The sequence below is a fragment of the Agelaius phoeniceus genome, chromosome 6, assembly GCF_051311805.1.
Source record: "Agelaius phoeniceus isolate bAgePho1 chromosome 6, bAgePho1.hap1, whole genome shotgun sequence".
NCBI lineage: Eukaryota > Metazoa > Chordata > Aves > Passeriformes > Icteridae > Agelaius > Agelaius phoeniceus.
Genome location: NC_135270.1, coordinates 8,539,245 through 8,600,192, shown reverse-complemented (window position 1 = coordinate 8,600,192; position 60,948 = coordinate 8,539,245). Strand labels below are relative to the sequence as shown.

Below are 60,948 nucleotides of genomic sequence, written 5' to 3'. Positions count from 1 at the left end.
AGTCGCATGTCTGAAACAAAATTTTCCTTTGGGTAGCATGGATATATATTTGAATGCATGCTTATTTCCTAGTTCTGGAATATTTATTTGCCTGAAATCCTGCAGTTGTAAGAACCATATTTGTGAACTGAAGACAAAGGTGGCTGAGAGGGAAGGAAAAACCAGTCCTCTGAAGCAAGAACGAGGTTTCCAACCATGGAAAAGCCTTTAGAGACACAAGTGAGGTTTATCCCTGGCCCCAGTGTCATCCATCCTGGAAACCCTTCTGGTTCTATCCTTTCAAACAGGTCAGTGAGAGCGGGGTGGGAAATTGCAGTTTCCAAACAGGCGCCCACCACGCAGTGTTCTCAGCAGAGCAGCCTGTGATTGCAAAGGGAAATCTAACACTGCTTCTGGATCCCTTGCAAAATTCCTTCAGGTCCCAACACCTCTGCCCGTGCCAGTGGTTTGGTGCTCAGACCTGGAGCATGCAGCTGCCCACGATAACCCTAAAGCCAGGGTGCCACTGCAAAGAGCCATGAATGAGAGATACTTTCCATTTCCAGCCCCGTGTCATATGAATGGAAATTATGCAACTTGCTCAGGCTGGTGCAGTGTGGGGCTGTGCACTTGAACAGGAACACAGGAGCTGTTTTCTGCTTCCTGTGTTTGAGAGCAGTGCAAGCACGACTGGGGGCCTTCTGCAGCGCTGCTCGCCGAGACACTCTTTCTTTAGGAAAGCAATTGGGGAGGAACAACAAAGAATTCTCCCTTGTAGAAAAGGTTGTGGTTGCCTTGCCAGCTCTCAAAATTAAAACTATGTTCCAGTCAAAAATGCCTATTCAGGCTGACATCAAAGAGAAAAATGCGAGCAGGTCAGGGAGTTTAATTTCCATGGCACTGGCGTTTGTGATTCACATGTCAGGCGCAGTAATGACTTACATGCCCATTGGCAATAATGGAGCAGAGGGCCAGCACAAAGGGACACAAAGGGAAAGGATCCCGAGGTAGCAGGGACGGGAAGGAGCCCCTTGAAGTCGGGTGGTGTCACTGGGAGCACGGGCTGCTGGTCCCTCTCACAGTTGCCATCAATGACAACCTTGTGGAGCGCCCTGGCCTGGGTTGAGGCTTTTGGGAATGATGCTCATGGGGTGCCTGATGCCAGAGGGCTCCTTTTCATTGTGGAGAGATCAGGTCCTTTTAAATGCCCTGAACCTAGTGGGTGAATCCCAAAAATCTGGGTCTCAGGGCATGTTTACTGAATCCTTTGAGGTGTGGTCTCATACCGACTTTGTAACTTCTCAAAATCTCCAGTGCAGGTGAAGGGCTGTGTCGTGAGATTTGAAAGCAGGAGGTATGTAAACTTTTTAACAGTGTCTGTATATTCTCCTACTACTCCTTATTTGCTTTTCTCATGGGACGATCCAAGTAGGCATTACACACTGTTGATAAATAGATTTTCAGCCCATTTCATTTAACCATTACTGCATTTCCATATCAAAGATTTTACATTTGGCATGCCCGAGCCTATTTTATTTGTAATCTATTCTCACATGAGGAGTTTGGAATGTTTTTTTTCATTCTGTGTTTCATCTGCAACGTACTGCCCTCATGTTATTTTTTAAGATGAGATCTTATACACTACCACAAGTCATTGTACAACTCATTGGCTCTTATTTATTCTGGCCTCCTAATCTAACGCCATTTCTGTGTTGAAACTTGTTGCTATTTTTTTTCCAAGGATACACCATAGGATGTTAAGCATGTGCTCTATATCAAAGTGCAAATATAAACTGGTTGATAGTCTCTAGTCACACCCTGGATAGGTGTGGCATTTGGGAATTTTTCACTCGCTGGCTGGAGATCAGAATGTGCTTAACATGGCTCCACACACAGGATCTTGGTTGGGGGAGAACTGGTTGGGGCTTTTTGGGGTTTGGGGTGTCATTTTTTTTTGTTTTGGTTTGGTTTGGTTTGGTTTTTTGGGGTTTTTTGGGGTTTTTTGTGTGTGTGTATGTTGTTTGAAGGGTTGGGAGCTAAATAGTTGTACTGTTTCCAGAAACAGATTTTTACATGTTTGGCTATATTTAGAGCTGCAATTGGGAGATTTGAGGATATGATAACCCAGTGCCTCACTGTCTTTCCTCTTCTCTATCACTTTGTGATGGACAAGCTTGATTCTAGAGTCAGCCTAAGGCATGGTGCAGGGCTGCACCACTCCAAGAGAAACTCCAAGGAGGAAGTATGACTCAGAGAGCTGCAATTCCTTCCACAGTTCCTCCTTGTTCCAGCCAGGGAAGTAAGTTGCTTCGGTGTTTGAGCTGCTAGACTGAAGCTTGCTTCTCCCCTGGTGCTCACAAGCCTCAGCTTGCAGGACAGAAAGAAGAGGGATAAAAACCAGAAACACTAACTGGGGCATTCCTGGTGAAAGTGTTCAAAATCAGTATTTCCTCACTGGGAGTGCAGCTCTGAGGCCTGAGGACATCCACTGATGTAGGATCTGTTTGCAAATGGTGCACGTGACTCTTTCACCTGCCTGACATTCTGCGCAGCATCAACGTGCTCTGGAGAAAAACGTAAAATAATAATAACAACAATCATAAAATTCACAGCCTATTTCTGAATGTGCTTTTTCATGGATGGCAGAAATGCTGTGCTATGGAGGGATCTTCAACTGAGCACTATTTTAGAAGAATTTTTAATGTGGCAGTAAAGTACTGTGGTAACTGAGACAGCGTCAACTGGGAGCACAGACTAAATGCTGCAAGATAAAAGGGGCCAGGAAAACAAGAGAGAAATTTATCCATATGCACAACAGCTAGATGATCCAGTTAGGAATAAGACCTTGTTATTAAACCCTGTAGGATTACCAGGGATAAGTTTTCAGGAAGTATTTTGCAGTTAAAAAAAACCAAAACCAACAACAAAAAAACAATGAAGCAAAACCAGGAGCAAGAATTGACTTCAGAAAACAGATCTGGCCCTCATGTGGTGTTCAGCAGCACAGATACACACTTCCTGCCCAAGTTGTATCAGTTTCAAAAATAGCCTGTGAAAGAAGATTCAGGCTATTGGAGCAACTTCTGCTTTCAGCAAAGTGGACTGAAGCTTGGAGCTGAATTTATACCTCCATGTATGATTTGAGGTACCCACATGGTTAAAGCTCATCCTTCTGCTGTGAGCTCTGAATGGCATCAGTGCTAATTCACCCGGGTACCTGACAGAGATCTCCAGAGAGATATAGAAAGAGAAACACCATTCACTGTAGCTGGTCTTTATTCCTACACCAAAAATAAAATTATGTAAAGGAAGCCTGCAATTCAAACGTGCAAAAGTTGCTTTTGTTTTGCATCGGTTTATTCAGGTATTTTAAACAGGCTTGGTTAAAATAATCAATTGAGCCTTTCTGACAGCTTTGTAAGAAAACCTTATGTGGCTAATTCTTAAATATCATCAGACAGCAGGCTAATTGTGTCCTGGTGCACATTGTTGCCCCAGGTTGCAGATAACTTCCTGTGTTGAAGCGATGACCTGAGAGCGATATCCTCGTGGACGAGGAAATATCACCTTCCAGTCCTGCTGGCTCTCAGACTAATCTGTGAGAACCCCCCTCAGCTGTCTGCCTGTGCTTAGCCAAGTTATTAGGCACATTCAGGATGCATTGAGCTCATACACCTTCTAAACTCCTTGGTGGGTTTGAGTTCACACAGCCAGCTGATTTAGTCATACCTCTGGTGCTAACGGAAATGGAATATACTGGACCTGCCAGGAGTGTTGCCTGTGTAGGTATGTAATAAATGTGCTTGGATGTGTTTAATCATACAGATATGCAATGGGCACCTTTACCACCTTCTGTAGTATCTATCCTGTTCTCAATGCTTAACCATATCCCTTTTGACAGGGGATAATACTTTGGAAGAGCAAACATTCACATTTCTGAACACATACTCAATCAAAAATATGGCAATAGAACAATTAGTGGACCAAGGTATGTATCCTTTTTAACAGAAGTAAATTCAAAATAATTCCATTAAGTCAAGTCAGGGGGAGAACTCGCTCTCCCTGATAAGTAACATCATAAAATTGGCTGGATGATTCACTGTGAACAGTTTGGTGAAAATATTATCTGTTTTGTATACCCTTCCTTTTTCTTTTCTCCATATTCCTCTTTCTCTTCCTCATCCCCTTTTTAGCCTTTTCTGCCTTGTGATGCCACACAGAGAAGACCTTAGAACCAGAGTAAGACAGAGTGATAAAGGACAAAAACAAGCCACTGCTGGAAGTGCAGGAGATGGTGAAATACCAATAATCCATGTTGATATCTGACATGGCTCACAAAGGAAAGTCTCATTCCTTGTATTGTCTGGGTTCCTGAGAGTGCCCCTTGCCTGCTCCCTTGTACAATATAGCCCAGATAAAATGCAGCTGCAAGAGGGAAAAGGTGACACTGATCCTGCTCTGAACAGGAGTCAGTGCTGTGCTCATCACTGCAGTGCCTGAAAGCAGGACATCCCATTGCTGCTGCAGGACAAAGTTCATGGAATATCAAGTGTTGATAGTCTGTGCTCAGAGTCTGTAAATGTATGTACAAATGGGTCACATCCACAGCTGGCATCTGTCTGGCTCCAGATCTGGTCCAGTAAGTTTCTAAAGAGTAGTTCACGACAGAGCATTGAAAACTTCCAAAGAAAGTCCCAGGGCACATGACAGAAATGGCCAAGTGGGACAGCACAGTAGAAGAAAGAAATCCTGTGGGTTCATTTCTTTAAAGCATAAAAGTCATTAATCATTTCTATTCCTTTCCATTTGAAACAGCTGCCTGCCTGCATTTGCTAAGTAACTGCTTTTTCTAACCACACAGCAACTAAGTTGTGGGCCCCAGAACGCTCATGCTTCCAGATATTAATGAACAATTTCCCTCCTTCACTGTGTCAATGAAAGCACGTTAACATTCCCAGCATCTGCTTTTGGTAGGGAAACAAAACGCTGATGGTTCCACACTTTATGGATTCCTTCCCCCCAAAAATCTTTCTTACTGGTTATCCTCTCAAGCCAGGCTCCAGCAGTTCAAAAGCTTGGCGTGAAAAATCTCAGTGGCCTTCTACCTGTCGCCTGCCATGCAGGATGTCGCTCGCTACCAAATTAAGAAAGTGATCCTCTCCTGTCGCGCTTGTCTGCCCATGTCCTTGCGAGGGCGAGCGACATTTCCCACGTCAGCCCGGTCCCCGCTGTCATCCCGGCGGCTTGGGCGGCTGCAATTAGCGGAATGCCAGCCAGCAGGTGGAGACGCATGAAAGCAATCCCAGAGCACGGACAGCCTGCCTCGACACCGCATTCCCATAGCCCCGGCCAAGCCAGCCAGAAAACATCGCCATTGGCTCCACGGAAAAGCGCAGAGCTAAAAACCTTGGCTGGCTGACAGGACATGTGACGGAGCAGCCCCGGCTGAGGAGGAGCCGTCCAGCGCCTTTCATGTCTCAGTGAGTCAGGGAGGGAGGGATGCTGGGGGCTGACCTCGGTTCATTCAGTTTGTTCAGCAGCTCAGAGCTGCTGTCAGCCTCAGCTGTGCTGGGTGATGCGGGAGCCACACGCGAGCTCCGGGCCGGCCGCGTTCCCGGCGGGCGCATCCCGGGTGCGCAGCCTCGGGGCTCCGCTGTCCCCGGAGCCCCAAAGGCATTCCCAGCCCTTTGCTGCGAAAGTGCAGCCTGGGATGGTGTGGAAACAGCTCCGCTTCCTCTGTTGCTCTCATAACTCCTCCCACCCCGCGTTTCCTCTCTCGGAGTGGAAACACCATTGTGATGGCTATTTCTGAAACGCCCCTGCCCCGCTCGGGAAGTGCGGGGGGATGCAGGAGTGTGAGGGGGGTGAAAGGTACTCGGGAGTTATTGTGGGAGTGGGGAAGCTATTTGCATGAGTCTGGGAGCAAATCCGGGGATAATTCTGTGTCATCTTCAAGCCAGCGGTGAAGTTTCTATCTCTAATCTCCCGACAGATGATAAGAAACTGCAGTGCTGGGTCTGCAGAATACCTGATGTGAACTGATTGACTTCAGTGGAAATAGGCACACAATGGGAGCCAAGCCTAAATACCATGCCACAGAATGCTGGCAAGCCCTTCCCTTACACCAAAAATGATCGCTCAGGCTGTGAAAGACAAATTTTAAGTGACAGCACATGTCAGCATCCACATGCAGGTATGGAAAGAGGGAAGGAGATGGTGTAAAATTAAGAGAGCTTTGAAAATTTCAAAGCAAGAGCTTTGAAATTCGCAAAAAAAAAAAAAATTTGCAAAAAAAAATTGCAAAAAAATTTGCAGCTTTGAAAACCTGCAAACATTTTGAGGGATTTCATTGTTTGAACACATGGTGTTCTGTCAAATTACATTCATTGTGGAGATAGCTGAAAATACAATGTCTCGTTTTACAGCTCCAGACCCCCCCCAACACTTCATCACTTGTGGCAAGTTTATTGGAGCTTGTTATTTTTCCTTTAAATGAGAAAGGCTCTTCAAATCTTGAAAATCCAGTTTCAGTGTTCCAAAAGAAATGTGTCTTGCAGCTTTTCCATCCTCTTGGATTCTTCTCCCCCTCCACACTGCCTCTTGCACTCTTGCCTTTGGAGAGCAGAGTTTAACATGCTGCTGAGGAGATAGGCTGCATGCAAAGTCCCTCAAACATAAACACACTTCAGGAACAGATTCCCCCCAGCGTGTTCCAAATGTGGAAACCACATTCCATCTGCACCCTTATCGACTGGTCAATAGCTGGGATGTTGAATGGACATTCCTGAAAGTGAAGATTATGAAAACATACATTACTCAGCAGTGATTCCCCAGCTTCCCAACTCTCTCTGCCCAAGAGCAGCTGAGCTCAAAGTGGCTCAGGCTGGGGACTTTGAGAGTGCTGTGCAGGAATTTGTCACACTGAGCTGCAAAACTCTCTTCAGGTGGCTTCTCTGGTGGTTAAGAAGCCCTGTGTTCATTCAACTCAGGTATTATTCTGCATTTGCTGTCCTTTTAAAAGTCTGTTATGTCTTACCTTATACATTATACATAATTATAAGAGGTGTTTTTTTTAAACCTGTCTCTGATTTTCCACTCAGGTTTGCAGCACTGAGGTGACATCAATGGCTTCTGGGCTGTCATCCCCACAGAAAAATCAGAGGCCATGTGAGCAGGCTTGTCACACACCCTACCTGATGATAAGGCAAGTTATCACCATTATTCTTTGACCTAATTTTTGGCTTGTAAATGACTGGGTCTAAATTCCCAGCCAGAGACTGAAGATATTGTTTACTGATCTATTGTATAGGATTGCCTTGAAGGAGTTAGCATTTGTCTTAGGTGACTCACAGATTGCTCTGATGATGGAGGTGTGCTTTGGTTTGCCCTTAGTGCATCTCTCTTGCTCTCCATGTGCATATATACCCATAAATATAGTATATATACACAAAATAATTGGTTTCCTTCCATGACATACCCTTTGATTTCTGTGGGGGATTGTTTTTTAAAGAACCACTATTAGTCAAGCAAAAGCTACTGAGGCAGACAGAAAGAAACTACCAAAAGTATTTGAAATAGAGGACAGTTTATTATTTAGGGCAGTGGGATAAGGGTGCAGGAGAGTGGAAATTCAAGTGCTGAATCATGTGGATATGCTCAGTATGTAAAACTGTTTAATCTACTTGGTGACTCAGTTCCTTGTTTATGACAGGAGGACAAATCTTAACAGCCTTGTTAATAAAATAAAATCTATGAATCCATATGAATGGATGTGGACTGTGGACATGAAGGTGATGGCAACTTACTCAGAACTTACCCAGTTTATCCCTCCCAGCCAGAGACCTTGCTGCTGGATATAATTTTGGATCCTGCCTTAAACAATATTCTCTTGAAGATCTTGTAAAATGTTGGTCTCTGTGGTACCTGTTCAAACTGAAATTAGGTCCTCGTTGGGTTGTGACATAAGAGAAAGAAATTAAACTAAAGATGTAACTCCAAATGTGCAGTTTTTGGGCAAAACACCAAAGTAGTTGTCCCAGAACAAAATAGGTCTCTAACAAAGAAGTGTTTGCACCAATCAAATACATTTATGAAGGAATACAATTTTTAAAGGATCAGTTTGAGAGGTATTTTGGAGGAACCTAAATTTGCTATACAAGTGCTGTTCAGCTGCAGGCTATGGATCCTTAAGATCTACTTCCAGAGAGTACCAGGTGCTATTTAACATGAAATAAGGGTTTTCTCTCAATCTGAAGTTCAATTGCCCGTATTTTCTCTATCCCACCCTTATTTCCTGAGTCACAAGGATGTATCTTGTACCTGTATATTAATGGCAACATTTGGTTTCTGTTACAAACCTCTCTCCCCACAAGTACGTGGTGGTGTTGTGTAGAACGCACATTCCCATAATCATTTCATATGTTTTCAGTCTTAAAAATAAAGTTTATATAATGAAAATACAATATAATTATACACATGGGAGTTCTGGTTTGGAAGAGGTTCAGCAGAATTCTTTGATAAAACAAGCCCCCAACCACAAAAGCTGCATGCAGTGATTTGACAGTCAAACATGTATAATCACTTACTCTAAATTAAAGGCAATGTCACCATGGCAAGAGCAGCACACTGAAATCCCTTCTGTCACTTTTGGCCAGCTAGTGGCAAATACTGTAAATCTAACCAAAATGCATCCTTGAATAAACTTTGAGGAACTTTTTTAAAAATGTGCTTGGGGTGGTGGGTTATATAAGGAAAAGGGAGTGCAAGATATCTTTTTATACAGGGTTATTTTATGATACTAATTGATCTCTCATCAGCCTGGTCCTTTTTTATTTTTTCTTTTTTTGCTTTGCACCAATTTCTAGTAGGACATTTTTTTTTTTTCAGAGAAAAAAATAATCTCATTAGGCAGAACAGAGATGTCAAAATCTGTGAAGTTCAGCACCCTACGGTTTAGGTGAGGTTTGCAATTTGGTGTTCCTGCCAGCATCTCTCCAAAAACACACAAACCCTTTTTCACTCCACCAAAGCTGCCCCCTTTGGGCAGAAAGTTCATGGGCAAGATGCTGCATGGGTGCAGGATTTTGCAGCTGCACTGAGAGCAGCAGGATGATGCTGATTTACCCCAGATACGGATCTGGTTCGCAGCGTGTCTCAGTCTGGATTCACAGAGCGTGGAGTAATGTGAAACAAGGAAGTGACTTTTGTGAAAAGCATTTTTGGAAAGGAAAACCAGAAATGATGGATGTACCACTGGGGCAGAGGGAGTGGAGCCTGCCTCAAAGAAGACCTTGTAGAGCTGCCAACCTTGCCACAAAATGGGCTGCTGCCCTCAGAGAGGAGGGGGAGGTTTCTCCGGGACAAATGCAGCCACACCAAGCACCCTAATAACCACTCTGGAGATATTTTTATGTACCGTCACATCAAAACCAGACAGAACTTCCAAAACATTTGAATTTGACCCATCACTGATTAATGGAAGGAGGAGAAGGAGAATGGGTGGGAAGAATAGTCATTGTGAACTGCCATAACACTGGGCAGCAAGCCATGCTATTCAACAAATGAGACAATACATTAAAAAACAAAACTCTGTTTTCAGGGGCCTTCTATATATATCAAGAGCTTGATTCACAGACCACTGAATTTAATGGGAATCTTTCCTGTGACTTTAACCAGCTACTGGCCCTGCTGTAACAAAAGAGGAATTAATGTAAGTTTGCACTTACTCAGTGTCTCAATTAGAAGATTGCAAGGTTGAATAAAACACCAGTAGTTATTGCTAATTGAATCTAATTAGTCAGAATGCACACTCATTTTGCCCACCTGTCTGTAGTGTATTTTACCATTGGAGCTATTCATAAACCAACAGCAGAGAAAAGATTTTAAAAAATAATTTTGCTCACCTGTCTGTAGTATATCTTACTATTGGAGCTATTAGCATGAGCCAATAGCAGAGAAAAGATTTAAAAAAAGACAAAAAATGCACATGATGACAAGAAAAATAGTTAATAATTTGTGTTCCACCTGACATTTAAAGCTCTGCAAACATAATTAGTTGGGGGTTTGAGGAGGGAAATCTGATTTTCAAACATTGGATACCTTTTTATAGCTTCTTTCTGTTTCTTTCCCTCTGGAAGCAATTAGCTCAATCATATTACAAACCTTATGTCTTCAGCTATGCAAGTGACCATATTGCCATTCCAGTTAAATGTGCATCAGTCCTTTGTGAGGAACAGGATTGTTCATTTCCATAGGAGTTTAGGATGGGGAGAGTAAATCATCCTCTTCCTGATCCAACTGAGCAAATGGAAAAGGTGACCCTCCTCCTTTTGCCACGGCTTTGTTGGAGGTCCTGCCTCCATCAATCTTTGAATTGAAACTTTGCAAATCACTTAGCTGTGCAAAGTTATATTCTCAGTCTAATTAGGGGAATTAATTTCTCCTGGGAGCTGTAACAAATTTTCCCCAAGTTAGCTCATCAGGAAAGACCGAGCTGTGAGGGTACCTGTGACAGCTCGCTGTGTCCACAGGCAAAGAGGGGCAGTCACCAGGGAAATGGAAAACAATTCCTCATGCCCACTTAAAGGTAGTTCCTCCAGGATGTCCTTGGACAAAATTTCTGTAAGTACACAAGGCAGTCATTAGATCCTCAGACCGGTTCAGCAAAGCTCTCTTGATCAAGCTTAAAGTGTGCAATAAAACTCAACAGTTTTCCAGATAATCTTAACCATTTCCAGATAATCTTAACCATCTTGGCACTTCCATTTTGCCAAGGGTTTCCCTGGTATGGCTGGAGTATATCCCACAGTATTTCTCTCTGACTTTGGGAATTTGAGGCTGCAGCTCCACTGATTCCACCAGATCAGCAGAAATACTTGTGTTTTCCTTCACCAATCACTTCTTTTCTCACTTATATTTGTGACCTCATTAATAGAAAATCGATATTTAGTGTCACTGAGGATCGGGACTAAAGACATTTGTGGAGCATAACTTTGTCAGTGAGCCAGTCACAGCTCAACTGAAATGATGTTTTGGTGTTTCTACAGCACAGGAAATGCTTGTATCACTTTTCCCCTTCCTCTCATATGTAAATGCAAGCATATTTAATATCCTGGACACTTCCACTTGGTAATGTTGGCAGAAAGTGACTCTGCTGACCTCAAGTGATTGCTTGACACTGGGAAATCAAATGGCAGCAGCAAGTTAAGGTGACACTGAAGTTACTGTAAATATTGTCATTCCTTCCATGGCAATATGTGCCAGCAAAGAAAAAAAAATTCTCTTCATCACACTTCATGTAAATATCACAAGGATTATGTCTGTGTTTCATCCAAGAAATGCCAGCTTCAGCAATTTCAGTACAGAAGACTAGAACAGCTCATATCCATTGAATTCTACACTTATGTACACCTGAAATACCCAAATACCCAGATATAGATGTTGCCACTTTTCACTCTTCATGGCAGAAAGGTTTTTCTGAAAGGATGAAAGGATTTTTCCTCTTTTTTTTTTTCTTTTTTTTTTTTAATTGGAGAAGAAATGTTTAATCTGTTTAATCTCCTTGTTTAGGGCCAGCAGTAGTTCCTCATCCAAAAGCCAGTGCAGAGGTCCTCACTATATCCAGCTGACATTTTTTCTCTTACTCAGGTAAAGGTCTCAGCATGTACTGAAGTTTAAATACAAACTTTAGCTCAGACTGGGGTACTTTCCAAAGCAAAACCCTAAATTTTAGCTCCTGCTAAAAATTTTAGGGAAAAAAATGTAAGGAGGAGCTCAGATAATTGCTGGGAAAAGTAGATCCCTGGAGAAAGGCAAACAACCTGGCTCCCTGTTGACTTTGCCTGGGTCAAAGGGAAAAGGTGAGTCACTGGCTTCTGCTTACATTTTTTCTTTCATCTTATTGATATCTGGAACATGAGTCCAGCTCTCCAAGGTTTTCTGCCTGAGTTCCTCTCTTTGCTGGCCTGCTTTCCCAAGACCAGTCCATTTCCTGCTTTTATCTTACACTGCAACTTTCAGCTCTGCTTGCTGAAGAGGCTTGAGCTGACTCTGTGCAGAGGTAATGGCTGCTTGAAGGAAGAGCTAAATGTTCATTAATAAAGGCATTTTGGCACACGAGTAGGTAAAAGGGTTCCAGCTACACTGCAGGAAAACAGGCATTTTCATTCTTCCTGTTTTTCGGTAAGTCCTTGAAGTAATTGATTTGATAATTGGAAAAGAAAGAGGCTCCTATATCTCTGTTTGAAGAACTGCCTGGATGGGAATGGCTGCTGCTGGTGAACTTCCTTGGAAGTGCAGAAGTTTCATGATTGTCTCATATAATTTGGAAAAGAAAGAGGCTCCTATATCTCTGTTTGAAGAACTGCCTGGATGGGAATGGCTGCTGCTGGTGAACTTCCTTGGAAGTGCAGAAGTGTCATGATTGTCTCATATGATTTGGCTTCATAAGTGCTGGTAATGATCAGGGTTTCCATGCAGGAGGAAATGTTGGAGGCATCCAACATTTTTGAAGGATTTTTGGCTGAATGCCTGGTGCCAAGGGCAGGCCCTTCAAACCCAGCACAGTTCCATGGTGACATTCCAGCAGGATCTCTGGGGCTTTTCCTGGGAAGGACGTGGGGCCTGTTGGATGTGGAACCAGTGGTGGAGGTGAGGCAAGCTGCTAATCCTGAGCAGCCCCACACACACCCCCTGCACACCCAGCCAGACTGGACCTCCAGTCCTCAGCCTCCTCCATCTGCTCTGGGGATCCCTTTTGACTTATCTCTTTTTTAAAGGCAGCGATTATGCGCAAATCAAATGAGCCTGTTTCTTTAGGCCCATTAATTATTACATTCCATTTACATTTTCTGTTTACTTTTTCCCTTCTCTATGGAAGCTATTGAAGGTCTGACGATTCAGAATGCTCTGGGAACACTAGAGCTTTCCTTCTTGTTTGCCCATTGTAACGGAGCTCATTTTTCAGTGGAGGTTTCCCATTATTTCCAGGAAAAATGTGGTCAAACCCATGTACTCCCAAACCTTTTGATCTCCTGAATCCTCTTCATATCCCAGATAAAAAAGTCAGTGATTAAGACAGAGTTCCTAAAAGGACACATAGTCAGGTTTCCCTTTGACCAAAATGGTTTCCCAGTGAATCAAACCTTTCTCAGCTCAGGGGGGGCCCGACAATAGGCCCTGAAAAGATGGATAGAGCAATTGTCCTGCTTAGTGATCCACGAAAGGAAAGGGGTCCTTAGTGAAGGCAGACCTACAGTAAGTCTGACCTGACACTGCAGGAGTAAGACAATGAAAGGTCAAGGAGACTAACGAGAGGAAAAATGCAGACAATGGGTGCCACAGCCAGCACACAGCCCCTGCCACGCAGACTATGGGGCAGCAGCCCTAACTGCCTCACACATGTGAAGGGCAACTGAAGCGGAAAGAACTTGAAGTTTCCTTCTTAAGAATTGTGGCCCAGCACCTCCAGGATTTACCCAGGCCTCACAGAGAGGTCAAAGTGATGCAGCCAGGCCTGAGGTGAATGGAAAAATAAAGATTATCTAATTGGGGAGGAGAAATATATAGATGTATTTTAGACTGAACAAAAAGGGCAACTGCTTGGCAGTTGGGATCTGCAGCAAGTTCCCAAGGCATTTCGTGGGAGGAACCCCACAAAAAAGAGAAAGCTTTTGCCTAATTATTTGAAAAAAGCCCCAGCCACTCAATATTGATATATGTGGGACTTGCAACCATCATATTTTTTTCTGCATGAACAAAAGATCTGTAGTTTACAGTATCTGGGGCTCAACTGAATTTCCTTCAAGCACCCAGCAATTGTTTCTTTCTGTGTGTGAAAGAATCCTGGTCCTCATCATCTGTCTGGAGACAAAAAGGAGAAATCTCTGTGGCTTCTGCAGGCATCCCCTATCCTCAAAGGCATCTCCATTATTACTCCTTGTAGCTGGGCCTTACCCTCCTGAACCAGCCCCTTCCTCCTTAGGCCAGACACAAGTGCTACCTTTGAATGTGTACACCAACAAGACAAATTTACTTTAGTTAACAAATAACATTTTAAAAGCTTCATCAGAGGACTCAGAAAGTCTTCCTCAGTTATATTTGTCATAATAGCTGAATGTTTTTTCCATTCTAAACCACATTTTTCATCTTTTCAGTGACCAGATCTTTTGACAGCAGACACGAGCATTGAGGTGTGTCAGTTATCATTTCTGTGGCAGGAATTGGCAGGTAGAATAGACATTTTCTTACCCATAAAAGCAAAATAAAGCAGTATTTTAATATTTGACAGGTTCAGGTAAGACAACTTGTTCTTCTGTGGAACCTTGCAGAAAAATTCCACTTTCCCAACATTGCTAAAATCAGATATAGCTGTAGAGAGAAGGAATCGGGATGGTAGTGTTGGTTAGAGGATGGCACATGGAAGTTAAACAGTGCACCTGGATTTTTTTCCCAGGTCAATTGCTGGCTTGTTGTGTGATCCCAGAAAAAGCCCTGGAGCTCCTTCTGACTCATCTTCTCTGCCTGGAAATCAAATCCAGTTTCTTAAGGAACTTTTTGGATCCTGGGTTAGAGGTACAGCAGATTATTACTTTCACCTATGTATTCTTTACTTTCACCTATGTATTCTATTCTGTTATCAAAGGAAGTGAAAATTTAAGAAGCAGGTGTTGGGTTGAGGAATGGTGTGAATTTCAACTGGCATTAGGCAACTAATGAAAATTACAATTGAAGAATAAAATACTTTTCCTTATTCTGAGATGATGGCTGAATCAAACCCAAATTCTTTTAAAAGCCATCTCAATTGGAAACTATTAGGTAATTTCTTTGGAGAGTGGGGAAGGGGGTAGATGATATTCCCTCTACAATTACTGAGCCTTCTCTAAGTGAAATGATCTCTTTGCATTCCAGTGATGACCCCAGCCATGGATGAAAGCCGAGTTTCCCATCCGACCACTTGTTTTAAGTTTCCACCTGTGTAACTCTGCATTGTGGTCATTAACTCTCTAGGGCCTGTAGGTGAGCACAGCACTGGGAGGAAATGAAAGGTGGAGCTCTCCTTTAAGGAACCTGCAGTTTAAGGAGTGTTATTCCCAGAGTTAACTCCATTTGGGCTGGAAGGAATTCCCCTGGAGACCAAATTCTAAAGTGGTGACTGCTTACAAAAACCCAGGCAGGGAGGGAGGGAGGTATTTCTGCTGTGCTGGAGGGGATAAGTTGTCTGAAGAAGGAGAAATGAGTGCCCATGAATGTATGGTTGGGCCAAGCCAGCCTGGTCTGGGGGCTCCTCAGGGCTCTGGGATGGGCAGAAACACCATCAGCTGCACCCCTGCTCTGAAGGCAGAGCCTAAACCAGGTGTGAAACCCAAGCAGGTCCCTCATGTGTGTCAGGCTCTGTCCCCAGGCTCTCCCCCCTGGGCCTGGCAGAGCATTTTCCATCAGGCAGGGCTGCTCCATCCACCCTTTTCCTGGTTGCTCAGGACCCAAATTTTAACTGCCACACATACTGCAAGTGTGATTCATGCCTCCAAACACGAGGTAGGTGCATAGCTGAGACCCAGTGAATCATGTTGTGGAAGTGCCTGGTTTTTTCCAGTGACTTTAGCTCAGATGGAGGAATGAAGAGCAGCTGAAGCGTGGTGGAGCTGCTCCCACAGCACATGCCTGTTATCTCAATTTTTCAGATCATGTTTAGACACCTCACAAGATGTGAAAGGGGGTGGGTGACTCTCCTAATCATTCTGCTGGCCAGGGCTTTACAGTGTGTTTTTGTATTAAAAAATAAGTGACGTCACACAAGTGCAACTGACCTGTAAAAAACAAATAAATCTGGGCTTCTTCTCTGTAGGTGATAAGGACTCCTGTGAAGCTCCTTTCTGATTATCACAGGTTTTTTAATTGAGTTTAATTAGCCATTAAAATAATTTCCCGATGTTTATTGCCTGTTTTCCCTCAGTAGAACACTTTAAATCACGATGATATCTTTTTCCAAAAGTTGTGCTCCAAATCAAACAGGGCTTGATTCCAGGGGGCTCAGGAGGCTGATGCACCCACACCCATCCCTTGCAGCCTTCTCACTTCCAAGCAGGTAATGGGAACCACTGTGGATTTTCCATGCAGGATGCTGGGGTGAAGGAACAGGGTGGGATGAAGTGGGAGGCTCCATTGCCCCCAGACTGGCTGGATCACGATTCCTTTAGGGCTTTGTGTCAAGGAATATTGTCAAAAGTTTGCCAGAAGCTCAGGAATCCTTAAAATTAATGTACCAGAATTCTCTTTGTTCATTCAATGTTCATTTTTCTTATTTCCAGATTCTTCCAAGGCATATCGTGTGTGAAATGAAGACCCACTAAATTACTTTTAGAGGTGAAGAGCTACAATCTTTAATATATTCCAAAAACTTGGTTTCATTTCTCACCAGGAAAGTTTTTTTTTGTTAATCAAAGGGGAACTTTGCTACAGGGAGCCCCAGTTGTAACATTTAAACCCAGCTGGATCTGAGGATAATGAACATTTTGCTGTATTAAGTCAAATATTTGGGCCAGATACTGCAATCAGTCTGCCCTAGACTGATTGTGAGCAGTGTGAGTGTCAGTGTGAGTGCCATATCTAGGTCAGCTACAAAATCAGGTGATTTTTTACAGGAGATGTATTCTCTCAGAATATGTCATGATTTGCAGGGCTCCCACAAGGCCATACCCCAAGCATTTAGTGAAATAATGTGCAAATCTACCTGTGTTTCATCCAAAAAGGTGGAAGCAATGGCAGCCAACTGAACTGACTTTGCAGCTCTGTTCTGGTGTATGAGGAAACAAAAGAGTGCAAGTTTCCCTCTAACTGAGCACAGCTACAGTAATTGCTTCAATAACACAGTGTTCTCCACCAGCTTTTGGTCAATACCTGGCATTAATAACCCTGCCAGGATTACCCTGATTAATGAAGAGTAATTCATGCCAATCAGGCAGCCTGTGAGGTGGCCAGTGCCATGTTAACCAGCTCAGTTCTTCTCAAATATCGCCTGACACTGTGGCCCTTTGTGAAAGGACAAGACCAAGCGGGACAGTAAAAATTGCTGTATAAAGGTTAATTACTCACATGCCTGCTCATTCTCACTGTTACCATTTGCTTCTCTTTCATCTCCCTGCTTGAATTTGCTGTTTTCTTTGCTCAGTTCTCAATGTGCCCCTTCACTTGCTGTTTTTTTTCACTGAGTACAGATCATCCCTCATTACTGATCTCCCTCTGCTGATACCTCATAATTTTTTAGCACCTTCCCCTGGCTTATTTTGATATTTTCCCTGCGTACTAACCCACAAAAATGCCTCAATAACCTCTCTGAGTAAGGACTGCTCTGTCTGCTTCTCCATGTAGGTCAGCTCCACTGAGCTGGGTTACAGTTCATGACTTGCCCAAGGTTACACAGGAAATGTGTGGCAGAACTCAGAATGGAAACCAGATTTCGCGCTCTCCTGCCTTAACAACAAGGTTATCCTTTCTCTTTGTGACGCTTTTGGGCAGTTCCTATAGATCTACACATATGTTTCAAATGAGTTAAATTTCCATGAACTTGGTGCTTCCAACAAAAGTGGGTGGGTAAATGACAAAAGGGCTAAATTGTGGGGAAATGGCAAGAGCTGCTGCTGGGAGATTTGCATACCTGGTCACAGTAGTTGTGAGCATAAATAACTAATTGATTACATGCATAATTGTGGGAACGGCCCGTGCAATCTTACTGAAAATTCAGACCCAAATTCACAGAGGGGTAACTGGAGAAAAGAAGTTAAAAGTTTAATTTGATTCACATGCCCGGTGAGCATGGGCTCGAGCCACTGAGGATGCTGTAACTGGGCTGAGGTCTGGTGTGTGCAGCTCACAGACCTTGCTGAGCACGTGGTCACCCTGATAAACTGCCTTCAAATGGGGTTTAATTTGCATTTTCCTTCAATGAACCAAATAGTGATTTGCCTCTCAGGCCCTTTGAGAAAACAGGTAGATGAGTTCACAACTCTCATTTGTGTGATTTGTTCATTTTGTCTTTTTAAAGCAAACACTATTAGGACATCTGGGGATTTTTAAGGCTCTTTCCATTTGCCAGTGGCTTGAAAACTGAACCCCATGATGAAAATTGAACCCCATGATGAAGACTGAACCCCAGGATGAAAAGTGAACCCCTGATGATTAGAACTTTATTAAATAAAAGTGCTAAGAGATGAGATGCTGAGCAGTGGCACAAAGAGGCATCCTCAACGTGAGCATCCCCTGACGAACTCCACACAGAACTCCACATTCTGCTTGCCAAAATAAAAAGGTATGAAAATTTGCATTTAGAAAACCCCAGTGGTTCCTGGATGAGGGGCAGTTTCACAGACAGCTCCTGCCCCAGCTAGAGAGTAGACAGAGTAATTCCCAAGTACTCTGCTGGTGTAAATCAGGACATGACGTGTTTTGCCCCAAAACCTGGCGCTTTACACCCAGGGAGGATCTGGCCTGTAGCTCCCAAGGTGGCAAGAGAACATGTTTTCATTTGCAGTGTGTCTGGGACAGATAGAAATGTCTTTAAGCCTGAAGGTCTTCAGTGCTGGGTTTGTGGTTTTTTGCTTCATTGACCCCGTTCCTGGCTGATTTGATAATGAGAGAAAAGTGTGCTGTTAACAGCTCCGGAGCAACGTGCTGCAAATTTAGGGAAATGAAAAAATCTTTAACAAGAATTGAAAGGAAATCATTGATTTATGGCAGGAGCTTCAGCTGAGCGTGGATTCATTAAAAAGCAATGCAAAGATGAGCACGGGTCAAGAAATGAGCAAAGATTGAATTTTGCCAGGGGCGGGACCGTGAGCGGGCACGTGGGTGGGGTGATAACAACACCTGGCCATCTGCAGAGAGGGTGGAAAAAATCCTCTTGGCAAAAGCTGAAATGTTACAAGTGAAATGCAACCAGCAAAGTGTCAGCAGCTGCTCTGGGGATGCTGCTCAGAGGGAAACACAGACATTCTCTTACATCATCCCCATAGGTGTGGTGGTGTCCTATTTATAGGGCTAAGGCAATCAGGCAGCGCTCCATGGCTCCCAAACACATTTTGGGAGTTGTAACAGATATCTCCTGGCACATGGTAGGAGAGCACAGAGGCAGGGATCTGTCTGCAGCTCCAGCCATGGGAGCAGCAAGGAAAGGGCAGCTCCTGGCAATCCCCAGGCACCCCCAGCACTGCTGAGTGGCAGGGAGTGCTCATGCACACACACAGCTCCCAGTGGGATGGACAGGGAGCAAGGAGGCTGGATCATGCATTCCCACTCCAGGGAATGAAAATGTTGCCATTTTTGAAAGTATGGGTTCATTGTCATGTTACAGTGAGGGTGGTTTCAGTCTGTGGACTAAACATAGGCTTTCTTAATTATCCAATCCATTTAATTTGTGAAGTGGAGGGGTTTCTGAAGGCAGATTTTGTGGCTGTGCTGCTGAGGCAGTAATAATTCAGAGCCACAGTTATGAAGCGCTGTTTAGTAGTAGTGGGTTTAGACTTTTGGTTATTGTGTGCATTTATTTTTCTTTATGGTTTTGTAATTATTTATATTGGTAACAGGGAGTTTGTGAACACAGCTCTGTTGTCGTGTTCATATAAAAGAGCAATATTGTTTGCAGAACAATTATTTGGAATTTTTTTCCCCTCTAAGCTACCTTGTCATTTGAACATAAGCATGTAGGCTGATTGTAATGGGAAAACAAGGAATTACAATTATTAACTAAGGACAAGGGATTGTATTTTAAAGAGGGGGAAGAGAGACAGTGTGTTCCAGCTGTCCAGATGCTCATGCACTGTCATCCTCACTTCTCCAGCAGAAATCTGTCATCCTAAGTCCCTCTGCAAGTCCAGCAAAAAAAGTAATTTTTGCATCTTCAACCCTTGGCACCCTGTTAACTTGTCCCCATGCCAGGTCCCAGCAGCTTCTGGTAGCCACTGGAGTGGTACAAACTTTGCAGAGAAATGCCAGCATAAACAACTAGAGGCAATAGATCAAAATCTCCTAAAAGATGTAGAAGCACAAGTCCTGGTGAAAATCACTGGGATTCAAAGCACCATCCGTTTGCTGCCATGGAGAGATCCAACTGTGGATCCCCAAAAGAGGCACATTTTTATTGAGGCATCACATTCCTGGAGGGGAACAGTCCTTCCCTGTGGCTTGTCTGCTTCAAAGGAAGTGAATTAACTTCCAGAAAGTTCAGGTTTCCCTTTGCCATATACTGCTGCAGAGGTTCTCCTTGGTGTCCTTAAAAATATCTTCCTTTAGCCATTAGTCTTTTGGAATGATGAGGAATTGCAATGACTCTTCAGACAGCATCAAACTTCAGTGCTCTTCCTCCCCTATCCATGGCTGTGAAGAACCAGAATTAGGATCCTCAGAGACCCCTTTTGGAGAGTATCATAATGGTGGGAATTGAGGAAAAAAAAAATTGAAGGGAAACTTTTTATGATCAGTTTAACTGGGCTAGCAAAAAAAAAAAAAAAATTCCTCACTGAACTCATCTTCTTGAACATTTTCTTCTTGAGTGGAGGATTCCAGCAGTGGAAAAAAAAGGCACTTTTGGAAGCAGTGGGGGGAAGTTTACACAGATGGTATGAGAGAACTGGCATTGTGCTTGGAGATGTGGTGGGCCAGGGAAAATCTGTCCTAAATAGAAGGGACAAGATGCTGGCTTTAATTTAGAAATGCTATTGGCATTTTTGTTACTGGAATGAAGGGAGCCATGAGTCTGCAAATGAAACAACCCAAACCCTTCACCACAACCATGGAGGGCAGCAAAAGTGCAGCAGCTTGGCATTTGCAGGCTTTGATATTTTTTCCTTTGTCTTGCCAGCTTCTGGAGTGCTCTCTCACCTATTTAGTTGCTTAAAGATAGCTTGTAAAGTACAAAATGTCAGCCTGGGCTGATGCTGCAAAGATTTTTCCAAAATTCCAGCCATTCCTTTGGTTTAGCGGCTGTAAAGCTCTTGCAACTGTTATCATTTGTGGTGGTCACAAGGAAGTGACACTGTCCAATAAAATCCCCACCACAAGTCAAGCTACTTAGCAAGGACATAATTCAGACCTTGGTTTGACAGCTTTTTTTTTCCTACTCCATGTGAATTGACCAAGTTCAGTCGTTTGTTAGGGGCATTTGGAGCTGTTTGAGGTTTTCTAACAGCACAAGAGAAAGTGGTCCCCAATATGCCATCCTTGCTTATGAAAATACACTCTCATAAAACCACTGGAAGAACTGAGAAATATGGTTAGTAAGTCCTTGATAAAACTGGATTAAGATTTTGTTTTATTTATGTTAACAACAATCATTGTGGTTTAGTGGCATTTGAAACAGCTGGAACCTTCTGTTTCAGCTGGTGTTTTGATATGTCATTTTTGCTTGGACTTTGGTCCTGATTTTCTGGTCTATGTGAAACAGGTAAATCATTTATGCATCTCAGAGGAGTGCTTTTAATTTAGGAACTTAGTGAATTACCAAGGGTGGTTATCTTAATCTCTGCCACTCAGTCACTAAGGGCTAGGTCAGAAAGCAGATTTAGGAATATAAATTGGTACAGAAGTCAAATTCAGGTACTATGCCTGTAAACTAAAATTAAGCCCCAAAACCCTGTTTGAATTCTCTGCATTTTAAAGTCCTGCACATGCCCAAAGTGAAGCTTGGTAAAATTCAGTGTATGCTCAAGTTCTCCTTTGGTGGAGGAATCCACGCCAATGCCACTGCGCTCTGAATTTACTGCCCAAGGCTGAGTGAATGCCTGCATGTGCCCACCTGAAAAAAACGTGTAGAGGGAGCATCTTTAGCTCCAGTACTTTGGTAGAATAACCAGGGAAAAGTGTTGGGAGGGCTGCAGGGACTGCGGTGGCCGATTAGTTTAACTCTACTTGGGTGCGTTACAGCCCCCAGCAGCAGATTAGATGTCAAGTTTATTGTACGCTGGGATAAGTTCCCAAACTTTTCAGCCACTCCTTATCTCCCAAAAGCACCTGCCCCCTGGGCAGGGCTTCCAGGATAATTTGAGTGAGAAAGGAAAACAGCAGAGGCTGTGGCAAACTGTGAGAACGAGCAACTGCCCAAAGTAACCCTGTCTTGGCTTCCAGGTTGCAGAGCCCAGAAAACGGCAGATTTCATAAAGGAGGGTAAAATTTTGGAGGTTAATATCTCTGGAGGTTGTTTTGTGGGGCAAAATTTCCTCTGAATCTCCAGAGGATTTGAGAAAGTCTGAAAAGAGAGTTTGGAAGAAAAGCAAGTATGACCTTACCTGGTGCTGTGCAGTAAAATATTGGTCACAGTCTGTGATTTTGAAGTTAAATTATCTGGGAGAATGCAGTAGTAGGAGATGCTACGCATGTTATGTCATCATAAATGCAGAGTTTAATATGAGCCATATTTTGTTTTAATTTTGTTCTGTGTCTTTCTAATGTGCTCTTCCCCACATTTTCTGTATAAGGACTGTCAGAGGAAAAACAAGGCACAAATCTCATCTTTGCTACTTGCAAAGGATGTGGGAAATCCAATAATCCGAATAAATAATAATTTAAATTAAAAACCAGAAATAAAAATGGTAACAATAACAACAACAGTAATAATGTTTGGGACATTCAAAAGCAATAAGGTCTTAGTCCTGCAAGGAAGCAGGTTGGAATTCAAGCAAATGTAGAGGTTTTCCACCAAGAAATACTGGCTGAAACACACAAAAAGCTCTAGGACTAGAAAGAAATACACCTTTTCTTGCTTGATGTGTTCTCTGTTTATTACAAAGGATTTACATGAAGCATTAAAGGGCTGAGCCCTGACCAGGCAGGGGCAAGGCTGGCAGGAGAGGGAAGCAAGCAAAAGGAAGTGCAGATAATGTCTCTCACCACTGATACCTGGTCTGTGCAGATAGTTAATAGATAACGTGTCTGGAGATAAAGTTCTCCCAAACCAACAGAATTCCTTCTTTTCGTGCCCTGCAAATGGTTTCCTTTGTTCTGGTCCTTTCAGCAGCTCTGACAGCACCCGGGCTCTGCAGGGGAAGGGGATCCCTCCGGGATGCATTGAGGGCTGCCTGGGGGCTCTGCTCTCTCCCAGCCCGGAGCCCATCACCCCCAGCATGTGCGTTTGCTTCCTGGACGCGTTTTTCAGATGCAAAGTGGGGAAAACTCCTGCCCCAGACTTTGTCACCTTGAGATTTGGCTGCGGTGAAGCAATCCAAGGCAGGGCAGAGCCTGCGGAATGCAGTGCAGATGGAGGAATGGCTACACAACTGGGCTTTCATGTTGGGAGCCTCAGGTCCAGTGGTAATTTATGCCTGTGCAATCCCAAAGGCAGATAATGAACATGTGTTGCATTTGCTGTGTGAATGCCGAGCTGTTAAAGAACAGCAGGCTGTAACAAAACTCTAGGAAAAGCCATATCCTGCTGTCATTTCATAATGGACATGAGGTTTGACCATAGCACAATGTGGGATGTGTGGCAACTTTTGGACAGGACTAGCTTGGAGGGACTTTTTGCATAATGCACAGAACATCTTCAGAAAGTGAAGCTAATGAAAAAATGCTCTAACCAAAGCCCCGTGAGATCCAGATTTTTCCTTCTCAGGGAATGTCCTATGGTTGAGTTTTACTTCCACTCCTAATGAAAGCAATAAAAAAATCCAGAAAGCTATTACAAAGCATGATTATGAATACAGTAATTGTTGGTCAATCAAGTGATTTGTTTGAATAAAAGCAAAATATTTAATTTAGATGTCAACTTGAAATAGTATGGAAAATAGGGGGAAATGTTTTGCAATGTAAAATTGAAAATGTTGTTTTTGAAAACGCAGTAACATTCAATTTTCAGCAAGCCAATTCTTTTGCTTTTCTCTTCAAAAGGAACATTAGTCAAGCTCATCACTGTTAGGCAGATGTTTTGTTTTCTTGAACTGGCAGTTTCTGAGAGTTTAAGTGTAACTGACTTGTATGTTACATACCAAAAGATATCTTTAAAAGGTGATGTAATCCCAAGGAGTTCAAAGTGTTGCTGAGAACTACACTATCCAAAAAATACCAGAAAGAATCCTACAGGTAAAGGTTTGGATTTTTTTTTTTTTCCTTGGTCAGAAATATTTGTATGGACAAAATTTTAATAAGGATCAGAAAAGGATTAAACAATTGCACTGATTTTTCCCTGGGTCTAGAACTTCTGTTTATCAGATGGTATTTTTTTACCCAAGTGGAACAAGCCAGAATACTGCGTCACTTTTATTTTCCCAGGCTAAGTCTAAGAAAAACCCCTAAAATATTTTCTGGCCAATTGAAACGGGATCCTAGAGGAGCAGGCGCTTGTTGGTGAGGTAAATAATGTTTTCTGGTCAAGTCCAGCTGCAGCTGTTGGGGCTTTTAGCCATTGATTTGCATGGCAGCCTGGTGTAGCGGGGAGAGAAATCAGCCCCGATGACACCTGTGGGAAGCTGCTCTTCTTGGGGCTGCAATTAAGCTCCACAGTAGCTTTTGGGAATCAATGGGAATTAAATGCAGATAACAGGCATTAATGGAGCATTTATTGGAAATAATTTAAATGGTGTTTGGTGGTGGCTTGGTTAATGGAAATTAACGACTAACTAGGGTTTGGGTACAGGCAGAACTGCTGGAATGCGGCGAAAGTCAATACAGGCAGCTCCAAATGGCAGGGGTAAGGAAGTGCTTATTGATATTAGTGATCTTCAATATTTTCCATTGGAACTATAATCTGATTCAGGCCATGTTGCTGTGGACTTCACCCAGAGCACAGGGAAAACAAATTGTTAATGATATTGTAAATGCAAAGTGTCACTAATCTAGTAAGTTGCTGTGCTGGGTATTGAAATAATTAATGCAGTAGATCATTCTTAATTATAGTCTTGTATTTACAGACAAACCGAAACTGAGGCTGGTATTGATTAAAAGAGGTGCCATATTGCAGACTTTTCTAACCCTGTAACTATATTGTTCTTGAATTTCATACAGTGTAGCTTAGCTTTTTACATCTGATTTGAATTACTTGAATGTCTTAAAGATCTGTGTTCCAACCAGATGTGAGAAATGGCTTTGGTTTGGAAAGTTTCAAGGAAGGACCACCAAATAATGAGGGAAAAACCAACTCTCTATTATTTTCCCCCTACACCTCAGTGGAAAATAAAAAAAAATTAAAAAAAGTATCCCAATTTATTAATACAACTTGGGATCCTGTCAGGAAAATGTTCCTTACCTGCAAAGTTTCTTTATCTTTCTTTCCAGCCTAAGATTATATACTGGACTTGATAAACCTCTGTGACTGAGAGAATTAAACATTTCTACACACAGTAATACTATTTACTGTGCCTTATGCATGTTCTGTCACACAGCCAACACTTTAACTAGGCACAATTTCTCTAGTTAAGTACTGCTGGTTTGACTACAATAATTGGCTGTACTGAGAGAATACATATAGCCCAGTTAACTGCAGTAAAGCCACAGACTTTTTTTCCTCTTTTTCTTGTCATTAAACTTCTAGATATTTTTTAAACTTAGTTGTTTAAAAAAAAAAATAACTAACGTATTCAATTTAATATGAAGACATTACCTTTTAACAGAAAGGTTTGTATATAATTTCCTGTAAGGAATCAGATCATGTGCTACTTCTGCACCACTTTTCGTTTTGTTGAGAAGTACTTTATCTCTCAGATTCTATTTTCTTTTGCAAAGTTATATGATAAAGATTAGAGACATTCTTGTTTCCAAAATTTTCTGTGAGACATATGGAGAACCCTTCATTCCTGTAAAATTCCCATCAGTGACCTGGGAATGACTGCTAGAAACTGACCACAAAAAGACTGTGAGTAAAGCAAAGTGAAATGATCTACAAAGGATAAATAAAGGTTGGAGATTTCTTTGGAAATATTTCCAGAGCTCTGTTGAACATGTCACTGAAAAACTGGAAGAATTACCTGGTTTGTTATGCCATATAACAATGCTTCATAATGGCATGAATTTCAAGCTTTTAGTGGTAAAAACTGTAATAAGCAGGTTACTATTACCTCACAAAGATACCATCTGTACTTCCTTGAGAGAAGTCCAAGGAGTACAGAGACCGCGTTTCAAGTACTAAAAATGGCTGGAGAATATAATTGGCATTATTCCTTTTCATTATACCTGGTGATTTGTTCCAGGATTTACAGTCTTGACCTTGATGTGCCATAAACAGAGCCTTCATTTAAAAGGGATTAAGGCTGGTTATGTGTGATAACCCACCTCAACACAAATGCTGTCTTTTAGAAGATGCCAAGTTATGGAACACCTCCTGCCCATTCCATTGCCAATGGCTACAACACTGCTTTGGAGAACACCTCCTTCCCACCCAGGGAAAACTGAACGTCCTGTGGATGAGTCTTCCCAGGGTACGAACCCCTGTCTTAGGAAGGCCATCCACAGCAGCATTATTTGGGATTGGCAGATGTGGCAGTGCTTTCTGCATTACTGAAGTTCTTGGGGCAAAGCCTCAGTCAATTCCACAGTCTCATGAAGGCAGAGCTTTGGCTTGGGATTTGGGCAAGGTACAGCCCAACTTCACACCCAGAGTGGCCTCCCTGGCTCCCAAAGTGGTGCTCAGCTCAGAACTAAAGAGCTGGAACTGCCTCTACATCTTTTGAGTCCCCCAAAGTCTGAAGTACAAACCATAAGGGCAACCAAATGCTAAGTATTAAAACTTTTTCCTACACACAGCTCTCAGCTAAACCTGGTCCCGATTGTTGCTCCTCTCCAGCAGGAAATTTGGGGAAAATGGCCATTTCTCTGCAAATGCCTTCCCACATAGCACACACACACACACAGACAGGGGCTTGTGAAATTGCACCTTCACCGAGGGTTTTGTTGCAGGCTGCGTTAAGCCCTGTTGAAAATTGTAGGTTTAACCACCGCCCTTCTCTTCAGCGGCGCTGGAGGAGACAGTTCAGCACATGTTCCTGCCCAAAACAAAGGCATATGTAAGGTTGCCCAGGAATTCCAAAGATCTGGGTGGGGAACCTTGCAGAGTTTGTTTTGGGCAGGGATGCATGTGGAAAAACGGCAGAGCAGGCTGAGCAGCAGAGATGGGGCTCGGGGCAGGCTGGGAGGATGGTGGGCAGCCTGCTGGAGCCGTGCCGGCAAAGAGGGACTTCAGTCCCTGAGCTTTCCTGGGCAGCAGGACCAAGGAAACCTTCTCCCCTTCCATGAGAGAGGAAAAGTGATTTAGCAGCGGTTCACAAGTGGGCAGCTGTGAATTCAGGCCTGTTCAAAGCTGTACACAATTGTAGTCGTCTCAAGTAACAAAAAATGGGATAAGCACGCAAGAAAGTGGAATCAAGAGATTTGCTTGCCTGTGTTCCTGGAAAGCAGGGCCAGAATACCTTGTCACTACCTCTAGCCATTACATAATTGTGAAAGTCAGGCTATTTTTTAGGCCAAAAAATGAGACAGTTTAAGGAAGCCCTTAAAGGTCCATTTTTATATTAATTGAAAGTCACAGTCTGAACAAGATTATTTGAAAGTTCCCAGACAATTCAGCCTCTACTATGTAGACTATGAACAGTGAAATCAGTAAATTCTGTATACAGCTGGGACAAAGAGTCTGAGACCTTCTTTAGTTAATAAATGTAAGTGAAATATTTGAACAATCTGATAACAAACACTCAGACAGGCCCCAGATTGCTTTTTTAAGTCACAGTTGTAACAAGAGCTCTGGAAGATTTACCTGTGGTAGGACTGCAGATGTGGTTACTCAGAGATTTTTGGTCAGATTTTCAAACTCATATAACTGTACTTTATTTCTGTATATTTCAGCTGGGGCCAGCATCCTTATCATTGCAGAAACAGGGATTTACAGCTCTTTATTCCCTCCAGCATTCACCTTGAAGGCCACGGAGCCCCTGCTCCTAGACTTGCTGATATAAAGATAATCATCTTTGGAGTGAACTTCCTAGGAACCAAGTCCTCCTCCAGCTGGAGGCAATGGAAACGCTGTTGCTGACTTCAGTGGCAGTAAATCTCAGTTCTACCATTTTTTATGACACCTCTTCTTGCAACAGATATGTTTACTGGAGCAGTCACTGCCAATTGCCTGCATTTTCCCCCCTCATGTTATTAAATGCAGTTTTAATAATAATTTCTCATTTTTTAAGAAGAAAAAATAGCAACTTATGGAAAGGAAGGACTGTCTATGTTGAGCAAATCTCTTAAATATTGAACTTATCTCATTTGTCTTCCTTTCCTTTATCCATCCATTTAAAAGGAAGATGTTTATGATGTGAGGTTTGGCAAATAGCTCATAAAAAGTAAATCTTATTTTGTTGTGATGCAGAGAGAGGGGAGACGGAGAAATCCTATAATTTCAGCAATTTCTTTTTCCTTTTCACACTAAGTTACAACTCAGCCTGAGTTGAAATGACAGATACCAATCCCAAGAATCAAGATTATCAGTGGAAATGCCAGCTGACTCCTCAGAACAGCGCTGTTAGTGGCACCACTCTTTTACTGGAGTGAATCCAAAGGGGTTTTGCTCTCCAATCAAGCATTATGCTATCACTTTTCTAGTCTCACATCATTTATTTGAAAGCAATTGTTTCCCCTGATTCACAGCCATCCCCATGTGTGTGATAGGAAACATTAATGTGCCATATTTTATCTGCCCCTGGGTATCAGTGCTCAAGGTGTTGATGCTGACGTGGGATGAGGATGCTCAGCACTTCTCCAAGCCAGGACAAATGGACACGGTGAAGGTGGTGACTAAGGGCTGTTATAAATGCACTTTGGGGCTCTGGTGTTGCAATCCAAGGCTGCCCACGTGTTGGTTTTGTGGCTCATTTCTTCACAGAGAACTGCCGCCGATTCTGCCATTTGTTAGTGTTTCCATTATGAACTTGCCATACTATTTTTACTTGATAATTCTTGACCAAGGCAGGAATTCTGCTTTCAGCAGGGCAGGATAAAGCACTGATCTCCACAGCACTGAATGTTTGTTCTCTCTCCCTTTCACATCCACCAAACTCCACCTTGTGTGGACTCACCAGACACCGGGAACAGAGCTGTCCTCACCTAACAGGGAGCGAGATACACTCCCAGCTCAGTCACTACCCTTCCCTGTGGAGATAATGGGAAAAAACAGAAACCTGTAGGCTGTGATTCACCTTACCTGTCCCAGACATCTGGGAGAACTGAGAGCCAGCAGTGCCTCACACTGTGGTGACCAGTTCAGACACTTGTTTGCACTGTGAGTCTCCCCCTGCTCAGCTGAACCCCATGCCTGCTTTTCTTAATATGACCTTAAGCACAATGTAACTCCACCTCAAGCCAATGATTTTTGTGATTTATACAAATTTCCAAACTTTTAATCTACTTGTCTTGAAGGCATTTTGATAAATGGGTGCATCACAGGATTTCAGAAAATAACTGAAGTGACCCCAGGACAAAGCAACACTGACCACACACTAAAAGCTGTCCCTGGGTCTCTCACTGAAATGAACATTTTCATATCAGCAGGAAGGAGTATTCCACAGTTGGGATCTGGTAAGGTGGTCACAATCTTCTGCATGGGCTCACTCATGATAGAGAAGGATTCTTTTGCAAACAAGAAGATGTCATGCTGCAAACAGAAACAAAGGAAGTTCTTTTGTTACAAGATGTTAAGTGACATGTTTGGTACTTCTGCTTTGCGTGGTTTGGGCTTCCTTTAAAAATTAAGGTGTGAAATTAAAACTAATTTTGATCCTGTCTAAAAAGCCACAGAGCCTCCAAAATTGAATCCTGTCCTTCACTGATTTTTATTTTAAAAATCTTGCTTATCTGTAATTTCTGCCAGTGGCTTTAAAGCAGATTTCCCCACAGTTCTGAAAGGTGTCAGAGAAAGATGTCACTCAGTAGGGTTGGCATAATCTAGATTCCCTTTAACTGCCTAATTTTGCTAACTGGGCTGCCCAAAATCCCGGTGATCACCCAAATCCAAACTCTGCAGACATGAACTTTTGCCACCAACCAAATAAATCTCTCATTTTGACTACAGAAAAATCTAACTTTCCATCTGAATTTCGGAGTCTGGGATTCCCTCTGCTTCCTGCCAGAGAGCATTGTTACAGAAACTCCTTGCAGAGTTCCTGTCTAATTGAACCACTAGTGGCATGCATATGTGCTAAATAAAGGAATGTCATTAAAAATTTATGAGTGACTTACACTTTGAAGCAATAGAGTGTTAAAGACTTAAAAAGATTTTTTTTCCTTTCCCCCCCCCCCCGCTCAGGTCCTTCAGACCAGGAATTGTTTGCAATGCACAGAGCTCATTTGGGATTTGACCACTGTTATTATTATTACTCCCTTTTGCAGTGTACTATGCACAATCTTTTTCAATTTCCATGAATATTGACTGAGATCTACGCAGCGAGGTGATGTGAAACCCTCTCAGTGATTTTCAAACTATGCAACCCATAAATCATTCACCTTAACCTGGGCCCAGATTTGCATGAAACTGGGGGTCGATTGTCTCAGAAAGTTAATCCAGCCAAAAGTCCAACCAATCCCCGCTGGGTGCGAAGCACAGAGCGAAGTTACAACGGTAGGTTTTAGATGGCTCCAGGGTTTGCAATGGATGCTTTGCACAGCTGTAATGATGAGTGGGTGAGGAGAGTTAAGAATGAATCAAGTGTGGGTGGTGGAAATATTTGCTGGGCATGTCACAGCCAGGGGAGGAAGCACAGGGGCCTCCCAGCCTCAGTGATGGGAAAGACGTCAAGGTTCCCTGGACATGGGCCCTGCTTATTTATTTATTTCAGCTCTGACACGTTCCCTGTAGGAGAGCAAAAAATGTGAATTCGATACCATGTCTTTTGAAAGCAGGGAGCTGGTTGTGGCTGAGCAGCAGAGCTCTCTTATAATCTGCTTCCCAACGTGTGGGTGCCTCTTGGGTTTCCTCAGCTATTTTATGGCCCATTTTCAAAGATTTTTGTAAAACCAGGCCAACAATGTCTGCATCCCCTACCACATCAGTGAAAAGTTGGACCGTGTTTCAGAGCCATGTAAATTCCTCCTATAAGAAACATTTACATTTTTACAAAGTGTAAATTTAGCAGACCACGGGGTGAATTCCTCCCTCATCACATTGCAGTTGCCACGGGGATGGGTTGACTTAATAGTTTACCACGAGTGAGCAGAAAAAAGAGCAGCACGTGTACCATTACAAAGGTTTCTTCCAGGATTGCCGTGACTTGTTCAGATAGCTGATAAGATAATTAATTCTTACCGTTCGTGTATTTTCATGAGAACTTACCTATGAGTAAACAAAACTCCAAGCCTCGTTGGTGTTTCTTTATTGTATTATTATATGGCTCTGTAAGTGCAATAAAGAAATCTCCTGACTTCTTGACTCTTCGTGGTGGCTGTTCCTAGACAGGTTTCTTGCACACATGAAATATATACAAAAACTTTCATGTCTAAGATCCTAGCAGTTTAAACACAGTCCAATTCTTTATTGGCAACACATTTTTGCACTTAGGACTTGATTGGGCTGGGAAATATTAGAAATGTGTTGACTAACACATTGTAAAAAAACACAAGATGTGTAATGTTGGAGCAATGCTGGATATTCGTGGTTCAGGTTGAACAGTTGTTCATGGTCCAGAGTTGCAACCACAGCTGACAAAGCAGTTCAAAAGATGTTGCCCAATAACTAAATTGCTCAAAATAGTGACTAAAATGGTGGCTCCACTGAAGTCTGTGCCAAACTCCATTGATTTTGTAGTAGAACACTCCCTTTCACACAGAACAATGCACTCATTCAATAAGCAGGTTTTCCAAAGCGTTGGTTTTTTTGTTTTTTTCAGCCAAGTGTCTTAAAGGACAAAAAATTTAAATCTTTAAACGAGGGCAAGAATTGGTGACACTGAAAACTGTCATGTTGGGGGCCTTAAGGAGAGCAGTGAAAATTCAGAGCCTGGCCAGCATTTCATTCTTTTGCCCTAAAAGACTCACCCAGCAAGAATCTGTAAGTGACACTCAACGGAGAGAGCGCTTTCCGAACAGCTGATGTGAAACTTGAAAAGAGGCAACGTAACAAATGTAATGTGGGGGGGAAGTGCTTTCATTCCAGCTCAGGAACATCTGGTTTATTGCAACAATAACTACTGTAATTATATCACTGCTGGAAAAGCTGCTCTAGGTTAGGTTAAGTTTGTGGTTTCTATAATAAACACTGCTTTGGAGGAGTGGGGGTTTCAGTATTTCAACCATGTCAGATCACACTGAACTGAGCTGTGATTTGAGGCAAAAATAACAAAATATAGAAAACATAAAAGCATTATTTCTAACCATATATTTCTTGAATTATACTTCCTCATTATGGTAATTGGAGAGTATGCCAGAGAAGTAAATTTTTGTATGACTGACCATATTTCACTGATAAAAACTAAAGAAGTAATTTTTTGGTCAGTTGGAGACAAGCTTATTAATACTCTTCAGAGTACATATTGCTGAAATAAATGAACATTTACCCAAAAAGGACAGTATTCTCACTTTACTTGCAGGGAAATTAAGGAACTTGGGTCAGACAGCAAATTGATGGTGGAGGGTCTCCTAGTAAAAATAGAGTGGATTTTTCCAGGGATGTGCCTGTGTGATAGGACTTATTACCCAGCCACTGTGTTACTTCCCTAGCTATTAAAAATGAAGAGTTTCAACTTCACCAGTACAGTGCTTTTCCATCCATGGAAAATTGGAGCCTACATGAGACTCACTCCAGAAGGGTGGATGCACTTGCATCTGCAATGGGCTGTGTGTTGCACTCAAAGGTTTTCTCAAAAACTGCAAAATACAAATAAAGCATTTTTCATTCTACCCTTACAGCATACTCAGTCAAGAATCTGTGACAAATATTCTGTACATCAATACAATTTTATTGTAATGCTGATATTTAAAAAAGAATGGCTAAACATCTTGCTGATAAGGGGAAATAGAAATGTCATTCCACATAGATGAATTCCCATTCAAGTGCTTTGTTAGTACAGAAAGATAAGATGTGTAGATCCAAAACTTAGATATTTGAGAATTTAATGATGGAAAAGTAGATATTTTATTATTGCAGTATGCTTCTTTACCCCATGTTGTGCTTTAAGTGTTTGTTGCTGTTCAGACTCACAAATTAGATCAAATAGAATTTGTGAGTTCTGTGTGTGCAGCATTTTAACAACTGACCCAGTGTTCCTGCATGCTCACACTGGCAAAATCTCACCTGAGCAAGAATCAACTCATTCTTCACATGCAGATGTGGGTTTGTGTGTGCAGATTTCTGTTTTGTACATGCAGATTTAACACCATCTTTAGTTTTACCTCCTGCAACTAAAGTTATTTCTACCCGCTCAGTGTTTGGAATTGAAATGATTCCTTTGTTTCAATACAGATAGAAATAGAATAATGCCAGAACTTCGTAGTCTCTTTTTTGTGGTGTTTTTTCCCCTACCAGAAAAGTTCAAATTAATGGAGAGTAAATCACATCACACAAATGGCCACTGAACCTTGTTGAAGGCAGACCAGTAAAAACATACTGTAACTTTCAAAGGAAAAAAATTGTTTTACAGTGCTAAAAAAAGAGAGTAAATTTATTGTTATTTAGGATTAGCTCTATCTGAATACTCCAAGACATGAGGGGTCTGATGGTCATTAAACTAAACAGTCATACACATAGTTTTTATTTCATAATATTATTTTTTATATCTCTCATGTTCTTTCTTTACATCTTTCATGCATTTCCTAATATAGACTACTTCAATATCTATATATGCATATATACCTACTTTTTTTTTTTTTGAGGGGGAGAGGAGATGCGAATCAAGAGTAACCCAGCTTTCTCTATTTTCACAGAAGTCTTGTTAAAAATAAACTCTCATGAACTATAAAGAGAATATTATCTCTGGTCCTTATTTCTCACCTGTCTGTCATCTTGTCACCAGTTTTAGAAGCCTGACAAGTGGGCTGCAGAAATTTTCAAAACAAACAAACAAACAAATAAACAAATGTAGGTGATTTCTATAAAATAAATAAATAAAATAAATAGAAAAAAAAATCAAAAAAATAAATGTAGGTGGATTATTTAATAAATGCTCCTGGCTTTGCTTCACAGTCTTTGACTACAGTCATTGCCAAAAAAAATGGCTTAATTTGCTTTGGTTTTGCTGCAAAAAATGTTAAATCTCAGAATTAAAAATGCAGGAAAATATCATCAACTGGTGTCAGTCCTCACTCACCTGTATTAAGAGAACTACAGAGGAATTTACATGGAGTGTGGAAGAGTTTGTTTTCCAGCTATGCAGAGAATCCAAATGGTCTGATGATGAAAGGAATGAGGGGTGAGCCTGAGGCCTGCTCTGCGCTCACCCTAATCCCTGCTCTTGTTCTTCAGACAGGAAAAGTCAAAAGAAAATGGTTTGCAAGCTGCTGGCAGCAGTGCTGGGCATGCCTTAACCACACCAGCCTTCAAATACCACCTAGGACTGAGATGAACCCTTCACCTTTCTTTTTTTGGATGCTGAAAAACCCCTGCATCTCTGCTCCTGCCTGCTGAGGCACTGGATCTTGGAAGACACTGAATATTACCTGGCTGCTGCTAAGTGTCCTTAGATGCCTTTCTAGTCAATGGTACCTTCCAGCACCAGGCACCCATTCCAAAAAGGAAGTTTAGTCATTGCAGGCTTTTCTTTATTTTATGTGTTGTCAGGAATTCTGGTGGTACTTAGGATTCAGTGCTGTAAAGTGATGACCTTCCCTTCTACCCCAGCCTTGGCTGTTCCATATACTCTGCAACTTTTGTGATTCCCTATGCAGAAAAGAAAAAGGAAATAATTTATTGTTGTTGTTTAAACAGTAAAACCAAAAACGAGAAAAATTTTAAAAAGTGGATTGAAACATGATTAAAAAAAAACAGCCCTGAAGATATAATTTCCAGTTCCCTGGCTTTTTCTCTGTTTTTGCAGTGTGTGATTAGTCCATCCAGACAGCAGAAAAATTTGGAGATGTTCCCCCTGAGCTCTAAGAGCTTATTTGCTTCAGGACTTTTCTGTTAATGTTAATATCAAAAGGCAAGCTCTCTTCTCTGAGAACAAACAACACAAAACAACCTAAAAGAGAGTCTTCAAGTGAGGCAGAGCAGAAATCTGGGCTATTTTCTGTGATATTATAAAGCTGAACAGCTGTAGGTTTTTCCACCACCCATGAGAGAAGTAAGAATGAGAACTATAATGCACACACACAGAAAGTAAAAAAACAAATTAAAAAAAGAAAAATAATTTCATTTCCATTACTATAAAGATCTCATCTCATGTCTTAGACCCCTCATTTATTTTTATGAATTCTGGTGTTGTGATTACAAGGGCTTGTAATCAAAGGGTTGTGCTTTGGAGACTATATCCCTCACAGAAGTGTTGAAGCTATTTCTGCAAGGATGCAAAATATTTTCACATTAAGGAAACCCATTCATTGTGAACATATTCAGAGTTATATAGTCTGATATTCAGAGTTAATTCACTGCTAATAGTGCAGAAATTCTCCTTGAAATCAGGGAGACAAAGAGACTTTCAACACAATCACAAGAAAAAACATGGCCTGATAGTACGAAACTAACACTTAGGAACACATCTCAGAGCTGGCAGAAATTTGCTGTCACAGGAAGGCATTTTAATATTTTTTCTGTAGTGAAACAATATTACAGACATGAATAATCACTTCATAACCCCCTTTTCAGACAAGTGAACGCGCTCTCCGTGCAAGATGTGTCCAAAGCTAGGAAGGGGTTCTGTGTCACATCCACGAGTAGAAATGAAGAATACTTTGCTGATATCTACTCAGACCATTAGGCCTCCCAGGCCCTGCTTGTTTCCAGCAGAAATCCTTGAGGGATAGCTTAGCTGTGCCCTTGTTCCTTAGGTGTTTGTCTCTCTCTGTTTGGCACACTAAATTTTGCTGTCCAAGATCACTTGATATTGAAGTTTATCTTTCCTGGTGTTTCCCAGCACCTTCCATTCCACAGCAGTACTCCCCATCAGTGTGCTAATGTGCAAATTAATGTGCAAAAAATGTGGCTATTTTCTCATCTTTCCTTCTTTTTCTCCCTCCCCTCCGATTCCGAAGTCTCGCTCTCGTAGCCTCCAGAGAAAACTCCACGGAGGAGAACTCATTTTCCCTTCATCAGGAAGCTGCAATGTCCTCCCAGTGCTCTCCCCTGGTGCATCAGCCTTTCCTGCCTGGCCTGAGCTCTGCAAAGGCTGCTGCTTGGCCGGGAAGAGCTTTCCCACATCCCCAATTGTCAGGGGAACGCCTGCCTGACCGCGCTCAGTGCTTTCCGTGGGCGGGAAGGGGCAGCAGGGAGGCTGGACCAGAGCTGGGCTTTGTGGCTGAGGAGCTGCTGACCCGCCAGGACACGGGGGCTGTGCACACAACTATCAATAAAGGCATTGAAAACAGACACAGGACAGGCTGCTCAAATTGCAGCCCTTGGTGTGCAGGAGGTTTTGTCCATCCTGGAGTCGAACAGGCAAAGTTGGTGCTCCTGCCACATCTGCTGCTTTTGCCCAGCAAATAGAGGATGCCTGACCTGGGGAATTCCTCCTGGCTGTTTCTCACCTACACTACCTCATACAGGAGCTGCTGTTGTGCATTTATAACAGTCCTTAGCCACCACCTTCACCTGCTTTTGTTGCTCACAAAATAAATCAGGGATGCAGAGGTGCTGCAGCAAGCAATGAGCAATCCCAAACCTGGGATTCAGATGCAGCTTTTCTCCTGGGTGAGGTGAGTGAGTCTGAAGTTGGGATCCACCTTTCCTGAGCAGATGTGGAATCCTGTGCTCCTGCCTTCCCCAGCAGCACAGGGTCACCACAGGCTGCAAGAATCAGATTTCCACCATTTCTTAACTAATCAAAAAAATCAAGCAGGCTCACAGTATGGGATTATTTTTGTTTCTTTGTGTGTGTGTGTGTGTGTGTGTGTTTGTGCCAGCTGTATCCAAAGGATGGCTGGCAACACTTCCTGATTTTGTAATTGAAATGTATAAATACAGCAAGCCCAAGATAATATCTAGTAATGTAATCCTCCTGCATCCCTTGGCATTGACAGGAGCTGTTCATAACTACCATACAAGTTCAGACCTAAACAAGAGCCCCTGGAGTGCAGCCATACCTGCAGCATGAGGTGCTCTGGCTTTTAAGTTCCTGAAGGGGAGCCCTCAGTGCTCCTCTCCCACCAAGGCCAGCAGAGATGGGAACACAAAGCACCACTTAGAGGTACAAAGTGCCTCAGATGATTCAGTTCCCTGGCTGATTCAGGCTCAAATCAAGGCTATTGATATTGTCTTTTAGTCAATACCGTGGACCCTCAGTCACAAGAGGTTAGATAAGATTAGAGAACTAAGATTGTTTTAATCTATTGAATATTAAAAATGGCCACTTCAGGCTTTTCATTCACACCATCTGTTGCTAGCAGGTTGTATTGGCAGTTTCAGGACAGATTAATAATTGTTCCTGATTTTGGCACACCAAGAGGTTAAAAATAAATCTTTAGCCGCACAGAAGAGTCCCCAGCAATTGATTTCTCTAAGATATTTTGGCAATTTGAAAAGAAAATATATGGTTTGAGCCTTCCTAGAACTATTTCTCCCCTGCCACATGTGATATAAATAAAACAAACCTCAAGAATCTGGCTTAGAATATGGAATAACATTTTGCTACAGTTATTTCTGCTGTGTTTACCACAGCAAATGTTGAATTAGAGGCATCACCATACATAATATTTAAATATTTCAATAATATCCAGAGCTCTCAACACTCTTGTTTCTTTCCCATGTTCACAACAATTTGCCAGCAACATTTTAGAACAGAGCAGTCATTTTAGAGCACCCTCTTAGTGTCAAGAGCTGTGTACACATCTGAGATGCAGCACAACCCCTGGCTGGAGCATCTTTGTAGGGGTGCCAAAGGATGAAAAGAGTCCTGAGAGGTGTGTCTGAAGGTTTCCCTCACCCAGGGGGTCCAGAGGCAGCTCCTGTGAGGCTCAATCCCTGCCTCAATTCCCAGCAGCCACAGCTGTGGGTGGGGAAGTTCCTCCTGGTGAGCCTCGGTCCAGCCCTGCCCAAGCGATGCAGGCCGAGGAAGCAGAGATGTAAAATGTGCTGAGGTCATGGAACTCGGCTGAAATTTCCAGTTTGAGGATAACCTGCACAAAAAAATAGTCCAACCCTAGAGAAGAATGAAAATTGAGGGAGGATAAAGAAGGGAGCCTGCAGGGACTTTCCATGATCTGGAGTACAAGAATGAAGATAACCACAAAGCTGGTGCAAGGAGCAAAGATGATCTCTTCAAATGCAGACACCACTTTTTAAATCACAAATAGCAATCAAGGGACACAGTAAAATATGGAAATATATGGAAGGGAGGGAGCAGGAATGGGAAGGCAGAATGTCTTCTGAGCAAGAAGAGGATTTTCATGCAGCTTTCCTTTGGTCTTTATTTCCTGAGGAGTTAAGATGATGCTTTGAGTCCATGGGTTGGTGGGCCCAGACTCCTACAGAAAAATCAGATGTGCTCAGTGCTGCCTGTACTTTCAGCTCTTATTTTTGTTCTGTGGGTTTCATTTCAGGTCAAAGAACTTGATAAACATGCCCAAATGGCCTCCGTGGTGTTTTGGAGGGTGGGTATTGTCACATTAATTTTAATTTACACCAATGTCTCTTGTCACAGCCTGACTCAGGGCAAGGGGATGTCAGCTCCCCACCACATGGGCCAGAGTAGATGATGGATGTTTTTCCTCAATATTCAGTGACAACATGCACCATCAGATCACTCTGTGCTCAGGATAGGAAGCGTTATTCATTCTTCTTTTGGGACTGCAGCAAATTCCTGCATGAAAAAACAGCCAGCTAGGGGGGGGGGGAAAGTATGGCTGGAGTAAAGCTCAATGATTTAATTAAACTTTAGATTAACTCTCCCTAAAAGCCATGAGCAAAAACATCACAAGCATGTGCAAAAGACAGATGCTTGTGGATGGACCTGCACAACCTTTTTCACAGACTTTTATTTAACTTTGGTACAGGCTTAGACAAAAAGTCGTCTTGTTCTTTCCAAGCCAGCATGAAGCACAGCCAGGAAGAGTTAGTCATCAGAGAATTTTGGTAGTTGTAGTTTGGAACCCCAACTGGAGTGTTTGCTTTGTGCTCTGCTAAAAAATCTAACCCAAGAATTGGCCACTATCTCTGTCAAATTGCATTTCTTTCTAAAATAGCTTTCAACTGAATTATTGCCATTAGGACAAATTTTCCTCTTCACGCCCGCACAGCACAAGACAAATGCAAAAGAAACAACCCTTCCCTCTTCCCCAAGGAATTGTAACAACATTTTTTCAGTGAGATTTGTAGCATTTAGTATTAAAATATATTCTGAATTGTGTTTAAATGGGGGGTGGGGGGGGGAAATATTATTTTTGTAACCAAAATAAAAGAGATGTAAATTTTTTCACAAAACGGTTTTACCCTCTAGAATGAAACTGAATATTTTTCATGGGTTAGACTGAAAAACATATTTTAAGATTTTGTGAAACAGTACATGGCTTTCTCCAGTTACTGGCCATTCCCAATGGCACATCCATCCTGTAGGCTTCTACATTCTGGCAAACTTTGGAAGTTGCTAGTTTTTGCCAAATAAATAATATTTTTATGCATAAATAAAATTTGCCTCTACAATCAAGATGATTATCTGCACAGCATTTAAGCCCTAAGTACAAGTGGTTATGTGTACTTACATGAATCATGGAAAACTCTAACATAATAAGGTGCTGTTATTAAGTGCTATACAGCTACAGTTGCCATAAAAGTGAAGAAGAAACCTGAGGTGATGAAAATAAATCTTCAGCTGGGACAAATCACCACAGCCCTATTGAACTGACAAGAGTTACACTGGTTTAAACAAACAGAGATTTTTATATGGCCTGTCGTTCATTCACTATACCAAATAAACCATGCTGGAGGCCAGTGAAATAACATGGTTTATCCCAAAATCCACATTCTTAATGCTCTTTTAAGTTTTTGAGAAAGTTCTCTTTGACTTTGGTGGCGTAGGACTGCACCCTGTGCTGCCCAGGACCACTTTCCTTCTGCATATTCACATGACAGATCTCACTTGTGGGTGCCTGAGCAAATTTGCTCCTCTTGGCCCTAAACTCCACTGACACAGAGCTATTATGATTCCTGCATGGTGTGGGCTCACAAAATCCTAGCCCAGCCTCTCAGAGGGAGGAGGATTTTATCAGAGTAGGATCTCCTCTCATTGCTGGCAGTGTTACCTCAAAGGTGGGTCTGCCCCAAGCACCACGAAGCAGCACCAACCCATGAGGAGGGAGACGTCTGCTCTGACTCAGGTCACAACAGGTATGTTATTCCCAGCCCAGCAAGCTTCTGTTTCAAACGATAATTTGCCTAAAGACTAAAATTATTTTAATCACAGATGGGCCCTTTCCAGGCATGTTGCCTCTGTTCCACTCAGGATTTTGAGGAATTTCATAACAGTGCTCTGACATCATTGCACCCAGACACAATGTGCACCATTGTCAGATCAAGCAAGGGTTTTACATTTGCATGAGTGTGTAGCTTTTCCTTTCTATTACCCAATGTTTTCCTTCTCCAGTTATGAATGTTCCAAATCATGCACTTTGTTCTGGGGAATGATAAAGGAATGATAAAGGCATTCCTGTTTTAGGGAAAGCCAAAGCAAAGCAGGGTGCTTGTGTGTTACCTGCTCAGAAAGGATGCTCAAGGCTGTGTCAGAGTGGCACAAAGAAGAGCACACAGGGAAGGTGGGATGCTCCCAACGCTCTTTCCCACCTCATAGCAGGTCAGATCTCCTGGACAGCTTGGATTAGACACCAGCATGTTCCAGGAAACTGACACCCATCCTTATGGACTCCAGGCAGGGAAGAGTCATGACAGGGACCAAGATAAAAAAACGAGAGGGAGATTATCCACATGATTGACACTCTGCCTCAGAGCTCTCACACAAAGCCCTCTCTCTCTGCCTGACATTCTCAAGGCACTCTTGCAGCCTACACCACATCCCGAACAATAGCCAGCCTTCTTTCACTCTCCTGCCTGCCTCTCTGAACAGCCCTCTGTTGACAAGCCAGGCTGTTCTCACTCCTGAAGAATTCAAAAAATTGAAGGATATAAGGACAGTCTGTGACTTCCAGGAGGCGTCTTGGAGCATCCTATTTTTAAAATTGCGGTTTGGTGCTTCTTTTTCTGTTTTGTTTCTGTTTCAAATGAAACCTCAAATGAAATGTAATTGCCCTGCAGATCCACCCTCAGACCAGGGAGCTGCTCTGAATGTGGCACCACTACCAGCTGTAAAGTGCAAATGCATGCATGACTTCCCCTGTTGGGCCATTCCAGAGTAGCTTTTCCCCTCTAAGCTTTAATGTTAATGTTGAGTTCCAAAATTGGCAGCCCCTGTGCAATTGAAATGTTTGCACAAGGAGAATAGATGAACTGGGGGTTTGGTTTCCTTGCCAGCCAGGTCCCAAGCCTAAAATGGACAGGGCACATGGAAGGTCAAGACAGTCCAGCCTTCTTCACACTCATGCCAACTCCTGTCCCTGAGGAATGGTGAGTTTTGGTCAGGATAAATGAGTGTGGATCTTTCTCTCCTTCATCTCACACGAGCAATGAGCCAAAATAAACAGGAGAGAGGAGGAATCGTGCTGCTTGCTGAGGTGTTCTCTCTCTCCTTGGTTGGTGATACACAATTGTGTATCAAATACTCAAATTCACATTGTACTTGGGCAATAAAATGGGAGGAGAGGAGAGGAGAGGAGAGGAGAGGAGAGGAGAGGAGAGGAGAGGAGAGGAGAGGAGAGGAGAGGAGAGGAGAGAAGAGAAGAGAAGAGAAGAGAAGAGAAGAGAAGAGAAGAGAAGAGAAGAGAAGAGAAGAGAAGAGAAGAGAAGAGAAGAGAAGAGAAGAGAAGAGAAGAGAAGAGAAGAGAAGAGAAGAGAAGAGAAGAGAAGAGAAGAGAAGAACTGAGATTGGCTCAGTTGGTGCCAAACCAACCTAACACCAAAGTGGACTCAATCCCCATATGGGCCATTTTTACTTAAGAGTTGGACTCCATGATCCTTGTGGGTCCTTTCCAATTTGGAATTCTCAGTGAACTTGTTACATTGCCACATTGTGCCACTTTTCATGGCACAATCAGTCTAACAAAGACTAGAAAAGGAGCAAAATCTCTCCTAACATAGTCAGCTTTTATAGTTTTTTGGTTCAGAAAAGAAAAAAAAAGGACTTTTTTTTTTTTGCCACAGAAATATCTCTGCTGCTGGTACCCTTGTTTCTCAGCATGTGATGGCATTTCCACCTATTCAAGCAGCCTGATGAACTCAAAGCACTGACACAAAACTGAAGCACTGCCTGCATCCTTCTTCAGGACCTCACTCCTGAGGATGCCTCAAGGAAAGCCCCTCTTTTTGAGGCCCTATTTGCTCTTGGCTTCAGTGTTCTCTGGGTGGATCTGGCAGAGCATGGCCAGAATGGAACATCAATGAACAAGTGTGCTGGCGTCATTGAAAAATGAAAACAATTGGAAAATGACAATCAGAGGAAGGTGAAAGATCTAGTCCCAGGGCTTCCTGCTGCAGCTAAGAGTTTATTCAGATGGCCTCCAGATAATCTAAGCCAGAAACAGGGCACACTGACTTATTATGGTGTTTATTCCCTTGGCTTTTTTAGCTGTCAGATGCAAGAGCAGTCTGTCCTGGATGCCCTCCCGTTTCCACACATCTTCAGGTTTAGGCTTTGATTTATGGTGCTGCCATGGAAGCAACATGGAATTTATAAATGAGAGATATAAATGAATGAGAAAGAGCAAGAAATTTCTATCCTGTAGCATCTTTCATTATGTAGTTATGTAGGATATTATTTCTATGTCAGTTAAATACACTTGTTATCAGTATTTCCCTTACAGTTGTGTAAAGGATCCATGGCATGCAGAAAATCAGCCCCAAATCATGTCAAGTCTGTCCTGGAAGAAGATAGTTTAGGTAGCAGCTACTTTGAGTTAGAGAATTTACTTGTCAAAGCAATCCTTAACACAAGAACAAGGACAAACTCATGTGTATGTGGGAACCAGCAGTCCAAGTCAAGTCACTTAACCAAATTAAACACCTGGAAAGTTGATCTTTGGTGCACATGAGTTAATAACCTCTGGTATCTTCCCAGTGAGAGCTAAACTCACTGGACAAATCTCCACTGAAGGAATCTGGAAATCAAGGTGGTTTTTCTCCTAGAAGGGTGGTGGGGGGAAAAGGACAAGGCTTATGGCAATAACAGCATCTATTGGTTATCAGGATATGCACACTGGAGAGTTAATAGAATGTTTTGCCTGGCTTATTCCATTGCAGAAAACTATGGTTTTCCCAGCAGGAATAATTTGCCTTTTTCCCTGCTGTAGACTCACTGAAACCTGGGGCTTGCGCTAAGATTTTGGGATTTCTAGCTCTAAAATCAAGTTTCTTAAGCAACCAAAAGGAAACATCTTGTTAAGTACAGCAAATTCATGGAATTACCAGGGCAGATGCATCTCCACTGCAAGTCTAAAGAAGTTCATGGATTTGTTAAATGCTAAAATTTGCACTAGACTGAGCTATGAGTAGATTCTTGAAGTCTGTTTCTATGTTATCCACACACATGGCCAGGAAGATTGTATGCCAAAATGTATGTTTAAAATATACTTACTGTAAAATCATTTTAAAATTCAACATTTTGTTCATTACTGTTGCACTGACTTAGTTGCTTTATCCCAGGTTTTGCATTTAGTGCTTCAAAACCTAGGATCTGTCTCAAGCAATATGGCAGTCCTACTACCCAAATGCTACAGCCTCATTGTATGATACAATTTTTATTCTAAAAGCTCTTCACAAAAGCCTGGAACTCACCTTGCACAATAAACACTCACTACAGGTCACTAAAATTTCCTGGAGGTGTCAATTACAGCAATTTTAAGCATGTTTGCTGCTGTATTTAACCTTAGATGGATGCCTAAGATCTTTTGTCCATTTGATTAAAGGGATAGCACAAGGGATGCACCAGAGCAATTGGCCTTTAATGACCTACAAGACCCAAAATGTGTCTGCTCTACAATGCTGGAGCCCATGAACAGAATTATAGAAACATTTAGGTTGGGAAAGCCCTGTAAGATCATGGAGTTCAACAACCAGTGCAGCACTGCCAAGGCCACCACTAATCCATGTCCCCAAGTGCCACATCTGTATGGCTTTTAGATCCCTCTGGGATCCCTGGGCAGCCTGTTCCAATGCCTGGCCAACGCTTCCATGGGCAAATTTCCACTAATATCAAATCTAAACCTACCCCAGTGCAACCTGAGGCCATTTCCTCCTGTCCTGTCCCTGTTCCCTGGTTCCATGCTCCTTTCAGGGAATTGTGGATAGCCAGAAGGTCCCCCCTGAGCCTCCTTTTCTCCAGGCTGAGCTCCTTTCCAGCTCCCCCAGCCTCCCCTCCTGCCTTGCCCAGCCCATGACAAACACAGCACAGGGCTCTGGTGCTCTCCTCACCCTCAGAGCAAAGAGCTGGCAAGGAAAAATAAAAGCATTTGAGCAAGATTAATCTGCAATAATTATATATTGCAAATGTATTTATTCTGTTTAGGGAGAAACTCCTGGAAGGCTCCAGATGAGACATTTCTCACGTATATTGCTTAGCTTTTCCCGAGGCCCTAATGAATTGCTTTAAATTACAGACTTAGGTATTGATTAGCCTCATTCAATTGAAATCTAGGCTTAGCAATCTATACTTGTCTATAGTTTATTTGTGATATTATTCCTAATAAAGAGCTGCAATTAATCCACATCAAGAAAAATCAATTAATACAGATTTGTATCACAAAGAAAGAAATCCTCCTCATATCTGTCCACTAATCCTGAAGCTTAGGTCTTTGCTACCAAGGAGGACAGATAAAAAAATATTGATTTCACCCTATTTTTTTACAATTTATAGTGATACAATAATAGCACACAGAACAGACGGGCTTACCAATTAAAACTATTTTTATACATGATGATAGATGAGGACACTCAATGCCTTTGTTCTCTGCATTATTAATAATTATTAATATGATGGACTAGGAGTTCTGTAACAAGAATAATCACTCCAAGCAGAGCTCTCGAAGAGCTGGGCTTCACTCCAGGTATGGTTGTGAATTTTGCAGTGGATGAACCACAAAACTTGGTTCTGGAAGAAAAATTGCAGTTATCTGCAACTGCATGGGAAAGAAGGATAATTCTGTGTAATTTTAGACTAATGGTACAACATGAAGAAACACAAGATGCTATCCAAGCTGACATCTTTCTAATTTTAACCACTTCTATCTCCCACTTTAACCAAGTTAGTATCTAACCTAATTTACTAGAATTAAAAAAAACCAAAACCCTTGTCAGAGCCTTCTTGCAGGAAGTGTCACATAAACACCACGAATTAAAATTTGCAATTTTAGAAGCCAAACTTTATCCTTGCTACGCAAAGAAGACAACAATGTGTCATTGTCCCTTCACAATTCCTACTGTAAACAGTTTATGTGATTTATTCTTTGCATACTAGATAATTACATATTTTATACCAGTGTATCATCAGTATGTTGTTATTCTGACTGCCCCATAATAGAAATTGTGTATTTTCCCACTCCAGTGAATGCTATTCTTAACATACATTGGCCTCAACCAGCTAAAAATATCAGAGTTCTGTTGCCTGTGGGAAAGTTCTGCTGGAGTTATTTCTAGTAAAAGTTTAATATTTGTTCTCTTCAATTTTTCATATGTATGTGCCATTTCCATTTAATGCTCTCCTCTCCCCTGTGCAATTACTTACAAGTGCTTAAGTGTCACATACGAGGCAAATGATGCCCTAATTCACTCTAATTCTAACATTAATATGAATGATTGGGAATGAGATTAGTACTGAGGAACACCATTTTAAAATAAACTGTAATGACACAGTGACAGCTATACAAAGGATTAAAGAGTGTGGATTATCACAGGTTGTGGTTGGAGGTATCAAATGACAGGGTTCTGTGTTTGTTCTTGCAAAGGACACCAGGCAATCAGGGGCTGGAGCAGCCAACTGTAATTCTCACACTCAATCTCTGGGTTACTCAGGGGTTTTTCAACTCCCCTGGGTTTTTGACAAACAGTAGGTTCAAAAAAAAAAGAGAGTTTTTTGAGAAGTGTTTTATTTATCTGGCAACCTAGAGCCCATGCAGATACAAAAGGAAAGCTGTAGTTTTATAAACATTTGTTTTTAACCCAAATTCATATAATCCATGAAGATACCACTAAATTAATGACAATATTTCTTTCCTCTGCTGTTGCACATTTAATTTTATCTCCTTGCAATAGTATTTTTGCCTTTCTTTCCCCTTTCTCCAAAAGTTATCAGAAGCCTATTTAGAAACCTTAATTCATGCAATTTAACCAATAACATCCATGTTCTATAGCTCTCTACCTGTACATGTCTGATCCCCATTCTCCTGATGTCTCCATGTAATACTTTTATATTTCAAGCTACTTAAAAATCAATATGGTTGCATTCAAGGAAGTGAGGAAGGAGTTGAGAGACAGTAATTATTCTTTGTCTCAATTACCAGATTTTGGGAAGGGCCAAAGAAGCCACCATCATCTTTTGACCCACAGATAACCACAGGGTTTCCCCTTACTGAGCTTGTACTGGTTTAGATCAAAGATGATATGCATAATTTTATAGATTTGAGAGATTGCATGTGGCTCACACAAGACAAAATTTACAGAGGACACACAAGTCACAAAAGCTCTTGTGGAGCTGTGCTGCTGGAGAGCTTAGCCTTGCAATACAAGCCATAAGGAAAAAGGTGTTTAATATCCATAGTTAAAAATACAAGACATAGCAAGTTCAATATATTGAGTACAAAGCCACTTCACACTGTAGAATTTTCAGAAAAGAAAGTCAAGGCATAAGTGTGTGTACATTTGTCCCATAGTTCTATTTCCAATTCAGTGTATTCCATAGAATATCCTAAACTGATTTATATCAGAGTTTCTATTCTCTGATTTCAAAATTTTCAGCAAAACAGCACCCACATTAATCTCTACCATGTTTTTCTAGAGAAATGCAGAAGTCACCTGCCTTAAACATCCTTATTCCCAGCTTTCTTTTCACCTAGTTATGGATGGCACCTGTCCCTTAGTGTTTTTGGAAGCTTATATCCAATTAGTATCTACTGTCACCCCAGAAAATCTCAGAGATACTTTAAAATTCCTGGGTACAGATATAGGGATGCTTTGATCTTAATTCTGATTGCAGTAGTTTGTTCCTAAAAAGCTCCTGTTAGAACTTATTAAATTACTCTTGGAGAGGAAACACTGAATGATCCCTATTAAGGATAATTATAAGATATGGGGTTTTTGGTTTGTTTTTTTTTTTTTTTTTGAAATAAGGCCAGTTTTATCCTTTTTATCTTACTGTATTTTAAACCAGAGAAGAAGATCAGAATCATTCAGGTTTTCTTCTTAATATATTAAAAAATGAGCCTGGTGGGTACAGGTCTGCCTTCTCACCTTATGTTTCCCTTATTCTTCTGCAATTTTAAGCTTTTCTCTCATACATATTGCTACAAGTTTTCTCTTCTTCAGAGCCAGAACTAAATATATACAAACAGAATATTTATTTTCCCCCTCCACTAACCTAGAACTTCCTCTCAGTTTGTTCCCTATCTTCTCTTCTGTTTTTCTGTTTGATCTCTGGATTTATGTTCAGCTCTGACTCTGTTATCTTAAATCCATCATGCTTGTATGTCATCCATGTCCTTGGGAGGGCCCTCTCCCAGATATAAAGTGCTGTGTGGGGTTTAATACACACTGTGCCCATAAACACATACACATCCATGCTTGTTTCCTCACTTCTGCATAATAAATGATTATTATAATATTTTTCCAGCTGTTTCTGTGAGCTCAGCATGCTTAAATGTAATGAATATCCTGTTAATTATACAATAATCTACAACTGAACATGAGCACATTAGTACATATGCATTAAAAATAGGAAATTTTCCTTTAAAGGTGAACTGCAAAAGGAATCGAGCCAGGGAAATAAATCCTCTGCCCCATTTTTTATATAGTTCAGGTAACTATTGCCTGTAAAATTCCACTCTCCACTTCCCTCATCTCTATCTTCCTGACACCTTGAAAGTCTGTCTGCCAGCAAAAGTTTTGACAGTTTGAGCATTTCTTATGGACAGAAAGCAGAGCTACTGAAAATGATTGCTCTGACCAAAGCAGAGGCTGATGAGGATTTGGGTTGCTGCAGGAGAAGGATTGTACAGTAACATATCAGGATCCATCTGAACTAATTTAGCTGTGCTGGCAAAAATTTTGTGTATACAGAAAGCCTGAGATACAGAACAGCAAAAATGAATATATTTAAAAAAAAAATCAATCAAGCTGTGATCTCTTTTAAGCTTTCATTGTAAATCATCAACAAGTGATGAAAAACATAAATGCAATAAAAATAATCATTTCCAGGTCACTGTTAAATGATGTGACAAATGCAGACAGGGATATCATTAATGCTGCAAACCAGAGTAGATCCATTCTGCTCATGTGTCATTTCCTTTCTCTTGACATCCCTGTGCACTGTACCTCTTTTGCACTTTTCCTTCTTCCTTTTAACTTGCTGTACCTCTTTTACTTCTTTTGCACTTTTCCTTCTTCCTTTTAACTTGCCCATCTTCTCTGCTTCCCTCACCCCTGAGCCCCCTGTGGCAGCAGCAGCATGATGCTGATTTCACATCTCATCAGGCCTCCTCAGGGAGACAAAGCACAGCAATCTCTCCCTAATAAGATTCTGGCACTTCCTCTGGAAGCTTCTTCCAGAACCTGGATGTGAACAAGCATGTGGAAATGAGGACTAATCGGAATAAAAGCCAACTTACATCTTTGTGACTTCAGAGGGACCTTGAACTGAGCGCTGAGGGCAAAGCACAGCTCTTGCCAGATCTGATCCCAGCACAGAGTAAATTCAGTGTCAGGACTCTGAAATCCAGCAGAGTATGAGTTTCTTCTGATTCCTTGTGTGTAGTTCTACCTATACATCTCTATATCTAATCTATATCTATATCTATGTATATGTATATGTATATCTATATCTATCTATGTACATGTATATCTATATCTATATCTATGTATATGTATATGTATATGTATATCTATATCTATATCTATATCTATATCTATATCTATCTAATCTATATCATCTATATCTATATCTGTACACCTATACACCTATATATCTACATATCTACATATCTATATAGATATCTATATTTACACACACACACAAACACACACACACACACACACAACCCACAAATACACAAATTTGTGCATGTCTCCAAATCTAGTTCTACGCCTTTTGGAAGTGTACCAAAATGAAAACACAGCAAAATATCAATAAAGTTTGAATTAATGGTGCTGAATAATAACTGGGTAGGATTCTTCATTTATTTAAAAAATGCCTTATGCTTAAAAAAATTTCCATTCCAGAAGGATGCTGATGGATGGGGCTGTGCACCCCTTTATTGTGAGAGCTGGGTTAAAAGTGTTACTGGCAGTTGAGATAAATCTAAAATGCTGCTTTTTAGCCAAGTCCAGGCAGTAGGATACGGCCATGAACATTCATACCCAGCAGGTCTGTCCATCCTACCTGCTGGCAAAAGGCCTGTGCTGTACCATGAAGATTAACCCAGACAAACCCCAGCCTGAGGGGCTGGTCTGCTCTTGAGTGAGTTACTGAGAGTTCCAGTGGTGTGAGTGGCTGCTGGGAAAGGATGTCCTCCTGCACGTACCAAAAGATGGGGTCATGGAGCAGAACCTGTCTGTCCCAAATCTGGAAACCCTGCCCGGCCAGCGCGGCAAGCCAGCTGTGACAGAAGCTGTGGAACTGTTCCTGGTGGGGTCAGGGGGACATGGGCCATATGTTTGAGTGCACAGAATTGTAATTCAGCAGTGGAAATCCCACATTTCAGTGTGAGCAGATATTTTCTCTCAGGGATGTAAATGGAATCAGTGCCTGAAAGAACTTGGCTCTGTAGCCTGGAAAACTGCATTTTCTCAGGTTATGTATTTGCTTATTTTCTAACAGCTGACCTGCTCTGATTCTATCACACACATTTCCTACAGTGAGAATCAGTCATTCTGCCTTCACCCTGTCTCCACCACAGCTTCAGGACATGCCTGTTGCCTCTGCTGTCTTCTCATTGCCACACTTCCCATCACCCCCGCCAAGAATGGGGACTGCCTGAGGCTGGGGAACACCACATCCCTGTGTTTTCAGTCCTGAGCTGTTGGAGGTGAGATCCATCCTGCACCACTGTCTGCTTCCACTGCCAGAGGAAGTGCAGCCATGAATCACAATATCACATGCACCTTTGCAAAAATGATGGAAAAACAGCCACATGAAGAGGAGAAGTTAAGTCAAGTTTATTACTGGGGTAGGTACCTGTGGTGAACACTGCAGTGAGTTTAAGGCATATTTTAAGGCATATTCAGAAGAAAAGATGCCATGTATTCACCAGCAGAGCATCCCATGCACACTGTAAAAGGCCTCCATTGAAGCCCTGAGTTAGCACATGGCACCTGATGAGATCACAGTGTGGGACTCCAAGCTTTACAAAAGTTCCAGCATCTCTCTGTCAATAGAGAGCTGAGGGGGTTTTTGGGCAAAAACTTGGGATGTAGCTCCTGACTGATGTTCCTGGCTGGCCCTGTTCAGAATAAGCACCACCAGACCCTGTCCCAGACACACCTGCTGGTGTGGTCCTGGGGTTAGGTTAGCCAGGCACACAAATGATCCATTTGTCACAGGGACTGTGATGAATGGCAAATTTGGGGTGTAAAAAGGCTCATAAGCATCAGCCTCTTATGACCTGCCTCTGGAGGTCTGCTTCCTTCTGTACCTCATTTCTCTACCTTAACTTGCAGGGTTTAGTGCAAGAGTGGAGGTTTTTGCACATGCCACTTAGGGGAAAACTCTCAAATGAGCATTTTCAAGGTGCAACTCGTAGAGCTGGAGGCAGAGGGGGCTTGGCACACTCACCCTACAATGGTGCATGGAGCCATTTAGGCAATTTATTGCATCACACCCAAGTGACACCAGCTGGGACCACCCTGGTGACATGCATACCATTGCACATGAATATTTGTAACTGCACTGTTGAGTAATTCGTGGTGGATAATCCACTCACAGCAGTTCTGCTTCCTCTGCTGCTCCCATGCACTGCACACATCCCTCTGACAACACAAAGGAGAAAGGAAGGTTTCACCACCCAAATTTTCAGATAAACCTATACAATGGACACAACAGCCCTCTCTCCTATTGCCCTGTAACGCACTTGCTCTTCATATTTTGTTTCAGCTTCAATACTTATGAAATGTTACTTTAACACCCAGGGAATAGGCTTAACCCAGATAATAGGGGAGAGACTTGGCACAGATCAGCAGCTCCTGTACTTGACACTGATTAGATTAACACCAAGAACCACTTTAGAGAGGGCAGTGTAATCTTTATTGCCATCACTAACTTGTTGAGAAAGCTCACATCTTCCAGCAATTTCTTTGTTAGATGGAGATATTCACTTAAAGGAACATATGAAACAGCCCTTTGCCTTTCTTTGAGACATCCAGTCCTATCAGCAGTGGATAACACTTTTGAAAGAGCCCAGAGCCTATTTTCCAGAAGGATTTAGTCACAGACTTTCACATAAGCTTATTCATCCTGGCCTTTGGGTTGTGGTTACACACACATTTCTTCAGGACGTGGAGTCAGCACCAGCAGGCAATGTCCACTCTGACTCTCCCCTGCTGCTCCCATGCTCCTGCCACCCCTCTGTGCCCATGAAGAACAAGGAAGGAAGTGCAGGGACTGCCACAAGCTGTCCTGGTTGGTGGCAGCGTGACTTGCTGGAGCCAAAAGTGCAACAGAGAAAAATGTGGAGCCACAGCTTCAAGCGCTTCTCAGTGGGTAAATTAATGTCCACAGTGCTCCATCCTGCCACAGCCAGACTGCTCCCAATTCCTGAGCTCTGGAGACAGCCCAGGTACATTCTCATGTCACTCTGTCAGGTGTCCAGGTGCTTCAGATACTTCTGATACATTTTACACTACATTTACATTTTACACTATAGCTGCTGGTTTGGGTTTGCCTCACCCAATGTGAGGAACAGCTCTGTTCATGGCTGAAGAGGCTAATTCCCATCAATTATTGTGTTTCAGTGAAGCAAACAAGCATGAAAGCACCTGGAGATGGACAGCCCTGGGCTAACAAATCCTGATCCCTCATGTTCTACAGCTTTGCCTACTGCAAACACACTATCTGACAACCATAAATCACCAACTTATTATGTAATGGCTATGCTGTTTCATAGACAAAGATGCATTTCACAGAGAGTATGGTTTTAATAAACAGGCAGCCTTTCAGTGGCTAGACTGGAATAAGCCAGTGATCTCAGTCCAGTTCCTGTTGGAAAGGTTGTCACAGCACAGAAAACACGGGCACAGATGGGTGGATTGTTCATGGGCTGCAGTGGACACAGAGTGAATTTCTCACCCAGGGCAGGTTATGGCAGCAGTGCCATTGCCTGGGCTGAGCCAGGGGTACCTGGCCCATGGCTGTGCCAAGGGATTGGATCCCTTGGGTGCCTCACTGGAATTCTCAGGCCAAGTATGTGCACAGTTAACCTGGGGCCTCTAATTAGTTCCCCTGAACATGACCATGCAGTAAATGCAGGGCTATGTGGAGCTGACTGAGTTATGACCCACCCTCACATGTGCAAAGCATGCACTTCTGAAATGCAACGGGAAATATTCATTATTCTTGGATAGAGCTCCCTTTGAGTCCAGCAGCTACAGCAGCTGTCGTCATTTACTGCATTAGCAAGCACTATTTCTGTGAATTTATATCACCATGTCCCAGAGCTCTGTGCCAGCAATACGCTTAAGCCACTGCTGCAAAATAATCCCATCTATATTGGCCACATATTTGAGATATTATGATTAGACTTTTTTAGTGGGTGCTAGGAATTATTTATATAAATAATATATATATGTAGCATGTGTGTATGCACAAGGGTTTTTACAATCAACCCTAAAAAGGAAAGAAATATATTTTCATTCTTATATTTTGACATGGTTCTCCCCTGTCAAGCTAATAGAGCTATGCCAGTCCTGTAAAATATTTATGAAATAACCAACTATGAAGAAATAATGTAATTTAGTGTGTTTTTTCTTAATTATGTTTTTTACGTATTTCCCACAGACTATCAAATCTGTCATTTCAATGGAATAGGTGTTGATACCTGAGGGTGGCTGATATCAGTCAGAACATGGACTGATGTCAGGATTTTAAGAAACAAAAGTATTAGCCAGCACCTTTACCGAACCCTGCACTTCCAACCTATGCAAGAACCTTGTCTTTCTTGTAACATCATCTTCAACACATATTAGAATATGTATTGAGAAAATCTTGGATTGAAATATCTTCAAATTTTAGTTATGATAATGATACTGAAATGTTGGCTTTTTTATCCTCCAATTTAATTCTGGAGAGAAAATGTATATTCCAGCAAAAACACATCTGCAGATTATTTTATAGACAAACCTGTTCTGGAAAACTAATCCTAAAATTTTATTTTATGGGTAGCATGAATCTTACTAATAATGATCACAAAATAGTAGAATCTAGTGCAGTTAAAAAGAAAGGTACGTGGGACTGCAGCTTGAATGGGGAAATAAAACACCCATGTTGTCAGAGTCCTGTTACATTTCTTACAGATGATTAAAAAGAAAGGTACGTGGGACTGCAGCTTGAATGGGGAAATAAAACACCCATGTTGTCAGAGTCCCGTTACATTTCTTACAGATCTATTGTCATGTTTGCAGAGGACATTGCAGAACGCATTCAACCATCATTAATGGTTGGACTCAATGATCTTAGAGGTCTTTTCCAAACTTAATGATCCTCTGATTATATGATATTTTGTCTGAGAGGGTCTGAAAACTTACATTTTCCTCTGCCACTGAAATCCAAAGGCATCTGGGATGGATTTACTACAGCTCCACACTCCAGATTCTGAACCTGAGGATACACACAGGTGCTTTACCCAGTGAACATCATAGCTTATTTCTTCCTGTTCCTTCCCTCCTTCATACCTTTTAATGAGCCAATTATTTATCAAATGGAAAGGAAGACCCAACTGAGCCCAAAGTGCAACCACCACACCTGCTCAGATTTCCCTGTGTCCAATACTGATTCAGCACGAATACACTTTCCAAAAGGCTGCCAGAGTCTGACTCTAGCAAACCAAATTCAGGAGCTGTAGGAATTCCTATTTATGATCAACCTGCATTGTCTTTTTCCAGATCTGTTTGGCTTAACCTGGACAAAGATGTGAATGTTCTCCCAGCAAGCCAGAACTCACAGTGTCCACTCAAATCAGCAGACTTGGGTTGACTTGTTGGTCCTCCTGTGCTCTGAAGGTCTGGCACCCCAGTGAGACTGCATTTTCAGACTAGAATAACCAGCCAAACATCCACAGATCAGTGTGCTAGGGAGACAGGGATACTTCTTGAATCAGTTGTTCCCTGAGGGTGGAGGACATGAGGAACAGGGAAACAGAGTTAATTGCAGTACCTTGCACAACTGACTTGGTGCGTGGGCTGGAGCATCCTCTATCAGAGTTTTGCTCTAGAAGAATCATAGAATCCAAAAATGGTTTGGGTTGGAAGGGACCTTAAAAATCATCTAATTCCAAACCTCCCACTATGGGCAGGGACAGCTTCCACTATCCCAGGTTGCTCTAAGTCCTGTTCAACCTGCTCTTGGACACTTCCAGGGATGGGGCAGCCACAGTTTCTCTGGGCAACCTGTGACGGGGCCTCACCACTCTCCCAGGGGAGGATTTCTTCCCAAAATCTGATGCTGTAAGCACTCTCCTGCAGCTCAGCGGCAGGATGTACAGGATGTAACACTGCATGGAAGTTGGGGCAAGTGGAGTGAAGCTGGGGGGCCTGAGTCTGCCAAGACACACTGTACTTACCCCAACTTCTTAACAGGACACTTGGCTCCCTCCCAGACTGGATCTGCCACTCAGAGCAAGTCATTGTAATAAATTCTAGACAGTGATACAACTGTCTGATCCTGTGGGACATGGAATTCAGGAAAAGTTGTGGGTGCTGAGATTAGACTTTCAGATAAACAGATCCCAAAGGATGCTGTGCCCAGTGTGTAACATTTTCAGTGAGACTCTTTTGGAAAGAGTCTTAATTCATTCATGTGAGCTACAGTGTTGAGTCTTTTCAAAAAGGGTCCTAATTAATTCTTATTTGGAATGGCAAGAGCCTCTGTCTACAAGCTGCCTTGATGCTTTTACATTATCTGCTGTTACAATCAAAGCAGTGTGTTGCATCACACTTCAGAGTTACCTGCAAGGAATAACCTATCACTAAAGAAGATAGCAATCACAAAATGAATGATTTTGGATTATAGACACTCTCCAGTCCCTTTATTATTTAGGTAGGAAAAGGTGTTTTGAAAATAGAGCAGGATTTGAGAAAAGAATCTTGGCAATTACCAATTTTCAGTGCAAACCACAAGATCTACTTCAGCACTGTCTAGTTGCCTTGGAACTGAATGTATTTAACTGTATATTCCCCTTCCTGGAATTATTTCTGCTGATTTAAAGGCATCCATGTGCCTTTTACTTCCCCTGCATTTATAAGCAAGGAGGGCACAAACTGTTTTCAGCCCAGCCCCAAAATATTTTGGCTGTTTACCCAAAAGGGCCATGAATTTGATGTGAAATCCACACACACCTTCAGCACCATGAATGTACCCGCCATCTATACATTCTACCCCAAACTGAAAGTTATGCATGTTCTTGCTAACCTAGTTTTGAGTGTGTGTGTGCTTTTTTTTTTTTAACAATAGGCCTAAATCCATATTAATGATCCAAAAAGTGACCAGGCCTCAGCACCTTTTGTCCTCTATACATTAACTATCCAATAATCAACAGTAGCTGTCCTGTACTCTGGTGTCTTTAGCCTAATTCAGAGGGACAGATATTTATCATCACCCTTGAATTGGGTGACCCATTCTGACAGGTCGACATCCTTATTTATGTAACAATGTCATAGACAGTAACTGCTAATGAGTGGAGTGACACAGAGGTCTGTTAGATGGAAAGGCAGAGGAAAGCCGAAAAGGGCATGAGGGGTTAATGGGACTTTTCTGTTCCAGCCTCCTGGGATGTGTAATTATGTTCTAATAAGAAATGAATGTATTGATTAGATTAGTGTGCAATTGTGTTCATGTGCACACGTATAGTGCTGCATGTATATAGACAGTCATTGTGTGTGCCTCTTGTCCCCTCAGCGTGTATTTGAACCCAAAGTATCTTTGTGATGGGGCCAAAAACAAGCAGAGCACTCCCACAGCCCTCTTCTTGTCCTTGTGGTGGCAAACTCCATGTGAATTCAACTGGAGTTTATCTGACTAAAGGCTGAATTTAACTTCAGTAAACACCAAATAAGGGCTTCAGGATTAGGCCCTCACAAACAAATGACTTCCTATTTGCATTGTTTGGGCTGAACACTCACCATCACTTAAGAGAGCAGTAAAAGCAGCCAACACATTGTAAACAGTGTCATCTGCTGAGGAGACCATCCACCAGCCAAAGTAGGCCATGCTCATGCCTGATGGACGGCCACTTCCAGCAGCCTGCTTACAGTAGGGAGGAATTTGGCCCAGCATTCTTTCTCATCCAGTAAAATATGTTCCCTGACAGGTCAAGGAAAGCATCCTTCACACGCTCACAAAGGGCCGATTCTCCGCCGCATCCCTCCCAAGTGTGTGTGTTCTGAACTCGAGGGTGAATTCCCTTGATGGGAAAGACACAACAATAGGGGAAAGCAGGGCAGGGGGAAGGAAAGCATGTCTGAAAATTAGAGCTGCCCTCAGCCCAGGAGCCCAGGGAATGCGGCTGACAGCAGTGCTCTCACCGCAGCCCCTCGCTGACGCTAACACGGGCAGGCAGCACAACTGCGGGCTTGGTACCTTACACTGTACAGATTCCAGCCAGCAGCAGAGCCCTGCACGTCCTGGGGACTTGGGTGTGATGTCTGAGCTGGGAAGGAACAGACAGGGCCAGGCTGGCAGAAGAATAGGCTTTGTGGGTCACCACCTCAGCCCCCGTCCCCGGGATAACGAAGGCCGCGGCACCAGCGCGCACAGGCCTGTGACAAATTAGTACCTCCAGTTGCACGCTGAAGAAGAAATAAATTACTTTCTAGTGACTCCCTCTGGAAAGAAGCAGCATTATTAGGCTCTAATGGGATTTCCTTCTACCCCAGTCTTGATTAGGACATTTGTGAGGCAGAGGGGAGGGAGGAAGGGAGGGAAAACGGAAGGATTCTCAAGTCTGAGGAGGGCCCACTTTATCCAACCATAACTTTTGTGAATTGTGGCCAGGATTCCAGATGTGGCACTCAGGACAGGCTGCAGTGCAAAGAAGCGAAAGAGGATTTACTAGGCAAGATTTCCAAACATCTCAGAAATGTTTAAACAAAGTCATATAAGAACACACTAGGTTCATTGTCACAAAAGAAGAATCTCTTGGAAATGGATTCTCATTAATGTATCTTTTTTCCTGAAGAATGAAAGACAGAGGGTATTAAAATACGGCACTTGCAACCTGGAGGTCAATGGACCCCTCAAGTCTGACCTTTATCTGAGGGATAATGATTAAACACATTTCTTTCTCATTGCCATACTACTGCAAATTTCTCATCTGAGCAGCACTGAAGTTTGGGTTTTGTTGTTGTTGTTGTAAACAAAAAGTGTTTTGATGCAGAAAATTGTTCAGGGAACATATTTATAAAAGACAATGTATTTATATGCCCTACAAGACAGACTTAAAATCCAAGCTAGAGCTAACTGTGAAGGCTCACCTTGTAAAAATTTTCCTTAATGGTGAAAGTAGAGATTAAAAAAGCCTTGAACCGGTGATGGCTGTAGGAGTGTTATCACTGATTTCATGAGGGCTGAGATCACATGAAATGAAAGAACTGGAGAAGGAATAATCTTGCAAAATGATGGTGTTTTCTTCTAAATAAAGTATGATGCTCAAGCAAGTTCAGAATCCAGGCTGAATAACAGAAATGCCCTCTGAAGTCAGAGGCATTGCAGAGCTCAAATCCAGGTCCAAGCAATGTATGCAGGGGAGTTAATTTTTCAGCAACTGCTGACCCTTTGACTCTAATAGTTGAGGGCTGGATCACATTTGAACATCCACACAAAACTGATTTCCCCATTATATTGATGGGAACTTTGCAATGCAATGAATCATCTTCAGCTGGCTGATTTATTTCACAGGGCAACTTGAGGCAGCAAACTTGGAGCAAGGTAGCCCAAAGTAAGATGAAATATCCTTCCCTGTCCCATTTATTAGTGTCAGCATCAGCATAAGCTTTTCTCCTTAATGAACTGATCTTTCATTCAGGCCAGAGAGGATCCTGAGAAAGTTTTCCTCGCTTCTTTATATTTTGCCAAACTTCTAAGTGGGCTCCTAAAAACTTATTGAAAGAGCATTACTCAGTCTGACACATTCCATTTATTTCAATATGGTGACAAAGAGGGAAGATCTAGTTAAAAATATTGCAATAGCCTTATGGGATACTTATGGGGGTTTTTTAAATGTAATACATCACAATAGAATACTTTGTTTTTGTAGAAGGGCATTCTGTATTCGCCAAAAAAGCTGCTGACTTAATCATTAGTTATGATGAGAAGAGATTTAGTGCTCTCTTTCTTTACACTGTCACTGAGAACAATGTCTATGAAAAAGCCTATGCTTCCCATTATAAATCACTATAAGCTCCATGAAAATTTCTCCTCTACCCTGGGGTTTAAGGGAGCAGATACTCGGTGATGCAGCCTCCCAACAGCAGCACTTTATGCCGAGCTCTACAAGTCCGTGGAATGCCATGGTTCACCCTAAGTCCAGGCACTATGAGTGCGTGCAGTTCCCATTGTTCAGCAATTTATGAATGGCTACTCTTTGACAAAAAATGAAATACCTCTTCCTTTGCAGTCTGTACATATTATTAAAATGCTCTAAAGCTGTAGCACATTACCACTCTTAGCACTGCAAATATATATTACTGTTTCTCATCAGACTGCCTTTGAGAAATACAGTGTAGCCTTTGCTCCTTCACCCTCTCATGCCCAAATTTCATATCTTATTTAGGGTAAGTGAGCATTCAGAAATGAAGCAAATCAAAAAAGGAATGGTTCATAGATGCTTCCTTCACTGAATGAAGAACACCATATCACATCACCTCAAAAGGCCAATTCAACCTTAAAGGTTTTATGGGGGCAATTCTGAGATGCATCAGATGAGAGATGAGAGATGCATTTCTCAAAATTATCTATATAAGAAATACAAATACACACAGGTTTGACTCTTTAACCTTCTTCCCTTCCTTCTCTCCTCCCTAATATTATAGTCACATACACTGGCTGGATTTTATTGTAGAACTTTGTAAAGAAGAAAAGAAAAAAAAAAGAAAGTGAGTGTTCCACACATCTGTCAGCATTTTTTCTTGTTTGTTGGCCCAAGCTGACAGCTTATTTTTTGTTTCCTAGTTTATCAGAAGGCTATCAAAATGTTTTGAAGAAAACGAGCCAAGACATTTTCCCTAGATATTGGTGTCCTCTAATATTTAAATTCATTCTTCTGAGTTTGTTTCCTATTTGCTTCTTCCTCCATCTCTTGAAGATAATATTCTGAGAAGCAGAGTTGCTTGTTGCATCACAAGCAGTCTCAAATTTGTCCTTTACCAGGTTTAAGTCTGCAAGCCCTCTTCAAAATTCATATCATTGGGCTCAGTTTGAAAGGAAGGACTTTGATTCAGCGTTCTCAGCCACCCACACTGGACCTGAAAGGCCTCTAGAAATAGCCCTTGTCTGCTTTGTTTCTCAGGAACCAGAATAGACACATTCCCTCTGGTCTGCCCTGAGATATGGATTTGGCTCAATAAGCACATGTCAGCTGCAGAAGCAGCTGGCTGTGGAGCAGTTTTCATGGAAATTTGAAGCCTGTGTCCTCTGAAAAGACAAAAAATTATTTCAGTCATTTATTTGTTAATTTTTTAAAATTTATCCTGGATGAGGCTTGAGGTGGCTAATGGTTGCAGTCTAAGATCAAATTCTTACTGGCCTCTGATTTCAGTTTGGTGATTGGCACTACTACTGTGAATAAAATCAGTTCTAAAACGTCCCACCTATGTATGCTAGATGCCTGTAAGACCTTTGTGCTAGAAAGCAGCAAGATAAAAGCACAAGATAAAAGCACGTATTTTATAGGTCCTTGGCTTCAATCACAGCTCCCAAAGCCACATGCTGACATCAGGATTTAAATTTTCACATTAAAGCAAGGCATGCCTTAGCCCTCACAGGTAAATAATGCCTGAAGACATTTCCCACCTTAATGGTTTTATGGATGTTGGAGTGTCCAAACTGAGCCAATCCTGTTAATGGGCTGGGAACAGAGGCAGCCTGGTGATTCCCACTGTCAGCATTCCCCAGAGGAGTCCCACAGGAGCCTCCCTGTCCCTGCCTGGAGCTTCCAGGCAGACAACACCCTGCCCAAAGAGAGAGAGTGGTTGATTGGAACAGTGTTTTCCAAAGAGAATCCGACACAGAAGGCAGCTCTTGTGTGGAGAACCTCACCAAAGCAGAGGTGCTGCCCAAATGGACTGCCAAAGCCTCAGACTGTCTCAACCCACCTGGAATCTGAAGAGCTTGGACAAAATCAAAACTCTTTAAACCTCTCAACAGTACA

At 42.1% G+C, this 60,948-nt stretch overlaps 1 long non-coding RNA gene across 3 annotated transcripts; it reads left to right on the top strand.

The window, feature by feature from the left end:
- The first annotated feature begins 5,135 nt into the window (after positions 1-5,135).
- Positions 5,136-31,352, top strand: LOC143694296 (uncharacterized). 3 transcript variants are annotated; one of them, XR_013182661.1, is made up of 10 exons: positions 5,136-5,459; positions 5,972-6,172; positions 7,080-7,183; positions 9,578-9,688; positions 14,432-14,550; positions 16,287-16,341; positions 17,347-17,460; positions 18,020-18,283; positions 24,232-24,311; positions 27,793-31,352. It is a non-coding gene; the product is annotated as an uncharacterized LOC143694296 (long non-coding RNA). The 3 variants fall into 3 exon arrangements; XR_013182664.1 differs by lacking the exon at positions 24,232-24,311 and having other exon boundaries at positions 28,651-31,352; XR_013182663.1 differs by lacking the exon at positions 24,232-24,311.
- The last annotated feature ends 29,596 nt before the right edge of the window (positions 31,353-60,948 follow it).